At 53.1% G+C, this 60,948-nt stretch overlaps 2 protein-coding genes across 2 annotated transcripts; both read left to right on the plus strand.

Annotated features, from left to right (window-relative positions):
- The first annotated feature begins 8,824 nt into the window (after window positions 1-8,824).
- CCDC81 (coiled-coil domain containing 81) lies at window positions 8,825-46,258 on the plus strand. Its single transcript, XM_078880501.1, has 16 exons — window positions 8,825-8,885; window positions 10,536-10,658; window positions 14,406-14,467; window positions 19,608-19,764; window positions 27,595-27,878; window positions 30,225-30,304; window positions 30,979-31,151; window positions 32,422-32,767; window positions 34,669-34,813; window positions 38,350-38,496; window positions 41,100-41,207; window positions 42,208-42,377; window positions 43,849-43,927; window positions 44,247-44,479; window positions 44,739-44,864; window positions 45,539-46,258. Exons 1-16 carry the CDS (start codon window positions 8,825-8,827, stop codon window positions 45,675-45,677), a joined length of 2,433 nt encoding a protein of 810 aa, XP_078736627.1. The 3' UTR covers window positions 45,678-46,258.
- On the plus strand, window positions 19,960-26,520 carry LOC144950340 (uncharacterized). The gene is made up of 2 exons (XM_078880458.1): window positions 19,960-21,442; window positions 26,202-26,520. Exons 1-2 carry the CDS (start codon window positions 20,171-20,173, stop codon window positions 26,211-26,213), a joined length of 1,284 nt encoding a protein of 427 aa, XP_078736584.1. The 5' UTR covers window positions 19,960-20,170; the 3' UTR covers window positions 26,214-26,520.
- Window positions 46,259-60,948: the final 14,690 nt, after the last annotated feature.

The following is a 60,948-nucleotide window of genomic DNA, read 5'->3' on the forward strand; positions in this document are numbered from 1 at the left end:
GAGCTCCTTCGGCAGGCAAGGCTGCGTTGGCTGGGCCATGTAGCCCGCATGCCCAATCACCGCATGCCCAAACAGTTCTTGTTCGGCCGGATCGAGGGGGCAAAACGGGGGCAGCACGGGCTAGAGAAGAGATGGAGTGATGTGGTACAGGAGGATGTGGAGCTGAGTGGACTTGCCAATGACTGGTATCAGCGGTGTCAGGATCGGCCTCTGTGGAGGAGGCTCGTGAAGGACGCTACTGGACAGTTGGAGGCAGTCGCCCTCCAACAACAACAGAGGGCTGAGGAGCAACGCTCACAACAACGAGCGGAGGCCGAATGGCTAAAGCACAGCAAGTTGGCACAGTAGGGGGCACAGGTGGTGTATCAGCCAGTCATCTCGGTCATCTCAGTCAGTCGACCCGTGGCACCTGGGTCTGCCCCGTGACCTCCTGCCAGCGGGCGTTCGACACTTCACGTGGCCTCAAGGTGCACCTAGCCTGGCACAGGCGTCGTGGTGACGTCACCACCACTTCGTGGCGAATGTCGGTTGTTGTTGTTGTGTGTGTGTGTGCGAGTGTGTGTGTGTACGAGTGTCTGTGTGTGTGTACGAGTGTGTGTGTGTGTACGCGTGTCTGTGTGTGTAAGCGAGTGTGTGTACGAGTGTCTGTGTGTGTGTACGCGTATGAGCGGTGGTGTAGCGGTTAGCGCGCTGCGCTACGAACCTGGCGACCCGAGTTCGATTCACGCTCACGGTAAACACCAGTGACGATTATCTGATCCGGTCCTGGGCTTCCCCTAGGTCGACTCAGCCTCAAATAAGTACCTGGTGCCGTGTGTAAAAAACATCGCCACTGGGGAGACAAATACGGCCCGGGCGTGGTCCTTGCCACTCACCCCTTCATAGGTGGTGCTACTCGCTAACAGCACTTTCCACAACAGTTTGTGAAGGCTATGCAGGGGATCTTTGTCTTGTTGTGTGTGTGTGTACATGTGTACGTGTGTACATGTGTACATGTGTACGTGTGTACATGTGTGCGTGTGTACATGTGTGCGTGTCCACATGCAGACCCACCTGAGTGCCGTGAAGCGACCTCCGCGGCGCGACCGTCAACCCCGCACCCGCCGGGGCGCATTCCAGCGAGTTGCAAACAAATAAATAAATAAACGCGACCTCAACTTCGGCGAGGCGAAGTTGACTTCCACCCTCTTTCCCGCCCGTGGCACCAAAACCCAAATCCGTTAGGGCGGCACGGCGCGTCTCGGTTCGCGGTGCGGAGGCGCGGTCGGGATGGACTTTCCCGGGTGGGCGGGCGGGAGGGCTCAAGTTGGGATTGAAGACGAACACGGCGAAATGTCGAGACACAGCCGGCAAGTGCTCCACTCATAACGAATTGGCACGTTCTGTTTACGCGGATGAAAAAAACCTCACTCATTAGCTGTGTCGGGTGGCGGCGGGTTTAATGACACATTTATACAGGGTGCTTAAAAAAATGTTTTAACACTTATATGGGACTATCGTTTTTAATGGAAAAAATCACGGATAAAACACGATACCGAATTTATTATGGATATTGGTTGCGAAAGCTTACCATGTGTTAAACTAACGTAGAAACTATAAACTATATTTTTACGTTACCAGGTAAAAGGTGTGTAGCTATTTTTTCATAAGCGGCCTGGCGATCACAAACGGATAGCTCAACGAAGTGTGCTTATCGAGTGGACATTTATGGCAGGGATCGAACCCAAGTGCTCCTACATACCGGGCGAGGTAGTTAACATCTCGCCACCGTGACGCCCTAGATTTAGATTAACACTGGGACCAGAGACTCACATTGGCCCATAGATTAACACTGGGGTCAGACACTCACATTGGCCCATAGATTACCACTGGGGTCAGACACTCACATTAGCTCATAGATTAACACTGGGGTCAGAGACTTACATTAGCCCATAGATTAACACTGGGGTCAGAGACTCACATTAGCCCATAGATTAACACTGGGGTCAGAGACTTACATTAGCTCATAGATTAACACTGGGACCAGAGACTCACATTAGCCCATAGATTAACACTGGGACCAGAGACTCACATTGGCCCATAGATTAACACTGGGGTCAGACACTCACATTAGCTCATAGATTAACACTGGGGTCAGATACTTACATTAGCTCATAGATTAACACTGGGGTCAGATACTTACATTAGCCCATAGATTAACACTGGGGTCAGATACTTACATTAGCCCATAGATTAACACTGGGGTCAGAGACTTACATTAGCCCATAGATTAACACTGGGGTCAGATACTTACATTAGCTCATAGATTAACACTGGGGTCAGACTTACATTAGCCCATAGATTAACACTGGAGTCAGAGACTCATTAGCCCATAGATTAACACTGGGGTCAGATACTTACATTAGCCCATAGATTAACACTGGGGTCAGATACTTACATTAGCCCATAGATTAACACTGGGGTCAGAGACTTACATTAGCCCATAGATTAACACTGGGGTCAGAGACTCACATTAGCTCATAGATTAACACTGGGGTCAGACTTACATTAGCCCATAGATTAACACTGGGGTCAGAGACTCATTAGCCCATAGATTAACACTGGGGTCAGACACTCATTAGCCCATAGATTAACACTGGGGTCAGAGACTCACATTAGCCCATAGATTAACACTGGGGTCAGAGACTCACATTAGCTCATAGATTAACACTGGGGTCAGACTTACATTAGCCCATAGATTAACACTGGGGTCAGAGACTCATTAGCCCATAGATTAACACTGGGGTCAGACACTCATTAGCCCATAGATTAACACTGGGGTCAGAGACTTACATTAGCTCATAGATTAACACTGGAGTCAGAGACTCACATTAGCCCATAGATTAACACTGGGGTCAGACACTCACATTAGCTCATAGATTAACACTGGGGTCAGAGACTTACATTAGCTCATAGATTAACACTGGGGTCAGACTTACATTAGCCCATAGATTAACACTGGGGTCAGAGACTCACATTAGCCCATAGATTAACACTGGGGTCAGAGACTCACATTAGCCCATAGATTAACACTGGGGTCAGAGACTCACATTAGCCCATAGATTAACACTGGGGTCAGAGACTCACATTAGCCCATAGATTAACACTGGGGTCAGACTTACATTAGCTCATAGATTAACACTGGGGTCAGACTTACAATAGCCCATAGATTAACACTGGGGTCAGAGACTCACATTAGCCCATAGATTAACACTGGGGTCAGAGACTCACATTAGCCCATAGATTAACACTGGGGTCAGAGACTCACATTAGCCCATAGATTAACACTGGGGTCAGAGACTCACATTAGCCCATAGATTAACACTGGGGTCAGAGACTTACATTAGCTCATAGATTAACACTGGGGTCAGAGACTTACATTAGCCCATATATTAACACTGGGGTCAGACTTACATTAGCCCATAGATTAACACTGGGGTCAGAGACTTACATTAGCCCATATATTAACACTGGGGTCAGACTTACATTAGCCCATAGATTAACACTGGGGTCAGAGACTCACATCAGCCCATAGATTAACACTGGGGTCAGAGACTCACATTGGTCCATAGATTAACACTGGGACCAGAGACTCGCATTGGCCCATAGATTAACACTGGGGTCAGACTCACATTGGCCCATATAATATCACTGGGTTCAGAGACTCCCTAGTGGCGATGTGTACACACCGCACCAGGCACTCACTTGACGCTGAGTCGATCTAGGGGAGGTCCAGGACCCGTTCAGAGAATCGTCACCGGGACGCCGGGTTCGTAGCGCAGCTATGGACACACCCATAGCCTCGAACTTAATCGAGAAGACCCACGGACAAACACTGAACCGCGTGGCCACTCAATGTTTCACAAGTGTCCCCTGCGTATTTGTAGCATTGTAACTGCCAACTAACTGACCATTCGTAGCAGGAGTGGCCACACCTTTCGTAGATCATCGTGTTTGACTTAACACGCGCAGGATGACTCAGCTTGCTCGGCAACCTTCGCGGATTGTGGTGGAGTGGGCGAGACTCTTCGGCAATCTGTAATTCCCATCGGGCAATAACACCGCGTCCACGGTGCGTAAAAAACAAGTGCAGTCTCTTGACTATTATCACCCACGCGCGCTCTCCCTCTCTACTTGCCTCTGATGTGCCGTGCAGCCAGGGCCATTGTCCCCGAAACGTCATCGCGCGCTCTCCACAACAATGAACAGCAAAGCGTCGCTGCTTGTTTCGTCGAGGAGCTGTACAGCATCCAGTGCCGGGCTATCCTCACACACGAGTAGCTGCCGATGATGCTACGGGCCCCGCACTTTTAAGGGCTCCGCGCCAAATGCTTTCAAGCTATAAATTCCGGTTCAGTGATTATGCACTTGCTCTATTACTATTGTACTATACTGCCTTTAACGTTTTATGAACGGTTTGAGCTGCCTCTGCGTTGTAAGCCCCCGGCCTTGCGTTAAACCACGACGAGGGTGAATTTCACCAGTGCAAAAAAAAAACGGTTTCAACCGGTTAAAACAGACTTCATCCGGTTAATACCGGTTTTAACCGCTTTCTCCCATGGCAATGCTCACCGCCAAGGGCTTGTCTTTTCGGCTGAGTGTAATAATGTGGTTAAACAACTTGCGATCAGGTTCAATATTTGTGTGGTTACGGAAAGCGCGCAAAAGATAACAACGACAAGGAATCATATTCTTAGGTTTTTTCGGTAAAGTCACGTAGGTAAAACATCAAAATTAATAAAAAAAAATCACGACGTTTCGGAGGCAACACAAGTCTCCGTCATGAGGTGGGACCATCACAGCCGGATTAGCTGCATCAAGTGAGGCAATGATTCAAGATGTAATCCCTTAAAAGCAAGTTGAGGGGGGGAGGAGAGGTGGGGGAGCTCATCAGAATGTGGTAGCCAATGAATGGAACGTATCGGGAGGGAGGGGGGCGGGGCTCAAAGACGCACGGAGTGCCACGTACAACGCATCGGGAGGGGGAGGGGGGCGGGGCCAAAAGGATGGACGACGGCTTGGACGCGGTTTCTGCTGCACACGCCAACGCATTGGACAGAGAGGGGGAGGGGAGGCCTGATACACATGATAGAAAAAGAACGAAAATGCCCATGTTTATACCAATGAAGAGAGTACTGTTAAACACTGGGGATGTTAACACTCGGTAAAGTAAAGTAAAATAGTGCCTGTCAGATAAGATGGTCCAAAAAAGTGTAATTAAGTCTTTTTTGCGTGGTTGATAACATCTTTCCAATGATTACTAAGTTTGTACCCATCATCACGGTTGAAATTATGTCTGTGTTTGTATATTTGTATGGCTTCGTGTACAAACCTTTGATGGTAGCCGGGAGGTTTGCAGAGAACCTTGGTCTCGGAAAAGACAATTTCATGAGAGCCCACCGAGTTGTAGCAATGATCGGCAACGGCCGAAGAATCAGTTCTGCCGTGTTTCAGATCTGACTTGTGCTCGCGGACACGATCAGAAACATGACGTTTCGTTTCTCCAATGTAGCAATCACCACAAATGCAACTCAATTTGTAGACTCCAGGATACTGTAAGTCAGGAACGACATCCTTCACAGATGGAATCAGGTTCTCTGCAAACCTCCCGGCTACCATCAAAGGTTTGTACACGAAGCCATACAAATATACAAACACAGACATAATTTCAACCGTGATGATGGGTACAAACTTAGTAATCATTGGAAAGATGTTATCAACCACGCAAAAAAGACTTAATTACACTTTTTTGGACCATCTTATCTGACAGGCACTATTTTACTTTACTTTACCGAGTGTTAACATCCCCAGTGTTTAACAGTACTCTCTTCATTGGTATAAACATGGGCATTTTCGTTCTTTTTCTATCATGTGTATCAGGCCTCCCCTCCCCCTCTCTGTCCAATGCGTTGGCGTGTGCAGCAGAAACCGCGTCCAAGCCGTCGTCCATCCTTTTGGCCCCGCCCCCCTCCCCCTCCCGATGCGTTGTACGTGGCACTCCGTGCCGTCTTTGAGCCCCGCCCCCCTCCCTCCCGATACGTTCCATTCATTGGCTACCACATTCTGATGAGCTCCCCCCCCCTCTCCTCCCCCCCTCAACTTGCTTTTAAGGGATTACATCTTGAATCATTGCCTCACTTGATGCAGCTAATCCGGCTGTGACGGTCCCACCTGATGACGGAGACTTGTGTTGCCTCCGAAACGTCGTGATTTTTTATTTTATTTTGTATTAATTTTGATGTTTTACCTACGTGACTTTACCGAAAAAACCTAAGAATATAACAACGACAGTGGCAACGATGACAATGGGAATTGCAATCGTGGGGAACACTGCATCGCGATAATCGCGGGCTGCGATAATCGCGGAGTTTCTGTAATCGCGGAGTTTCGATAATCGCGGAGCTGCGATCATCGCGGCACAAATCGAAAAATCATCTGACGGAGAATTGTGTTTGAAGAGACCTCCAATCGAACATCACGATTATTGATGTTGTTACGGTCATCATTTAAACTAGTTCATTTAAAGTAGCTTAGTTATGTTTGTATATATTTTAAAGTGATGTGTTTACCTTTCCTGTGCTTTGCACTACTGTCGTGCTTTTGTATTGTTTTTGTAACGTTCTTATCCCGTACCATAAATGAACATCCGTGAGAAAAAGAGCTTCATAGCCCATCGGATTCCTCCAGTGTCAACACCGATTCTGACACAGCATGCGATTACATTGTTTACGATTGCGCGCCGCGATTCCGAATCGATTCAGTCTTCCACCTGCCGCTCCGCGTGCTATGGTGTCATTGTTCCCATGAGCGCGAAGCTCAGCATTGCACAACGACACGAACCGATTTCGATCTTCAACATTGCCAAAGGAATCGACGAGGCCCCCGGCGGTTAGCGCCGTGGGCTAATGGGGCTGTACCATTTGCTGGCGGGGGGGTTGGGTCAAACCATCGCACTCGGGGAGGGTTGTGAACCCCCCCCACCAACGACCCAACGAATTCTTTATGCCTCAACGAGTTACAAGCATACGTCACTTTAATTGCTTGTGATGTTAATAACCATCGAAGAGGAGATTTTAAGTTATTTAAATGGGGGGGGGGGGGTCTGTGCTGTTGCTCTCCGTCCGCCCAAGGCGTCCCGTTGCCAGGCAGCAGCAGCAGGGGACTCAGAGGCCAGCTGCTCCGTGACACACGCGGGGTCTCTCCCCTGTCTCTCTCTCTCCCCTGTCTCTCTCTCCCCTGTCTATCTCGTGTCTCTCTCCCCTGTGTCTCTCTCTCCCCTGTCTCTCCCCTGTGTCTCTTTCTCCCCTGTCTCTCTCTCCCCTGTCTCTCTCGTGTCTCTCTCTCGTGTCTCTCTCCACTGTGTCTCTCTCTCCCCTGTCTCTCTCTCTCCCCTGTCTCTCTCTCCCCTGTCTCTCTCTCCCCTGTCTATCTCGTGTCTCTCTCCCCTGTGTCTCTCTCTCCCCTGTCTCTCTCTCCCCTGTCTCTCCCCTGTGTCTCTCTCTCCCCTGTCTCTCTCTCCCCTGTCTCTCTCGTGTCTCTCTCTCGTGTCTCTCTCCACTGTCTCTCTCTCCCCTGTCTCTCTCTCCCCTGTCTCTCTCTCTCCTGTCTCTCCCCTGTCTCTCTCTCTCCCCTGTCTCTCTCGTGTCTCTCTCTCGTGTCTCTCTCCACTGTGTCTCTCTCTCGTGTCTCTCTCCCCTGTGTCTCTCTCTCCCCTGTCTCTCTCGTGTCTCTCTCCACTGTGTCTCTCTCTCCCCTGTCTCTCTCTCCCCTGTCTCTCTCTCCCCTGTCTCTCTCTCTCGTGTCTCTCTCTCTCTCTCCTGCGACATTCTCTCACAAACTATCTCGTTGTGAACATCCGCTTCGTTGAATGTGTTGTAAATATACCGACTTTGAGTGTTGTATCGAGTCGACCGATTCCCGACTTCAGCAGTGAGTGCGGTTTTATTGTCGTGATGATGGGTTGGAGGTGTGGGGGAGGGGAGCTGCGCTCGAACCTGTCCGTGGATATGTTACATTACAATTATTTTTTTGTTTTAAACTAAAGTCATGTATTTGTAACTGCCGCTGAGTTGACTTGCAAACTCCAAATATACAGCAGCAGCAGGCGTCAGGGTCGGGATCGAACCCACGACCTCCTGCACACCAGGCGAGGTAGTTAACATCTCCTAGCCACCGTGGCGCCCGAGGGAGCGCGGGACCCCCTCCTGCCAGCGTGTCTTGAGACTCGTCAGCGAAGTGAGGCTCTCCTGGGTGTAAAGCCGTGCAGAGATGATCATGGATTCTGAAATTGGATGGTGACGCCTTGACGAGTCGTGGTGCGATATTCGGGAGTGTGCGAATGGTTCGGTACATCGTCGGACTCTAAGAAGACGCTCTAAACGAAAATGTGTTCCTATTTTATCTCCATATTCACTAATTCCTGCAATCGATTATCACAATTCAATCTTAGAAATCAATTCAGTTTAGTTTGAGGGTTGTTATTACAGCAGTAGCATCATCATAATGATAGCAGTTGAAATGGAGTGAATACGCCAAAGAGAGAGTACACGGAGCGATGACATCGGCTCGTGTGGCACGAGCTGCTGCATCGTGGCAGGGCGGCGTGCGATGGTGATGGCCTTGGGGAGGGTTTCATCCAGCAGTGGATAGAGCATGTCTGACGAAGAGCAATGCTGTTATTAAAATCGTTTTATTCAACTTGAATCACAACAGAGGTGTGTGCTTTCATAGCCACGCGTTTTGTTGCCTTTGCTCATTCCCTGCCGCTTTGTCAATCCGCTGCTGGATGAAGGCATCAGCATCCTCACCCCGAAAACTGCGTGGGTCTTCATTCAACGATTTGCACGGTTGGTTACGTACGGTGCGAAAGAAGTTCAACATACACACATAGACTCACATAGTCACTCACCCACTCACACAGTCACTCACCCACTCACATAGTCACTCACCCACTCACACAGTCACTCACCCACTCACACAGTCACCCACTCACACAGTCACTCACCCACTCACACAGTCACCCACTCACACAGTCACTCACCCACTCACATAGTCACTCACCCACTCACACAGTCACTCACCCACTCACAGTCACTCACCCACTCACACAGTCACTCACCCACTCACACAGTCACTCACCCACTCACACAGTCACTCACCCACTAACATAGTCACTCACCCACTCACACAGTCACTCACCCACTCACACAGTCACTCACCCACTCACACAGTCACTCACACAGTCACCCACTCACACAGTCACTCACCCACTCACATAGTCACTCACCCACTCACACAGTCACTCACCCACTCACACAGTCACTCACCACTCACATAGCCACTCACCCACTCACACAGTCACTCACCCACTCACACAGTCACTCACCCACTCACACAGTCACTCACCCACTCACATAGTCACTCACCCACTCACACAGTCACTCACCCACGAACACAGTCACTCACCCACGCACACAGTCACTCACACAGTCACTCACCCACGCACACAGTCACTCACCCACTCACATAGTCACTCACCCACTCACACAGTCACTCACCCACTCACATAGTCACTCACCCACTCACACAGTCACTCACCCACTCACAGTCACTCACCCACTCACACAGTCACTCACCCACTCACCCACTCACACAGTCACTCACCCATTCACACAGTCACTCACACAGTCTCCCACTCACACAGTCACTCACCCACTCACACAGTCACCCACTCACACAGTCACTCACCCACTCACATAGTCACTTACCCACTCACACAGTCACTCACCCACTCACAGTCACTCACCCACTCACAAAGTCACTCACCCACTCACACAGTCACTCACCCACTCACACAGCCACTCACTCACCCACTCACACAGTCACTCACCCACTCACACAGTCACTCACCCACTCACACAGTCACTCACACAGTCACCCACTCACACAGTCACTCACCCACTCACATAGTCACTCACCCACTCACATAGTCACTCACCCACTCACACAGTCACTCACCCACTAACACAGTCACTCACCTACTCACACAGTCACTCACACAGTCACTCACCCACTCACACAGTCACTCACCCACTCACATAGTCACTCACCCATTCACACAGTCACTCACCCATTCACACAGTCACTCACCCACTCACATAGCCACTCACCTACTCACACAGTCACTCACCTACTCACACAGTCACTCACCACTCACATAGCCACTCACCCACTCACACAGTCACTCACCCACTCACACAGTCACTCGCCCACTCACATAGCCACTCACCCACTCACACAGTCACTCACCACTCACATAGCCACTCACCCACTCACATAGTCACTCACCCACTCACATAGCCACTCACCCACTCACATAGTCACTCACCCACACCCATTCTCCGATGAGCACGGTTGGCTACGTACGGTGCGAAAGAAGTTCAACGTGCACACATGCAATGTCTACACTTCCTCCCCTTCTCCTCTGCATCCTCCAGGTTCACCTTCCACACGTGCCGCCATCTCTGCTGGGAGGATGATGGCGATGGACACTGTGCACACGCTGGCCTCTGAGGGCGGCAGGAGCAAGTTGAACACCTTGGTGGGGCTGTCTGATGAAGGTAAAGTCCCTCTGCTCTCTCAAACAATTCTCACTTTATCGTCACGGACACTGGTGAGACAAGGCCATAAAGACGTGCAGAACAATCAGTTTAAAAGACAATGAACATATTATTATCTGAGCATGTTTTGCCACAAGACGTGATGCATTGCAAAAGGTATCTCTTTTGTGTTTGAACATCTTAACACAACTCCTGTTTTATTGCCAGAAAGAGCAAAACCTATTTTTAATTCCAACTTTGCCGTAATCCACAGTAGCTCTAGGAGCTTCATAGCAAAGTCTGGCTCCCTGAGTCACGTTCACATTTAGATTTCTACGTTAAGAAACTTCGAGGTGCCTTAGTCTGGCCTATTTCGCGTAATCGCGTCATCTGTTGCCAGGGTTGCCACCCGTCCTGATCTTCCCAGGATCCTCCTTTTGGTTGAGGAGCCAGCTGCTGTTTTGCTGGGGAATCTCTAAGGGAGCCACGGTGGCCAAGAGATGTTAACTACCTCGCCTGGTATACAGGGGGTTGTGGGTTCGATCCCGACCCTGACGCCTGCTGTATATTTTGGAGTTTGCGTGTTCTCCTTGTGGTCGTGTGGATTTTTCGCCGGGTCCTCCGGGTTTTCCCTCCGCATTTAGATTCAACATCACGCGTTTAGAATATTTGACTGCTAGAAATTTCCATGTTATGAGCCACTTCATTGAGCTATCATTTGTGGCTATCACAGATTGCTTCTGAAAAAGCACTACACAGCTCAGTGGGCCTTACCTGGTAAAATACAAATTGTTACATAGTCATAGTTAAGTGTAACCGGGACGTTGCGACCAAGTTCCGACGTAGTGATAATGTGAATCTCTACGATGTGCTCCGGCGTCGTTGTGCCCGTGGCAACCCAATTCGTTGCACGGAATTTTCGCCGCACCTCCGATTAGCCCGGTTGGCCACGTATTGCGCGAAAGAAGTTCAACATACGTACATGCAATTTACGTCGCGTGAGAGAATACTGTACTACACATCATTCCCTTACACAACAGCTATATATACATACTACATCGTAATCTCTTAGCACAACAGATCGTGTTGCCATGTGTGTATCCACTTACTTGTACATACTGATGTAAACGTGACTATGAGATAGGGGCGTGTACCTGTATATGTACGTTGACCTCTGAAGCGTCAATTCTTGCCTGGCTTAACAACGTATTCAAAAGTGACATTTTTGGCCCGGCAAAACAAGACGGCGTCAGCCAGCCATCACGCTTTGTGTGTTTGCGAGGGCCCTTTCTGCATCGTGGATCTCGTCTTTCTTCATTCACCCCGTGAGCTGTGAATGATGCAGGGCAAGCACGTGAATTGCCCCTCAAAGTAGTTGCTGCACCTGCGGTAACGACATTTTATACCGTCCGACGGATTCACTCCGCATGCCGGGATCTTCTTCTTCGGGAATTGGATGTTCAGCTTCACCAGGAACTGACTTCGGGAAGAAGAAGCTCCCCGTGCATGTGGGGCGAAACATCGGACGTCGTGCCGAATGACACGCCGATGCGTCCAGAAAACTTCTCACAGAGCTGTACAGCACGACCGCGGAACCCTCTTACGAACAGTAAGAAAATGATATACAGCGCCGTGGCAATACATTGCAGGCCGAGTACCTTCCATTCTCGTGTTGGTCACGGGGATCATTTGACCGTACGTCATTGCGATGGTCAGCGCGAGTTGACAAAGTGGGGGGGGGGGGGGGCGCACAGATGCGGAAGTGTAGAAGTTCTCTACAACGTTGAAATCTATGGCCCTGCCCTCTGCTGCCGGCCCCCCGTCGCCCTGCAGCCCATAACGTGCAGCCGCCGTGACAGGCTCGCTTCCTACTGAGCCTGCCAGAGTGTGTGGAGCCGTCGCGGTAACACGCGGCAACTCCCGCAGTCGGGAATCTGACTCAGATTTGCAGGTTTTTTAGTGGAGTGCCACCAACCACTGCGCCACTGCTCGCGAGATGCGACTCGCACTGCTTTGTGACCACTGCAAGTTCATTGCGCCACTTTATGTTGCCGCGAGATGTTTTTACTGCTGTGCACTGCAGTGCGTTGGAGTTTATGATGTGGCTGTTGAACGTTCATAAATGCAATATTGCCCCCCGTACGAGCTTCCCACGTGACTTGGAGGAGCTCTGAGTGCTGAGCCGGCACCGCTGAGACGCTGGGTTCGAATCCAGGTTTCAGCTGCCTGCCATTAAACAATTATCCACTTTTATGTAATGCCATACAGCTCTCTGTTTGCAATTGAACTGTATTCTCAAGTATATGTATGTATGTTGTGATCGAAACGTCGCAGTTTTTCATTTTATTTTTATTAATTTGAACCTGGCCGTGTCGGGTGGTGGAGGGTTACGACACATTTATAAATAACGCGATCTAAACCCAAAAATCGTTGATTATGAACTATCTCCGTGAATTTACCAAAAGGCCCAAAGAATATATATGTACGTGTGTGTGTGTACGTGTATGTGTTTGTGTATGTATACGTGTATGTGTACGTGTGTGTGGTTGTGCGTGTGTATGTGTGTGTATGGGTAATTGTTTGTACGTGTACGTGTGTGTGTGTGAGAATGTATATGTGTGTATGTATGTGCGTACGGATGTATATGTATGTAGAACGTTTTTCCCACCGTACATAGGCAACCGCGTTAGTCGGAGGTGTGGGTGATTGGGTTGTAGATGAGAGGAATTCTCCTGATGCCCTTTTGTGAAGGTCTCTGCAGCCAGCAGGGCAACAGTGATGTTTTCCGAGATGCGCCTAATAATACATTTATTTGAAAAAACCTGCGGGTTGAGTGGTTCCACGGAGCCAACGCTTGTGAGCTAGCAGAGCCAAGTTAGCCGAGTTCATACATAGAGACGCCTAGATATACACAACAATGCCAATACCCGCCATTCACCACAAAGTGACGGTGACGTCACTACGGCGCCTATGCCAGGCCAAGTGCACTTTGAGGGCACGTGAAGTGTTGAAGGCTCGTTGACAACAGGCGGCCAATTTTAACACCACTGGTACCAGTCTTCTCCGCTCAGCTCGACATCTTCCCAGACCATATTGGCTCCATTGCTTCACGCCTTCTACTGCATCATGGCGGACGAGACGCGCGATGCGAGCAAGAAGGAGCAACTGGCCGTCGTTAACCGCTTTGTTGAGATCAAGACTGGCGTGCTGCGCCAGTCACCGGCACGTGCGCCCCCACGCTCCGCGATTCCATTGTCGACATGCAGACCAATCGCGGTCGCCCGATCGCCAACTGCCGCGGGCAAGCCTACGATGGCACGTCCAATATGAGCGGTGAGATCAACGGCCTGCAAGCCCTGATCAAGCAGCTGAAGATTTGGCCTATTACGGGCACTGCTGGGCCCACGGCATCTCTGCCCAACACCACCTGGCCAGTGAATTGGAACATGTACATCGTGCCCTCAAGATGAACGGATACTCGGACCGTGCTATCCGCCAGCGCGGTGAAGTATGGTTAAGTAATTCCGACGATCCACAAAAGGCGTGGGGAGTCCCTCATCTAGCAGTGGATTGACAGGATGAGCCCGTGCATGCACACAACAAAAACCCAGCGGATGTCGCTCTGATCAACCTACTACCCAGGTCACTCACTCTGCCAAATGAGCCTCCTCCATCGTGATTTCTTAAATTCTCATGTGGTCACGCAAAAACAACTTGACGTGCATTGCTCAGTCACAGTTTCGTGTGTGTGTGTCTGTTCCTCCCCAGAGATTGTCAAAGTGTGGGACGGAGTGTCGACCTTTATTGAGAGACACATGGCTCAGCACAAGGTGAGTTTTCCCATCTTTATTCATCTTCTCTGCTTAGGATTTCTGCCCGAGGAGAGGTCCGTGGAACAAGCTCCTCACCATCCGATGGGATCCTCCTCACCCCTCCTCACCCCACTCCTCACCCCCCGCCTCACCCCCCTCCTCACCCAATTCCTCACCCCTCTCCTCACCCCTCCTCACCCCACTCCTCACCCCCCGCCTCACCCCCCTCCTTACCCAATTCCTCACCCCTCTCCTCACACCTCCTCACCCCACTCCTCACCCCCCGCCTCACCCCCCTCCTCACCCCCTTCTCACCCCTCTCCTCACCCCCTCCTCACCCCCCTCCTCACCCCCCGCCTCACCCCCCTCCTCACCCCCTCCTCACCCCCCTCCTCACCCCACTCCTCACCCCCCCACCCCCCCACCTCACCCCCTCCTTACCCCCCGCCTCACCCCCTCCTCACCTCCCTCCTCACCCCCCTCCTCACCCCACTCCTCACCCCACTTCTCACCCCCCACCCCCACCTCACCCCCACCTCACCCCCACCTCACCCCCTCCTCACCCCCCTCCTCACCCCTTCCTCACCCCCCTCCTCACCCCCCGCCTCACCCCCTCCTCACCCCCTCCTCACCCCCCTCCTCACCCCACTCCTCACCCCCACCTCACCCCCACCTCACCCCCTCCTCACCCCCCTCCTCACCCCCTCCTCATCCCCCGTCTCACCCCACTCCTCACCCCCTCCTCACCCCCCTCCTCACCCCACTCCTCACCCCCCCCCCACCCCCACCTCACCCCCTCCTTACCCCCCTCCTCACCCCCTCCTCACCTCCCTCCTCACCCCCCTCCTCACCCCACTCCTCACCCCCCCACCCCCACCTCACCCCACTCCTCACCCCCCCCACCCCCACCTCACCCCCTCCTTACCCCCCTCCTCACTTCCTCCTCACCTCCCTCCTCACCCCCCTCCTCACCCCACTCCTCACCCCACTCCTCACCCCCCCACCCCCCACCTCACCCCCACCTCACCCCCACCTCACCCCCTCCTCACCCCCCTCCTCACCCCTTCCTCACCCCCCTCCTCACCCCCCGCCTCACCCCCTCCTCACCCCCTCCTCACCCCCCTCCTCACCCCACTCCTCACCCCCACCTCACCCCCACCTCACCCCCTCCTCACCCCCCTCCTCACCCCCTCCTCACCCCACTCCTCACCCCACTCCTCACCCCCACCTCACCCCCACCTCACCCCCTCCTCACCCCCCTCCTCACCCCCTCCTCATCCCCCGTCTCACCCCACTCCTCACCCCCTCCTCACCCCCCTCCTCACCCCACTCCTCACACCCCCACCCCCACCTCACCCCCTCCTTACCCCCCTCCTCACCCCCTCCTCACCTACCTCCTCACCCACCTCCTCACCCCACTCCTCACCCCACTCCTCACCCCCCCACCCCCCCCTCACCCCCACCCTCACCCCCACCTCACCCCCTCCTTACCCCCCTCCTCACTTCCTCCTCACCTCCCTCCTCACCCCCCTCCTCACCCCACTCCTCACCCCACTCCTCACCCCCCCACCCCCACCTCACCCCCACCTCACCCCCACCTCACCCCCTCCTCACCCCCCTCCTCACCCCTTCCTCACCCCCCTCCTCACCCCCCGCCTCACCCCCTCCTCACCCCCTCCTCACCCCCCTCCTCACCCCACTCCTCACCCCCACCTCACCCCCACCTCACCCCCTCCTCACCCCCCTCCTCACCCCCTCCTCACCCCCCTCCTCACCCCACTCCTCACCCCCACCTCACCCCCACCTCACCCCCTCCTCACCTTCCTCCTCACCCCCTCCTCATCCCCCGTCTCACCCCACTCCTCACCCCCTCCTCACCCCCCTCCTCACCCCACTCCTCACACCCCCACCCCCACCTCACCCCCTCCTTACCCCCCTCCTCACCCCCTCCTCACCTCCCTCCTCACCCCCCTCCTCACCCCACTCCTCACCCCACTCCTCACCCCCCCACCCCCCCCTCACCCCCACCTCACCCCCACCTCACCCCCTTCTCACCCCCCTCCTCACCCCCCTCCTCACCCCCCGCCTCACCCCCCTCCTCACCCCCTCCTCACCCCCCTCCTCACCCCACTCCTCACCCCCCCCACCCCCACCTCACCCCCTCCTCACCCCCCTCCTCACCCCCTCCTCACCCCCCGCCTCACCCCCTCCTCACCCCCTCCTCACCCCACTCCTCACCCCCACCTCACCCCCACCTCACCCCCTCCTCACCCCCCTCCTCACCCCCTCCTCACCCCCCGCCTCACCCCCCTCCTCACCCCCTCCTCACCCCCCTCCTCACCCCACTCCTCACCTCCCTCCTCACCCCCCTCCTCACCCCACTCCTCACCCCCCTCCTCACCCCCACCTCACCCCCACCTCACCCCCACCTCACCCCCTCCTCACCCCCCTCCTCACCCCTTCCTCACCCCCTCCTCACCCCCCGCCTCACCCCCTCCTCACCCCCTCCTCACCCCCCTCCTCACCCCACTCCTCACCCCCACCTCACCCCCACCTCACCCCCTCCTCACCCCCCTCCTCACCCCCTCCTCACCCCCCTCCTCACCCCACTCCTCACCCCCACCTCACCCCCACCTCACCCCCTCCTCACCCCCCACCTCACCCCCTCCTCACCCCCCTCCTCACCCCCTCCTCATCCCCCGTCTCACCCCACTCCTCACCCCTTCCTCACCCCCCTCCTCACCCCACTCCTCACCCCCCCCACCCCACTCCTCACCCCCTCCTCACCCTCCTCCTCAACCCCCGCCTCACCCCCTCCTCACCCCCTCCTCACCCCACTCCTCACCCCCCCCCCACCTCACCCCCTCTTTACCCCCCTCCTCACCCCCTCCTCACCCCACTCCTCACCCCCACCTCACCCCCACCTCACCCCCTCCTCACCCCCCTCCTCACCCCCTCCTCACCCCCCTCCTCACCCCACTCCTCACCCCCACCTCACCCCCACCTCACCCCCTCCTCACCCCCCTCCTCACCCCCTCCTCATCCCCCGTCTCACCCCACTCCTCACCCCCTCCTCACCCCCCTCCTCACCCCACTCCTCACCCCCCCCACCCCACTCCTCACCCCCTCCTCACCCCCCTCCTCACCCCCCGCCTCACCCCCTCCTCACCCCCTCCTCACCCCACTCCTCACCCCCCCCCCCCCCCCACCTCACCCCCTCCTTACCCCCCTCCTCACCCCCTCCTCACCTCCCTCCTCACCCTCTCCTCGCCCCTCCTCACCCCCTTCCTTACTTCCTCCTCACCCCCCTTCCTCACCGCCCTTCCCACCGCCCCTCTTTAGCCCTGACTCTACACTCACCATGCCAGCCATTCATAGCACGGAGGTTTTTTTCGCATCCAATATTGCAATCCGTCGTCAATTCCACCGGGGTTGGGAGGGGTTCTTATTTTTACACAGATTTGGTTAGATGTTTGTGGCCTAATAAAAAAATCTATTCGGGTTAGGGTGGGGAGCACAGGGGTATGTGAGTGTGTGGGTGAGTGACTATGTGAGTCGATGTGTGTACGTTGAACTTCTTTCGCACCGTACGTAGCCAGCCGTGCTAATCGGAGGTGCGGGGGAAGGACAACAAACTAAAGGTGGCCAACCCATAGCGCCTAGATCTGTCCCGTCACCTCCTTACTGTGAGCCTTCCACATTTCATGTAACGGCCTCGGCGTGCACCCAGCCTGGCACAAGCCCTTGTGGTGCACGTGCCAGTCATCTCAGATGACCCACGGCACCCGTGTTTGCCCCTTGACCTCCTGCCAGCGAACCTTCGGAGCTACCACGTGATGGCCTCAAAAAGTGCACCTTGCCTGGCATAATTGTCGTGGTGACCACATCGCCGCCACTAGGTGGCGAATGCCGTCTGTTGCCATCGTTGTGTGTGTGTCGTGTGTGTGTGTCGTGTGTGTCGTGTGTGTTGTGTGTGTGTGTTGTGTGTGTGTCGTGTGTGTGTCGTGTGTGTCGTGTGTTTGCCGTGTGTGTGTGTGTTGTATGTGTGTTATGTGTTTATTGTGCTGCATTGGCTTCCGGTTACCTAAGAAATACATTATAAGGTCGCACTCATTACACACAAAGTACTTGCCACAAATGAACCACAATACCTTGCTGATCTCGTCAAGGAACATAGATCATCATCCCAGCTCCGGTCATCCTCGCAGCAACGGCGGCTTTTGGCTATTGAACAAAGATGGTCACCGCATCGCGCGGCGCTTTCAGATGCGCTTCTGCAGCCTTCTGGAACGCTCTTCCTTCCGATATTAGAAAGCCACTGGGAGCTATGGCACTTTTAAATCATCATCTCGGTTGAGTTTAGTTTGTTGTCCCCCCGCGCCTACGATTAGCACGGTTTACTATGTACTGTGCGAAAGAAGTTCCACATACATGCGTACATATGAGCATGGGTCTCTATGGGTTTATGTGGGTCTCTGTGGGTTTCTATGGTTCTATATGAGTCTCTGGATCTCCGTGGGTCTCTATGTTGTCGCGTGTGTGTTGTTACGTGTGTGTTGTTGCGTGTGTGTTGTCGCGTGTGTGTTGTTGCGTGTGTTGTTACGTGTGTGTTGTTACGTGTGTGTCACGTGTGTGTTGTTGCGTGTGTGTTGTTGCGTGTGTGTTGTCGCGTGTGTGTTGTTGCGTGTGTTGTTACGTGTGTGTTGTTACGTGTGTGTCACGTGTGTGTTGTTACGTGTGTGTTGTTGCGTGTGTGTTGTCGCGTGTGTGTTGTTGCGTGTGTTGTTACGTGTGTGTTGTTACGTGTGTGTCACGTGTGTTGTTACGTGTGTGTTGTTGCGTGTGTGTTGTTACGTGTGTGTTGTTACGTGTGTGTCACGTGTGTGTTGTTGCGTGTGTGTTGTTGCGTGTGTGTTGTCACGTGTGTGTTGTCGCGTGCGTGTCGCGTGCTCGTTGTGGCGTGTGTGTTGTCACGTGTGTGTTGTCGCGTGCGTGTTGTCGCGTGCGTGTCGCGTGCTCGTTGTGGCGTGTGTGTTGTCACGTGTGTGTTGTCGCGTGCGTGTTGTCGCGTGCGTGTCGCGTGCTCGTTGTGGCGTGTGTGTTGTCACGTGTGTGTTGTCGCGTGCGTGTTGTCGCGTGCTCGTTGTGGCGTGTGCAGGGCGTTCACGTCCCCGAGCTGGGCACGTTCACGTTCGCGCTGCACAGGCTGCCGATGAGCTGCGGGCGGAGCGTGGCGGTGCGCCGCCCGGTCCTGCGCGTCTCGGAGAAGCTCATTCAGACGCACGGCCTGACGCACTGCAAGCCGCACGTCAGCGGTGCGTTCTGATACCCCCAGCGGCTCCCGGTCGTCGGCGGTCATTCTGACAGCGGCACTGAGACTCTACTGCCGGGGCGAGGAATCCCCACAGCACATAGTGTCTGCTCAAAACTCACGTATTGTTCTCTAGCTCACCCCACGACCCCTTAATCTCCCCCTGATAACCACCACCACTGTTACTGTTGTAGGGGTGTCAGGGGAAGGATTCCCACCAATAGATGGGTTAGGGGGAGGGGTGATCGAGGTGATATAAGGGGAGAACGGGCGGGAAAGGGGGGCCTTTGGCGGGAACGGGATTGGGACGGCTGGCGACAGGTGTGAATGGAAGGAAAGGAATAAAGGACGAGACCCCTGCAATCTCGTGTCGGCTCCTCTCTACATTTGGTGGCAGCGGTGGGATCCTAATGGCTACAAAGAAGAATCCTCGCGGGAGGGAGCCGAGGGAGGAGGAAGCAGGGGCCGGGGATCCTTCACATCCTGGGCAACAAGGGGGCCTGCTGTCAGAAGCAGCAGAAGGGGGCCCGGATCGCCTGGAGGATCGCATGGAGGACCGCATGGCCCGCGTGGAGAGGGCGCTCCAGGAGCTCTTGCAGAGGCTCCCTATGGGGGGCCCGCCGGCACCGGGACCCCCACCCCCACGCGTACTACGGGAGGAGAGGCCACGGGAACCGGACGCCGACCAGCCGGCCGGGCAGGAGCCGCAACCAACCTCGTCACGCCAGCCGCCGCCGCTCCCGCCAAAACCCCCAGGGCTAAACACCCAACACGGAGAGCAGGTGGCCGGACGGCCGCGTCGGCTGGGGCCCGTCGACAAGTTTGTGGCTGAGGAAGAAGATTGGGAGGAGTTTGTCCGCCGATTCGAGGCTGCCTTCCACGCTCTCGAGTGGACAGACGAAGAGGCCCTACGAGCGCTGCCATCTGTTCTGGGCAAAGAAGCACTCTCCTCTTACACCTCCCTTCCCTCGCACAGCAAGTCCACGCTACAGGCGGCCTACGAGGCTTTGGGGGAGATCTATTGCCCGGCGGAAGGAGCCTTTAAACGGTTCCAGGATCGCCAGCGAGGGGCTAAAGAATCCCCTTTAGCCTACAGGGGGGCGCTGCTCGTGTTGGCGAGGAGAGCTTTCCCTCGCCTGGCTGAAGAAGCGCTCGAGGACCTCGTGGTCGAGCACCTCATCGCCTACGCTTGCCGCGCCGGCGTTGTAATGCCCGTAGTGACGCCGGAAGAACGCACCTCGCTGTGGGCTGCCCGGACCATCCAAGCCCACGAGCAGGTCATGGGCCGGGCGCCACCCGTGGGCCCGGTGGCTGGCGCGGCGGGGGGGAACAGCCCAGCCGTTGCCGCGGCGCTACTTGGTCCAGCGACACTAACCGCCGAACCTGCACCGTCACCACAGGCTGCCGGGGGGGCATCTGGGGACGGACCGCCGACGTCTGAGACGGAGCCATCGCTGCGGGAGGTGTACGCGGCGATCCGGGGACTGGCGGAGCAGAGGGACCAACCGCCGCGTCGCTGGCAGCCGCCTCTACAACATCGCGCCGAGCCCCCCCGACGCAACGCCCCGTGGGTCTGCCACCGTTGTGGTCGCGAGGGGCATGTGGCGAGGGGGTGCCGCACGGAGCCGGAGGCCGCCAACGTCACCTGGAACCTGCCGGGGCCGAACGCCGACAGGAGCCAGGCGAGTGACGCCGTCCCACCCGGCCTCTCGGGCGGGCCGGGTAATTACACTTCCGACGCCGCGAACTCACCGGGAGTCTCCTCGGGGTGGGCGCCGGTGGTGTCGTTTCCCGGTCCCCGCTGTTCTGGTCGGGGGAAGGGGATAGCGCCGGGGCCTGTGGTCGCATCGCGACCCGGAGTGGCGTCGCGAACGGACGTGACGTTGCGTCCGGAAGTGACGTCGCGGTCGGAAGTGGTGTCGCGGATCGCGCCGGGAATTGCGCCGGGGCCGTGGACCGCGCCTGGAATCGCGCCGGGGCCAGGGACCGCGTCGGGGATCGCGCCGAGGCCGGGGACCGCGCCGGGAGTCGCGCCGACGCCGGGAGGGACGTCGCGGGCGGAGGTGACGTCGCGGGCGGAAGTGACGTCGCGGCCGGCAGCGACGTCGATGCCGGGCGTGACGTCGCGCGCGGGCGGGGTTTCGCGGGCGGGCGTGGGTTCGCGGGCGGGCGTGACGTCGCGGGTGGGCGTGGTTTCGCGGGCGGGCGGGGTTTCGCGGGCGGGCGTGACGTCGCGGGTGGGCGTGGTTTCGCGGGCGGGCGTGGGTTCGCGGGCGGGCGTGACGTCACCGGCGGGCGTGACGTCACCAGTTACCTGCAACGCCGGCGAGTTGCCAGGGGCAACGGCCCGGGGGCGGAGGCAGCCCACACGATTGACATTGCGCCCTGGAGCAATTCCACGACCCGCCTCACCACCGCTTTGCGACAGAGCGAGACGGAACCAGGGGGACCACGCCCCCGTGACAAAGGAAAGGGAGGGGCTCACGGGAAGGCCCACCCCCCAGTCCCCACCGCCCCCTGCAATGGGGGGGCCCCCCCACACCACAAGGGGGGCCCATCCTACGTCACCTAGGGGGGGCAATTTGCACTACACAGAGAGCCCAGCCCGCAACCCAGGGGTAAGCCCACACTATGTAACAAGGGCGCGTCCACCCTGCTGGGACGCACTCCAAAGGGAGGAACCCCATCTTCAGTCCATCCACACCCATCCCCCATCATTTCACCATGCACCACAGGATAACGAGACGCCGCCTGGTCAGTGGCCGGACTCAGCCACACAATGGAGGAAGCTGGCAAGGCGGGTGGTAGCGGCCACGTCAGGAACCTCGGTCCTGGTCGGTGAAATCGCGGGAGTGTCGGCACGTATCTTGGTCGATACGGGGGCATCAGCCACGATCATCTCGAGCACCATGCATGAGATGCTGCCGGATAAAATCCGACCTTTAGTCCCCGTCAAGACAACGTTCATTGCAGCAAATGGAGGCAGCATGGGCTTCCTGGGCCAGGTTGAAGCCCCGATACAGATTGGACAGCTTTCGGTAGCAGGACCCATCCTTGTCTCCGCAACGTTGCCCGTACCCTGCCTGTTGGGGACGGACTTTCTGAGGCGGATGCCAATGAAAATCGATCTGGCCAATGGGCGGGTGGAAGTCCAGGGAACGCATCTCCATTTCCTAAAGGCGGAGGGGGCCAGCCGGGGTGTACCCTACGTGCAGGCTCTGGTCAGTAAGTCTGTCTCCATTCCCCCGGCAGCCCAGATGCTGGTTCCGCTGCAATATCGGTCCCCCCTCGTGACAGCCCGACCAGACTCACCCATCCTGGTGTCTCCGGCGTCAGCGGCCATGGATCGTCATGCGCTGGTGGGGGCCGAAACTATTGTACAGAGGAACCAGCATCTGTTCATTCAGGTGCTGAACACCTCCGATAGAACAGCGACGGTGCAGGAGGGAACAGTTCTGGCCCACGTTAGTCCCTTGTCACTAGGAGCCCCAGGGACAGAGCCCGAGCTTGTAGGCAGCATCGGCCAGTCCGAGGACAGAGGGGCCAAATCGTGGATGGACCAGCTGGCGGGGCCTGAGCCGGGATTGCCGCCCGACCAGAAACAGCAGCTGCACTCGTTATTGCAGGAGTTCTCGGACGTGTTCAGCCGGGGACCGTTCGACCTAGGGCGCACAAATCTGTCACAGCACCACATCAACACGGGAGATGCCGCACCCCTGCGCCAAAACACATATAGAATGAGCCCAATGGAAAAAGGGCACATTCAACAAGCGGTGCAGGAGATGCTGCGGGCCGACATAATTTCTCCATCCTCGAGTCCCTGGGGGGCACCGGTGGTCCTAGTCAAGAAGTCAGATGGGTCACTGAGATTCTGTGTGGACTTCCGACGCCTCAATGCCGTCACGCTGGCCGACGCATATCCCCTACCACGTATCGACGACTCATTGGATGCACTGGCGGGAGCAAAATTTTTCAGTACGCTGGATTTGTTGTCCGGGTTCTGGCAGGTCCCACTAGACGCGGACTCCCGGCCTAAAACAGCATTCCGGACACCACAGGGCCTGTTCGAGTTCAACTGCCTGCCTATGGGCCTCCAGACGGCGCCGGCAACGTTCCAACGCATAATGGAGTTGGCCTTGGCAGGCCTCCAATGGGAAACGTGCCTCATCTACCTGGACGACGTCATTGTTTTCAGCCGATCATTCGAGGAACACATTGACCGATTGCGTCAGGTGTTCCTGCGGTTCCGGAACGCGAACTTGAAGCTCAAGCCGTCGAAGTGCCACCTTATGCAGTCGTCGGTACGCTACTTGGGCCACGTCGTCAGTGAGTCGGGAGTGGCTACAGACCCGGAAAAGACGGCCTGCGTGAGGGCCTGGGCTGTTCCCACAACGGTTCCGGAGGTACGCCGGTTTGTGGGTTTCGTTTCTTACTACCGCCGGTTTGTGCCCAACTTCGCAACCATTGCCAAGCCCTTGCACGTGTTGACGGCGAAGAACCAGAGGTTTTATTGGGGCCCTCTGGAGGAAGAGGCATTCCAGCAGCTGCGCTCACGTCTGACAGATGCACCACCATTGGCCTTTCCGGATTTTGGCCTCCCCTTTATCCTGGACACGGACGCCAGCGATGTGGGCATCGGCAGTGTTTTGTCGCAAGTCCAGCAGGGTCGGGAGGTGGTTATCGCCTATGGTAGTCGCGTGCTTTCATCAGCGGAGCAGCGCTACTGCGTCACACGTAGGGAACTCCTGGCAGTCGTTCACTTTGTGCAGCAATTCCGACCCTACCTGTATGGTCGCAAATTTACGGTCCGCACTGACCACGCGGCCTTGCAGTATTCGCTCCGCATCGACCAGCCTTCGGGCCAGCTGGCCAGATGGATAGAACGCCTGCAGGAGTACAGGTACCAAGTAGTGCATCGCAAAGGGACCAGACATGCCAACGCAGACGCATTGTCCCGACTGGTGCCCCAGGGCCCTTGTGCATGCACCACAGGCGGGGCACGCTGCAAGGAGGCGAGGCCGGAGGGGACGGTCATCGCTCCTGTACGCACGGCGGAGGGCGCACAGGGTGAGGTCCAGCTGACCGACCACGACCTGGGGCTGACCTTGGACGATTGGAGACGGCTACAGCTGGAGGAAGCCCCACTGCGAACACTACGCGCCTCAGCAGAGGCAGGGGGGGAGGAGTACATCGTATGGGAGGATCTCCTCATGCGATGGGACCCGACAGGGCGCCGGCGATGCCTGGTAGTTCCGGAGTCGCTGCGTCAACAATTGGTTATGGACGTACACGGCCGCCAGCTGCTGCACCTGGCAGGGCGGAAGACACTGCACACATTACAGGGTCGGTACTTTTGGCCAGGTATGACCGCTGACGTGCATCGATGGGTCGCTACCTGCGTCGAATGTGCGCGGCGAAAGCCGCCACCCCGGGTAAGCCGGGCGCCCCTACAGCCCATCACGGTGACCAGGGTCAACGAATTGGTTGCGTTGGACATCTTGGGACCGCTGCCGGTCACGCCACGGGGAAATAAATACCTGTTGGTCGGAGTCGAGTACTGCACGAGGTGGCCGATGGCGTGGGCCCTCCCGGACCAAACGGCACAGACCATCGCCGATGCCTTCGTGGGAGGCTATGTCCTTGATAAGGGGGCACCGGAGCGGTTGCTCACGGATCAGGGCAGGAATTTCTCCTCACAGCTATTGAAGGACGTCTGCTCTATCCTGGGCACTAAAAAGGTCCGAACATCTCCATATCATCCCCAGACCGATGGGATGGTAGAGCGGCTTAACCGCACCATAGCGGCCATGCTGTCCCAAGTGGTGGACGAAAACCATTCCGACTGGGACCTCCACATTCCATCGGTCTTAGCGGCGTACAGGGTGGCCCCACACGCGGCGACGGGGTTCTCGCCGTTTTTCCTGATGTACGGACGGGATCCCGTTCCGCCTATTGAGGTGCAGCTGACGGACATTCCGGCAAGAGCCGACGCATGGCCGAAGGCACTAAAGACCTCCCTCATTTATTTGAGAGAGGCCCGCCAAGCAGCCGAGGCCGCATCGGCCGCGAGCCAAGAGAGTAATGTACGGATACGGGAGAGGACAGTGACAGCCAAGCCCTTTAAAGTTGGGGACCAGGCATGGCTACACTGTCCTCAGGTGCCGGTTGGCCTCTCACCAAAGCTGCACCGACCCTGGAAAGGGCCGGTCGAGGTCATCAAAGCACTCCGACCGCAGTGCGTCCAGGTCCAACTGGGTAAGCGACGATGGTTTGTACACCCCACCCGCCTTAAGCCATACATCTCTCCACCGTCATCTTCACCAACATCACCACCAACATCACTGCCAACATCATCATCATCCCTACCCAGGCCAAGGTCGCCGACCACCACGCGCCGACCGGCAGGGGGTTCGGTGCCCTGTGTTCCCTTGTCACCTACAGCACCCCATGTGAGGCCTGACGGAGCGGCGGCACGAGCGGGGGCCGGAGAGACAGCGGCGCCAGGCAAGGCGACACCGGCACCACCGAACCAGGGACCGCGACGAGAGGGCCTTCGAAGGAGGGGGCCGCCACGGTCATCTGCTGCCTGTGGATGTCCGGGCTGTTACGGGATGCTGGCTGGAGACCTGGGCAGGCCGCGCAATTGATTTGTTGTGTTATATTGCATTGTAGGGTTGTGGGGGGGGGTAAGGGCTGTCGTCACTGTCAGTGGTGGGAGGCATGGGGAGACTTAAATGGTCCATGGGGGAGGCAGAACCGAGGACGGTTATTTTTTCTCCGGGGGGGGGGGGGTGATGTAGGGGTGTCAGGGGAAGGATTCCCACCAATAGATGGGTTAGGGGGAGGGGTGATCGAGGTGATATAAGGGGAGAACGGGCGGGAAAGGGGGGCCTTTGGCGGGAACGGGATTGGGACGGCTGGCGACAGGTGTGAATGGAAGGAAAGGAATAAAGGACGAGACCCCTGCAATCTCGTGTCGGCTCCTCTCTACACTGTTATCTCTTCATACGCACATTACATGGCCATCACTCATTCACCCCCATTCATTCCATCCATTGATCATAATTTACTATCAGAATAATAATTATCATTGCATGGCTCTCACTCATACACCCCTATTCATTCAATCCATTCATCATCATTTACAATGATTACATGTCTATCACTCATTTGCCCCCATCATCATTTACTGTCATCAATTTCACTTTCACCAATGTCACGCATAATCACAGATTTGCCCCAAATTGCTTCCTCTCATCCATTTCATTCACCTCATCTCCATCGTCTCATTCGTATGTAGTGCCGTTCTTCATTCTTTGTAAAGTGCCTTGGTTAAGGTGCTGTATAATTTCCGTTAAGATAAGATGAGACAGACACACGGGACTCCGTCGTAAACGTCACAAGACTGTTTCACACTTCACGCGACTCTCATTCTCACATCACGCGATTCCGTTTCACACGTGACGTTAAGATGAGCCAGACACACGTCACGCGACTCCGTTTGACACGTCACGTGACTCCGTTTGACACGTCACGTGACTCCGTTTGACACGTCACGTGACTCCGTTTGACACGTCACGTGACTCCGTTTGACACGTGCCTCGACTTCACTTCATGCAGCTTATTTTCACGCGGGGCCTGCCACTCCTAAGCTGCCCCGCAAATTACATTTGTATCCCCGTCACTGCGAGCAACTTAGCCGCACTAATCGGGTACCAGTGGGCAATATTCTCGTCGGCGAGCCTGACGGCCACCTGTCGTCGTTGACCGGCCGGACCCCTCACGCCGGCGCGTCTCGACCCCGCCGCCGCCCCTGCGCCGCGTCCCCCTCCAGGGGAGGTCCCCGTGGTGCAGCTGAACTGGACGGCGCTGGCGCTGGAGTGTGGCGTGTCGCGCGCCCAGGCCGAGGGCGCCGTCCACTGCCTGCTGCGGACGCTGGAGCGGGCGCTGGCGGGCGGGCGCAGCGTGGAGCTGGGCCTGGGCGCCGTGGGGCTCCTCTCCGTCAGGGACTCGCATGTCAAGATGCGCTTCCACCGACGCTTCGTGCTGCTCGCCACGGCGGCAGCGCCGGGTGGTGGCGGCGGCGCGGGCGAGGACGCGCTGCGCGCGATGATCGACGTGAGTGCACGCGGCACGCGATGATCGACGTTGAGGACATGGGGGGGGGTCCTCGGGATATCGGAAAGGCTGCGATGCCTGTCTCTTCATCGCCACCTGGTGTTCAATACTCCAGCAAGGATTTTTTTGACTCGACGGTACGAACGTAGAAGGGTGGCTGAGCCCCCCCTTACAGCAAGGCGGCCGAGCCTCCCCACACAGCTCCTCGGCACGACGGCGCTGGAGCAATGACCAAACACATTGACCCCTACACAATGGGGCCTTATGAATTTGTGTACGTATGTTCAACTTCTTTCGCACCGTACGTAGCCAACCATGCTAATCGGAGGTGCGAGGGACAAGGACAAACTAAACACAAAAACCAAGTTTAAAGAAGTGAGTTTTCAATTGAGATGATTTTAAAGTGCAAAGCCTCCAGTGGATTCCTAATATCGTAAAGAACAGCGTTCTAGACGGCTGCAGAAGCGCATCTGAAAGCGCCCCACGATACGGCGGCCGTCTTTGTTCGATGGCTAGCCAAAGCCGCTGCGAGTATGACCAGAGTTCACATGATGGATCACACGATGAAGAGTTGGGTGGGTGGACAGATGAGGACTTTATATATATTGTTTTATTTACGTTTGTTTACTGAGGAGGTTCCTGCCAAGTTTTTGAAGTCAGGGGATGATGTCGCTGCTGCTTCTGTGTGATCCCAACTGAGCAATCTTGCAGGAAATGTTTCAGCATTGGGATGTCTGGGCCTTTACCGGTCACACAGTTGTGTGTCTTTAGCTGGGAGGAAACCGGAGAACCCTCGGGAGATCCATGCAGACCACGGGAGGGAGAACGCACCAAACAGGTGCTCGAGACGGGCATCGAGCCCAGTCGCTTCTCTCCGTGAGGCCACGAGGGAGCGAGTACAAGGGAGGAGGGGGGGCAGCGCACGGTGCATGGCAGGGTCGGCACGGCAACAATTGGCCGGGGGGGGGGGGTGAATAGCGGATGGTAACTCGAGCGGGGGGGGGGCGACGGACGGACGGTGACATGAGGCTTCGGAGAAGGGCTGAACGTACACGGGACAAAGCGAGTCGAGAGAGCAACGATGAGAGAGAGAGGGACAAGATAAGTGGATAGGGCTGTGGATCATCAACAGGGTGAAGAGATTTTGATTGGATTCTATCAAAGCGTTATTTGTATGTATGTACGTTGAACTTCTTTTCCACCGTACGTAGCCAACCGTGCTAATTGGAGGATGGGTGAGTGTGGGGGTAAGTGATTTTGTGATTGGGTGAGTGGCTATGTGAGTCTATGTGTGTATGATGTTGAACTTCTTTTGCCACCGTACATAACCAACCGTGATAATCGGAGGTGTGGGGGAAGGACAGCAAACTAAACACAAAAAGCAGTTCTAAAGAAATGAACCTCCTTATAGAGAGACACTCAGACCTATGGCTCAAAACTACTCTCCCTGACAAAACCATTGAGATGTACAGACACCCAGACCTAGGGCTTGAACCTATGCGCACACAACAAGCCAGGATGCTGCGGGATGCTTCTAGATGCTACTCATGCACCTGAGTCGTTGTTCAGCCTGCGTACGCATCTCACGTGTTATCGCGGACTGTGCTTTACCCCCTTATATTATATATTATAACGCGATTTTTCCATAACACGGTGTTCTTCAGGAACGCAACTACCGCCGCGTTTTCGGAGACTGTTCTTAGAAGAAGTCGATCCGAAGATCTCAGGGACCTATTTTTAGCAAACTCTTAATGATGTTTATTTTACCAGGTAAGACCCACTGAGCTATCGAGCTCTTTTTCAGAAGCTTGTCGTGTGGCAATTTACAGCAGCCAAATAATCTAAACACGTGATGTTGATTCTAAATGCGGAGAGAAAAACCGGAGGACCTGGAGAAAAATCCACGTGACCACGGGGAGGGAGACACAGCAAACTCCAATATACTGCAGGTGTCAGGGTCGGGACTGAACCCACGACCTCCTGTATACCAGGCGAGGTAGTTAACATCTCCTAGCCACTGTGGTAATGACGGGAGACTTAGAGACGGGCAAACTCCAAATATACAGCAGGCGTCAGGGTCGGGATCTAACCCGCGACCTCCTATGTACCAGGTGAGGGAGTTAACATCTCACCACCGTGATGATGAGCAGAGAGAGACAGGCAAACTCCGAATATACTGCAGGTGTCAGGGTCGGGACTGAACCCACGACCTCCTGCATACTGGGTGAGGTAGTCAACATCTCCCTGCCACTGCGGCACCCCTCGTTGGTGTACAAAGGCGGATCGTGTTCCTGTAAACATTTGCGGGGCTTCACCCATTTGAGTGTTTTGTCCCTTGGCCCACAGCGACCGGGCACCGCCGACTCGGTGCTGCCGGAGGGCCCCTTACACCGGCCGGGCACGAGCAACACCCTGTGTCTGCCACGGTGAGCACTCTCTCATCCTCGTTTTGTTTATTCACAAACCGCAGCCTTTGAGTGAATCGAGCGACATCAAAGTCATACCCGAAATTGGAGACTTTTTTTCGGGAGGGTCTTGACAAGTTTTTATTTCCGCGGCAGGGGGCGATGTTGTTGCTGCCGCGTGTCTTTTTGACGGCAATTGAGTCATTTGCAGGTGATGTTTTGAGCATTGGGATGTTTTGGGCCAATACCGGTTACATTTATACTCGTTGGTTCTTTCGGAAAAGTCACGTAGGTAGAAAAATTTAATAAAATAAAAAATAATATATCGCGACGTTTCGATCGCAACACAAGCAGTCGTCCTCAGGTGGACGACCGCTTGTGTTGCGATCGTGATATATTATTTTCTATTACATTTTTCTACCTACGTGACTTTACCGAAAGAACCAAAGAGTATGGATTTATGCAGTCACGAAAGTTTAAAATCAAGACCGGTTACATTTGTGTGGGTTTATTATAACTATGGGAGGAAACCAGAGAACCTGGAAGAAACCCACACAGAACAGAGGGAGAGCCTGTACACTCTGCACTAAGGTGCCCGAGTCAGGAATCGAACCCCCTGGGCGCTTCCTGCTGCGAGGCACGAGCATCGTCGCCGCTCACCACCATGACGCCCATCACCGTGTACGGCGTGGCAGCATGGCCGCCCCGGTTTTCGAGGCCAGGTCGGAGCTCCCCCCAATTGCGGAGGCGGGGGTCATGGGAGACGGAGACGGAGGAGACGGTCGCGGGGACAACGTGGAGCCGGGAGACGACGGACACGGAGCCTGGAGCGAGGGACACGGAGCTCAGAGCGAAGGGGCAGACGCCGGTAACGTGGCGGCTTCTGGCCCAGCGGCTCGCTCGGGCACACACGCAACACAAACAGAATTATAATCGGAATCTTTACTTATCCTGGAGGAATCCGATGAGCTATGAAGCTCTTTTTCACATATGTGATTGTCTCGTGACGAGAGTAAAATAAAAAATAGTTTTAGTTTTGGTCTCCTCCAACCTCACTGTGTGGGTATTGTCGGCAGACCCAGCTCTTATCATTCATGCGCTTCTGACACCCCAAACGTCTCTGACCCTGGCAGTCATTCTGTCAACTATAAACTATATTTTATTTTACCAGGTAAGGTGCCCACTAAGCTGTGTAGCTCTTGTTTTCAGAAGTGACCCTGATCCATCATAAATGATAGCTCAACCGAGTGGCTGATATCACCGCAGCAGCGGCGGCCAAATAACTTAGTGACGACAAACATGCGCCAGGAGGCGGGGGGAGGGGGCGGGGTGTCCTTCTGTTGGAGCCGCTGTGCGGTTGTGCCCCAGTGTCCCGACGTTTCGCTTCGTGTGCTGGGAGCTTCCCCAGGAGCACACACACGGGCGGGGAGTGGACTGGTGGCACAGGGCAGGTGTGGCAGAACATCAAAGTTGGTGCTCGTAGCGGTTGCCCCTTGGTGTTTTCTGCCCGGTGGTAGTGGCCTTTTTTTGGCTAAGCCGTTGAACAAAGACATTGGTCACCGCATCGTCACGCGGCGCTTTCAGATGCGCTTCTGCGGCCGTCTGGAACGCTCTTTCCTTCCGATATTAGGAAGCCCACTGCAGCAATGGATTTTTAAATAATGTAGATTGAAACTCATTGAGAACACCGTTTTGTGTTTAGTTTGCTGTCCTTCCCCCGCACCTCCGATTTGCACAGTTGGCTACATACAGTGTGAAAGAAGTTCAATATACATGCATAGACTCAGATAATCACTCACCAACTCACATAGTCACTCACCCATACACTCACCCATCCTCTGATTTGCACAGTCGGCTACCGACATATGCACGTGGCCTGTAATCATCAGGCAGTTGTCAGAATGATTATGGGAGTTAATAACACACCGGTGTGCTGCCGAAGCGGTAATAAATTGGCACGTTTGTTCATCACATTATGACTTTAATAACTGGCTGCGTTGGGTGGAGTAGAGTTTAGGACGCAGCATTTCACTCACACCGGTGGTGGCCGGGTTCGTAGCGCAGCACGCTTACGAAACTTAACATTGGTCGCGAAAGGCCCGCTTATTAGCAAATCATCGTCCTTGCGTTTCCCATAGAAGAGGATGCCAACAAGAGGATCGTATTAAGGCAGCCCGTGCCGTTGGCCAGAGCGGGCAACTTCAGCTGGACACCGGAGGCCTGCGGCAGGCCTGCGCTGGCGCCGACGGCCGCTCTGGCCTCACCGCCCCGGACCCCGCAGAGGCCGCTCGGTGGCGCGGCATCGCCGGGTCCGAGAGCCGCGGCGACGCCACCCGGGACGCCACCGGTGGCCCCGGCAGGTCCTCGCCGAGACGCCCGGCCGCTGGCGGCAGAGATGCCGAGCGAGGTGGCGATGTCGCCGAGATCGCCGCACCCGCCCTCGCCGCACCGCGTACGCTTGCCGCTACAGGTGCCCGCCGGCAGGTACCGTGGCACCTGCTGGGCCCTGGGCCGCTGCGACGGTTCTGGCGATCCCGGCGATCCCGGCGATCCCGGCGATCCCGGGGCTAACAGCTGTACTACTGCTGCCCATGGCACGTGGTGGCTAACAAAGACAAATATCTCCCGTGTAGCCTTAACAGATTGTTGGGGCAAGTGCTGTTAGCGAGCAGCACCTATGAAGGCTGGAACGGCGCACGAGGGGGTAGGTGGCCAACACCATGCCCGGCCGCCTTTGTCTCCCCAGTGGTGATATTTACACACCACACCAGGTACTAATTTGAGGCTGAGTCGACCTAGGGGAGGCCCATGACCAGGTTAGATGATCATCGCCGTTGGTGGCCGTGAGGGAATCGAACTCGGATCGCCGGATTCGTAGCGCAGCGCGCTAACCACTGCACCACCGCTCCCCATGACGCTAACACGCACGCGCACGCTGAGTGACACCAGTGCACCTGGTCACTGTTGAGTGTCGAGCGAGGCTTTGTGTGGGATCGTGTAAAGGGCACTGACATCACTTAGCCCTGACGGGGAACACAGCTGACATCTGAGATTGTTGTTCTCCTCCTCCACGTGGCTCCTCCGCAACGCACGCATCCTGCCACCGTGGCCGCCACAATTCTGGTTGTAGCAAATTGCCCAGTCGGTGCCACTTCGGTGACCCTAGAATAGCAGGGAGGGCGCGTGTCTCAGGACCGGTTCCAGATCACGTCGCTCGCCAACGACGTTAGCCTTCGCCCGGAATGCGACTCGGGTCACCGGGTTCACGGTGCAGTGGCGCCAAACTTCTGTACCACGATTCCCACTGTTTCCTGCGCTAAATGTCACTTTCAAATTGGGGTCGGTTCACCTGCACCCGTTCAGATGACGGCACTGATATTGACCGTGGCCGTGGGTCGGACATGCAGGCCCCCCCCCCCTACCCCTCCATTTAACGCCGGGTGGTTGCGTTCCTGAAAATTGCTGCAATAAAAGGACTTTGCTGGAAGGTTGGGGGGGGAGGGTGCAGTTCCAGCTTCGTCATTTTAATATTGTTGTTATAATATTGTTGGTATAATATTGTCGTTATAATATTGTCGTTATAATATTGTTATAATATTGTCGTTATAATTTTGTCGTTATAATATTGTCGGTATAATATTGTCATTATAATATTGTCGTAATAATAGTCGTTATAATATTGTTGGTATAATATTGTCGTTATAATATTGTCGTTATAATATCGTTATTGTAAGTAGTCCGCCACGTGCTAGACTCACGTTATAGTGAGCAAACCCTTTCATCCGTTGGCAATTGTGAAAGGTGCCTTGCAACCACGAGCAACACTCGCCAAAGAGTAGCAAAGCATCGGTACTCCGTAGACGCAATCGCTATCATGCACAGCGATCATCGCCCCCCGTGCTGGCAGAATATTGCCCCAGGTAACCCTTGCAAGCGAGACCGTGTTCCCGAGATAAACAAAGTGAGCTTGAAACTTGACGTAAGTGGCTCCTTTAACCCTCGCTCGCATTACGCAGCGCTTGCTTCGTCATCATCAGCTCCTGTTTTGCTTGACAAAAGGGGCTGTTGTTTGGCGCTGTAATAATTCATCGGGCCCCGTCTGCGTGTGTCTAGAGTGTCCCATGAACTATTGATGGCACAAGGGCCACGACGGTCTGCGTCGGTTCAGGGCAGCGGTGTTGCCCATCACGGACAAAAAGGTTGCGAAAACAAAGGCTGCTGATGATGATACTGAGGACGATGATGATGACGACGATGGAGATCACCGTCATCATCATTGTCGTCATAAAGAACATCATAATCATCATCATCAAGGGCCAGTGCGTCGAGCCAATGGTAGTGTCACGATGCATCGAGTCGTTGGAACGCGGCATTTGTTGTCGCAGGCCCGGCTGGCTCGGCCCGCGGACGCGCTCGCTGCGGCCCAGCTCAGCGGCGGCAGAGACGGGCGCCCACGGGAGATGTTCCTGGTGCCCCGCGCCCGCGCCGGCCACACCGCCGGGCTGCACGGCCCACGGGCATGCCGGGCAGGTGAGGCACCAAAGCTCACGCTCACACTCGCAGTGTGGTGGTGGCGGCAATGTTAACTACCTCGCCTGCTATGTAGGGGGTCGTGGGTTCGATCCCGACCCTGACGCCTCCTGTATATTTCTCTCTCTTTCTCTCCCCGTGAATGCGTGGAGTTTTCTCCGGGTCCTCCGGTTTTTTCCTCCACATTTAGAATCAACGTGTGTTTAGAAGTATTTGGCTGGTATAAATGTACACATGATGTATGTTGAAATTCTTTCGCACCGTGCATAGCCAACTGTGATAATCAGCGGTACGGTGATAAGCAGTGATAAGCCACAAAGAGCTAAAAAAAAGTTTTTAGTTTAGCTGAACGTGGCGGCGGCACGTTCGCCGCTTGTCTCAGAGGTTTCTCACCTCATTTCACTGCTCCTTCTCGAACTCCTTCTCTCACTGAGCCATCACCCCAGTGGTTCGGGCTCCACTCCTCTCCTCCTCAACCCTCCTCCAGACCTCCGTGTTTCTCCCTCTTCCCATCCAGGTGCTTTTATTCCGGTACAGCACCTCACCCGCACCTCGACACCTCGCAAGTCTATAGGACATTCGGTGTTGACTTCCCCCACAAAGTGGTACTCATTTTACGGACCCCAGGAGGGAGGGAGTGATGATGGGCTGAGTCTAGAGTAAAACTATAAACTATTTTTTATATTCTACGAGGTTAGGCCCACTGAGCTACGTAGCTCTTTTTCAGAAGTGACCTGGCCACAGATGATAAACCCAACGAAGTGGCATATTGGGTGGAAATTTACAGCAGCCAAATACTCTAAACTCATGATGTCGATTGTAAATGTGGAGGGGAAAAACGGAGGACCCACAGAAAAATCCACACAACAACAGGGAAAGAGACACGCAAACTCCAAATATACAACAGCAGGCGTCAGGGTTGGGATCGAACCCACGACCTCCTGTATATCAGGCGAGGGAGTCAACATCTCCTCGCCGCAGTGGCACCCCCCTGCCCCCCCAACCAGGATTTGAACTCGCAACCTTCCAATCACAAACTGGCCCGCTCTGCTGCCCAGACACTTCCCACCGTTGGTGTTCTTGTGAAACCAAGTTAACGCGATGATGCAATGTTTTTGTTTTCTCCATTTCAGCACGATCTTCCGACTGCTGCACGGACTCCCGTGGAGAGGGTATCTCTCTCTCTCGAAACCAGCGCCCCCCCCCCCCACCACTTGCTCTTCTGTGGCTCCTAGAGCAGCTGTCGTCACGTCCAATCCGCAGCGTGTCTCACTTTGACTCTCGTTTCTCAAGTCAATTTACGATATTCATACGTTCGCACTTACACGACTGCTAACAATGTAATGTAATGGCTATTTGATTATTTTAGTATGTATAAAATCATAATTAAGGTTTATTTTTTGGGTTAGACCGGCATAAATATAAATGTGGTCGTTAAACCCGACAAAGCCAATTTCGTAAAGGTTTTTCACGTAAACAGAACGTGCCCAATTAGTATACTAGTTCAGCGCTATCCGCTTGTGTGTTGGAGAGTAAACCCACGACAACATTTACAATTATAGTGGAGTGTATAGTGAAGTGCATAGTAGTGTAGTGTATAGTAGTGTAGTGTATAGTGTATTGTATAGTGTAGTATACTAGTATACTAGTTCAGCACACCAGTTTGAACCCACGACAACATTTCCAACTGGAGGACCGTGACGTTTCACTGGGGATTACAACCGGCCTCATCAGGCGATCAGCCAGAGTTGTGGGGAATTCCCCCTCCTTTTTCAGTCTTAAATAGAAGGGGTAAAGGTGATGGCACGTTTTGTTTACGTGACAAACCTTACAGATTGGCTGTGTCGGGTGGTGGTGGTTGGTTTACCGACACATTTATATTTACGTGATCTCACCTAAAAAAAACCTTTATTATGGATTATATTGGTGGTGAAAGCTTACGTGTCAAATTCTACATATGCATAATTGCAATGTATTTACTAATATAATTCTTAGCGCTTCATGTTAAGGCCCAAGGCTTAATGAGCCAGACTGGCAGCTTGAGGACTCTTAGAATTCAGTGTTAATACCCAAGGCTCGGAGGCCCCAGCCTAGGACTCCTTTATGATTCTTTAGGTTCGGGATTTATTACTGGGCCTGGTGGGGCCAGACCAATGCACCTTTAGGATTCTTCGGGTTCACTGCTCTTGAAGGCTCACGGGGTTTGTGAGGTTAAATGTCAGCGCCCGAGGCTCACGGAGAACACGTCACGAGTAGGCAGAGCGCAGCAAGGAATCGGCTCATGCAGTCACGCCGCGAACGTATATGGATACCGTGAATTGAATATTCTACGTTGTATTTGTTGGTTGTGCCTGTGGCTGTCTTCGCTGTTGCACGTGCGTCGCGTTCCCGTTGTTGGTGTCCTTGTGTGTATGTGTACGCATGTTGAACCTCTTTCGCACCGTACATGGCCGAACGTGCTAATTGGAGGTGCGGGGGGAAGGACAACAACAGGCAGAGCCATTTTTGTTTTCAAATTCGAGAGATGGTGGTCGCCCACAACAAATAACGTCACGAAGCAGCAGGCCCTTAAAGAGCAGCACGCGGAATCTGGAGCCGGAGGTTGTCGACCCTGCCCACCCTGGAGGGAGCATGAGGTTCCTTGCATGCGGGCGTTGCTGATAGCGACGGTGTTCTCTTGCGTGTCCCCGGGTCAGAGATGTCCTTTAAGTAAAGGGAGTGACTTCACGTCGAGGCAAGAGGTGCAAGGGGCGTAAGTCGTACGCAAGGAACATGGAGGAACAGGTTCAACTTTGCGCACTTCCATGGCTTGGAGCGAAAGTCTCTGCAGGTTATTTATTCAGATGATTAATATTCCTCACGTGTTATAAGGACACGTTTGGTATCCTTACTAAACATAATTTTAAACCGTTTAGTAAATTTTGACGTCCGCTCTTAACCAATGAATACGAGCCGCCTGGAAGAGGAATCTGGTGAACATTTGAGTTTCGGAAACTTGAGTTTACCACAAAATATTACAATTGTGCGATGCCATCATCACGTGGGGGTCAGCACCGTTTCCACTGTCGACCAAACCTGGACATATTTCCAAGTCAGCCTTGGGCTATTATCAACACGGCGCAGTTCATTGCAGTAAAGTGCAGTAAAACACAATATCGGTACGAGATCTCGGCACAAATCAATTCCCCGACGCCCAAACACAGACACCAAATTTCCCAGACTGTCGGGGGAATTTGCAGACCCTGCCTTCGCATGTCGCAAGATGAAGAATCCACGTGGAAATCTCTCTGCTATTTGGCACAACGTTCATTTCAGGGGGCGAGTGCCGGAATAGTGGAATGTGCACGACAAGAGCCGACCGCGGCGTTACTCCGTCTGTTTGGCATTTGACGTCCATTTAACGTTGACTGCATCGTGCCGAACTTTGTACGCCCACCCAACCCCCCCCCCCCCCACCTTTACACACGGTCACACTACGGAGGCTGCCTTCTGACCGGCTGTGTGCTGCTGCTGTGCTGCTGTTCCCGTGCACGCAGGAGCTGTGCTACCTGTGCATGCAGCGCTCGCTGCGGAACGTGCCCGTGTATGTGGCGGAGGAGCGGCGGCTGCAGGAGGAGGCCGAGGAGAGGGCGCTGCTGGAGTACCGGCACGGCCAGGATCTGCAGGCCTTCACCAAGGAGCAGGTACCAGAGCGGCGGGCCTCCCAAGCTCGGGGGGGGGGGGGGGGGCGGGGGGGGGGGCACGCTGCCAACCGCCGAGCGGGCGTTGTGCGGGCGTCGTGCGGGCGCGGCTCCAGTGGCCAGACGCTCGCGCACCGCAGTGATGGTGAGATGTTTACTCCCTCGCCTAGTATACAGGAGGTCGTGGGTTCAATCCCAACCCTGATGCCTGCTGCTGTATATTTGGAGTTTGCGCGTCTTTCTCCCCATGCTCGCCTGGAATTTTCTCCAGGTCCTCCGGTTTTTCCCTCCACATTTAGAATCCACATCACGGATTTAGAGTATTTGGTTGCTATACATTTCCACGTGATAAGCCACTTCGTGAGCTATCATTTGTGGTCGGGTTGCTTCTGAAAAAGAGCTATATATCTCAGTGGGCCTTACCTGGTAAAATCAAAAAATAGCTGAGAGTTTTTATAGTTTTTATCGCCAGGGATTAATGTATCTATACAATTTTAACTTATATACTTAGTCACTTGTTTACCTTTCCTATACTTTGAACTCCTATCATGTTTTTGTATTGTTTGTGACCCGCCCCTTACTGGGCATCTTTGAAAAAGGGCTTCATAGCTCGTCGGATTCCCCCTCCAGTCTAAATGAAGATTCTGATTCTTTATTCTGACTCGAGTGCCATCCAGCGTGGAGTTTGTACGTTCTCCATAATGAAAGCCTAAGTGCCAAACTGGGTGCGTTCTCTCTCTCTCCTCTCTCCATCACCTGTTCTGCATGGGTTTCCTCCGGGTTCTCCAGATGTCCTCTCATCGCTAAAACAAACGATTTAACTGGTATTGGCCAAGCATCTCAATAAAAAAAAAATCTCCTGCAAACTACTCATTTTGGATCACACAGCAGCAGCAACATCGCCCTCCTCCCCCCAACTAGTGCGAAAACTTGGCAGGACCCTCCTGAAAAGAGTCTTGAGACTCAGTTAGGCTTTGCTGGGTAAACAATCATAATAATAATGAGTTGTCACAAAAGGTAATCAGACACCCCGATGGCTAAGAAATAGCCACTACATTTTTGACAAAAATCACGGTATTTTTTTTGTTTGTGTTTTTCTCCCAAGTTTATGGGGAGAGGTGGCACAGTGGTTAGCACACTGCGCTACGAGTCAAGCGGACTCAATTAAATTCCCAGCCCCTTCGTCAATATCGGTGGCAAGCTATACTTTAACTGGTCTCGGGCCTCCCGTAGAGGTTGACTCAATCTCAAATAAGTAGCTGGTGCGGTAAATATCTATGCTGGGGAGAAAAAGGTGGCCGATTGTGATTCTGCTGTCCTCCCCCTGCACCTCCAATTAGCACTGTTGGCTACTTACGGTGCGACAAAAGTTCAACATACACACTTAAATAGACTCACATAGGGGCCGTCCATAAATGACGTCACGCACCTGAGAGGGGTGGTCAGACATGTGTGACGATGTGTGACGGGGGGGGGGGGTTTGAGAAATGTGACGTCACATCAAAATGCGCAACTTTAAATAAATATAGAATTTTGTTTAATTTTCATTATTAACTATTTGATTTCGATTTAAAGCTTTCGTGACTGCAGGGATTCATCTTCTTGGTTCTTTCGGTAAAGTCACGTAGAAGGGAAGTAATAAAATAATAAAAACAAGACATAATAAAATAATTCTCACGACGTTTCGGCCACAACGCAAGCAGCCGTCCTCACCTGAGGACGGCTGCTTGCGTTATTTTATTATGTTTTGTTTTTATTAACTATTTGATTATTTAAATTTACTAAGGTCACCTTTTATTTATTCCATAAAGGAGCATTTTGCTTCTCCATGGGAAAATGGAGAAGCATACATTTTGTAAATGTTTTTAATGATTGTTATTAAACATTTTGATTTTAATGATTCTACCAGGGCGTTTCATTCTGTGGAATGAATATGTGATTGTTATAATTGTACTCTCTATTTTGCTTCGTTCTACTACAAAGTTTCAAGTATTTTTTATAGTTATAATTACTTTTAATATTTTAGAATTATAAGATAATTTCAATATAATATTCTGAACATCTGCAGTTTTAGTTATACGTTGAATATTTTCAATTGAATTTTATGCTAAATTTAAGCTTTCCAACGCCTCCTTTTTAATACGTGTTTCTCCTACAACATCAGAGTGCAGCGCCACATTAAATACGCACTACAATGACAATAGTTTAAAGCGATTTGAAGCATGTTTTATTTTCAAAATGGAAATATGGTTTTGGGGGGGGGGGGGCAGAGCTATTTGACGTCATATTTGAAGGGGGTCTGAATTTTGTGACGCTGTGTGACGAGGGGGGGGGGGGTCAAAAATCTTCCAAAATCGCGTGACGTCATTTATGGACGGCTCCATAGTCACTCACCCACTCACCTAGTCACTCACCCACACACTCTCCCATCCTCCGATTAGCATGGTTGGCCACGTACGTTGTGAAAGAGGTTCAATCTACGTACATATGTACACCCTTAGTTCGCATGTTGTAAATGTATATGAATGTGTACGATTGACAGCACTTTCCTCAGCACAGCAACCTGTGTGGGCTACATTTGGGGGTGGGGATTTTGGCATTTGCAGGAATTGATGGAGCTGGCCCGGGATAACAGCAGGAAGGTGGCAGCCTTCAACCTTGGCGTGTCTGAGGCCGTCAAGGCCTCCAAGCATGGACAGAGCAATGGCTTTCAGGTACCGCGCACGGCTTGGTAGATTCTTCTCAAAGAGCAGTCACTCGCAACGTCTCACTGACGAGATCGGCAACCTCCGATGGAGCACGGTTGGCTACGTACGGTGCAAAAGTTCAACATACATAGGTACACAGGCTCAGCCACTCACATATTCACTCGCCCACTCACATAGTCGTCACCCACATGCATACGTCAGTACCAAACTAAATAAGTATGCAACGCCTCCTTAATTGATCTGTGCCTCCAGATTTACAAAAATAAATACATTTGACACTTCCCATCAATGGCACGGCCGTCTGGGAGTGCACAATTTTAGTAGCAGTGGTTCAGCACAAGCGAACGATGGGACCGGTTTTGACGCAGTGTCTCATCGGCAGTGAGGCTCGCTTCAAGCAATGCCGGTGAACTGCCAGATGTTAAAGGCGACAACATATCTTTGAAATACGTTTCCTAGTTCGACGTAAAATTGTATAACGCACGCGTCGTTGATTGAAGGGGATCACGTTGGCTGCTGATGTTGACACCAAGCAGAGGGGGGGGGGGGGAATCACACACGTGCATGGATTCTGTGAGGCTATCCAACATGCTTGCGCTGGCGTGTGCGTGTTTGCGTGTCTGTGCACGTGTGAGTGTAGTGCTTTGTCTTTATTTGGCGACAGCGCCTGCATGTGTCTGCGTGTCTGCATCTTGCGCCGAGCGGTGGCGTGGTGATTTAAGCGCCTCAACACTACGAACTCCGGCGACGAGAGTTTAATTCCCGCTCACGGCCAATAACAGTGACAATTATCATTTAAACCGACCCCCCGTCCTTCCCTAGGTAGATTCAGCCTGTAAATGAGTAACCAGGTGTGGCTTGCAAGCACCGGCACTGGGGGCCAGGCGCGGTGCTAGCCAGCCACGCTCACGTGTGCTGCGTTGGCCTGAACAGTCGCTACGCTTCCGGCGCTCGTCCCCAGGGTTTGCGAAAGGCTACACTGGGGGACCTTTGTCTGCGTGCGCAGTGTTCCTTCATCCTGGGCGACCGGGCCGCCACGCCGCCGTCAGCCGCTCGCTCGCGGGAGTACGCGCACAACCTGGAGCGGCAGCGGAGCGAGCGCGTGGAGCGCGAGGGCCGGCACAGGGAGCAGCAGCGCATCCTCGAGCAGCTGCAGAGAGTCCAGCTGGCTCGGGAGTCCGTACCTGGCAGCCTCTCGCACGCACACGCGCGCACGCACGCATACGGGCACACGTGCACGCTACGCATGCTCACACGCGCGCACAAAGAAAAATATCCCCCATATAGCCTTAACAGACTCTTGGGGCAAGTACTTTTAGCGAGCACCTATGAAGGCCGACACCACACCTGACCGCCTTTGTCTCCCTAGTGGCGATGTTTACACACACTCATTTGAGGCTGAGTCGACCTCGGGAAGGCCCAGGACTAGTTCAGAGCAGTGGGGCAGCGGTTAGCGTGCTGCGCTACGATCCTGGCGACCCAAATTCGATTCCCACTCGTGGCCAACACCAACACCGGTGACGATTATTTGAACCGGTGGAGCGTGCGGTGCTGTGTGGTGGTGGTTTGTGTGGTCTTCTTCATTCCTCAAAATGCAGAAAGCAGTGCAGCAAAAATCCATGGCTGTTGATGCACTCTCCTCCAACCTTTGCCAGCTCGCACTCACCCAGGTGGTGAAGTACGCTCAAGTATCGTAAAAAATAACCCCCGCGACCAGCCTAAACCTCCCCACGCCAAACATCCAAAATGTAAATAAATAACATAATTTAATATTTTAATAAGCACGCATCGTTGGTAAACACACCCTGCTGTCACTCGTTCATCATCTAGAATTAATAGCTCCAACAAATAGGCGTCATTATCTGCCTTGTTCCCCGGCAAGAGGGCATGTTGACCCCACTTCAAACAAGTTGTGTTAGGTCCCACCACGTAGCGATGACTAGGCCCTGGGATCTTTGAGATGTTAACTACCTCGCCTGGTATACAGGAGGTAGTAGGTTCGATCCCAACCCTGACACCTGTGTATTTGGAGTTTGTATGCTTTCCCAATTGTCACGTGGATCTTTTTCTGGGTCCTTCAGTTTTCCCTCCACATTTAGAATCAACATGCATTTAGAGTATTTTACTGCTGTTGTAGATTTCCACACGATGATAAGCCACTTCATTGGGCTATCATTTGTGATCGCCAGGTCGCTTCTGAAAAAGAGCTACATAGCTCAGTGGGCCTTAGCTGGTAAAATAATTTATTTTACATTTTTAGCGTTACAATAAATCTCGCTACCGACTCAGGTCCCGATCCCCCTTTTGGAATGAGGATGTCCAGAATAATAAACACCTCCTCATTCGAGACCCAAACATTGCACACCTCCTCCTCCTGGCTTAGACATTCCTCCTCCTTGAAGACACCGGTGGTGGAACCATCAACCGCATCACAACACAACCCAACGATTGTTTCTCATGCACGTCAAAATATTTTATGCTTGTTCATATTTTTTTTTCCCAGCAGCCCCGAATCAACTCGGAGGGGAAACACAATCTAACGGCAGGAGATGTCTGACGAACGCATTCTGGTTAAGAATGCAAACGGGACGAGCAGCCGGGTCTCTTGTAGTGCTCTCTGCGTTGGCTGCCTTGTCCCCTGCTGCAGACTGGCTCTGGAGAGGGAGCAGATGCTGCAGAGCAAGGCGGAGGAGGCGCAGGCCTACCAGCAGGCCCTGGCGACTCAGGTGACCAGCGGCGGGCGGATCGACATTCGATCGATGCCGATACCGATCGATGGTGACGCTGCGGGTTGACAGTGCTGGTGATGACGAGCGATTGATGATGATCGATGGCGATGCTTGATAATTGACGACGCTAGTGATGACGAGTGATTGATGCTGATCGATGATGATTCCGATAATTGATGCTATTGATGATGAATGATGATCTATGATGCTGATAATTGATGATGCTCGTGATGAGTGATTGACGCTGATGATGAAGAGTGAGTGACGATAACGGACAGATGCTAACCCCCCCTCCCTTTTAACACGGTGCCCGCAGGTGCAGTCCAAGGCACTGGCGGCGGCGTCGCAGGAGAGGGGCGCGGCGGAGTCGGCGCCGGTGTTTGGCGGTGACGACTGGACGGCGCGGGCGCTGGAGGAGCGGCGTGAGCGAGCGCAGGAGCTGCGCTGCGAGCTCGCTGGGGAGGCGGCGCGCAAGAAGCGCTCCGCCGTCGTCTCGCAGCTCGCCGAGCAGCGCCGACAGATGGAGCTCCTGGAGCGCAACCAGCAGGAGTGAGTGCTGCCCCCCTGCGAGTGAAGCACCAAACCGTTTGTTCGTTGATTCGCACAAGCGCCGTGGTGACGTCGCATTTAAAAGCGACGCGCGACGGGTGACCGCCTTTGTTCAATGATTAGCCAAAATGCCGCCAGACAATGCGAGCCGCTGGCTCGCGAGTAGTCGTAACTCACCCCGCCCGCCCGTCACCTCCTACGTGAGCTCGGCAGGCCCCACGCGACTCAGTCGCCCGTCCACCGACTCGTTTTTTGGCAGGCTGGCGCGAGAGCACGTGACGCGGCACGCGCAGACGGTGGGCCGGAGGGTGGCCCTGCAGGAGGCGTGGGCCCTCAGCGCAGAGCTCAAGCGCGGCCGCAACCTCCAGCTGGAGACGCACCTCAAGTGAGTGGCGTGAACGCCGTGCCCGGGATGCCCTGTGGTGATTGTCTCCTGACGATGGTGAAGTGAAACGTTTTATGATTTTAGCCTTTGGTCTTCTTCTTCTCACTTGCGTGGGTTTTCTCGGCAGACCCAGCTGTCATCGTTGATGTGCTTCTCACAATCCTATATATATAAAACATTTCCAGTTAAAGCTCACTGAGCTCTAAAGCTCTTTTTGAGAAGCCACCTGGCCACAAATGATATCCTAATGAAGTGGCTTATCGCGTGGAAATTTAGAGCAGCCAAATACTCTAAACGCACGTTGATTCTAAATTAAGAGGAAAAAAACTGGAGTACCCGGAGAAACATCCACGCGACCATGGAGAGAACATACAAACGACAAATATACAACAGGGGCCAGGGTCAGGGTTGAACCCACAACCTCATGTATACCTGGCGAGGTAGTTAACATCTCACCACTGTGGCACCCGTAATCATGTGCTCCTGTAATTATCGGAACACTAAAAGTAATCTGCTTTTTTATGTAAAAATGTAATTCCAAGGGTAAATGTATTGTTAGGTGTATTTTGTATTACTTATGTTTTAAAAACCATTCTGGCGAAACAATTACATTAATTGGAGCACTTTATGAGATCTGCGTGCGTGCGTGCCGCGTGTACCGCGTGCGTCACCAGGGCTGGCGCGGGCCTCGTGCAGGAGCAGTGTGACAAGTACAAGCGCTGCCAGCAGTGCACCCGGCGGCTCTCCAACCGTGGGGAGAGTCACGTGTGGAAGGACTCGCGGTACTTGCCGGGAACTCGCATGATCCTCTAGTCCATGGTCACTCGTCACCTTCTCCTCCTCCTTCCCCTTTCTTCTTCGTCCTTTGTTTTCTTCCTTCTTCCACTTCTTCCTTCTTTCTCTTCTTCCTTCTTTCTTTTCTTTTCCTTTTCTTCTTCTTAGTCTTCCTCCTCCTTCCTATTGTTCCCTCCTCCTCCTTCGAAGCCGAGTGTCCCATTGTCACGTGGGGTCGGCTGCTCCACGAGCTTTATACTCTGGGCCTCTTTGCCAGTCGCATCCACCGTCCTCCTCTATGTAGAGACAGGAAACAACCTCGCTCGAGATCCAAACACAGTCGCATCTCCTTCTGGATTTGACATTCCTCCTCCTCGAAGACATCGGTGGTGGAGCCATCAACCACATCAGAACATCATCACCAGGCAGATGCACGCACATCTCCACAAATGGGAAACTTAAAGACAAAACCCACAGTATTTTTTGGTTGTTTCGGTAAAGTCACGTAGTTAGAAAAATAATAATAAAAAATGAAGTGCATACAAATAAAAAGAATAAAATTAAAATAATAAAAACAAAAAAAACACTAATGTAGACTGTAGCCTGGTTCTTAACCTCGGTGAGCGTACCGACAGTCTATAATGTCGACTGTAGCCTGGTTATTAATCGGAGTGAGTGTACTGGCAATATATAATGTAGACTGTAGCCTGGTGAGTAAGTTTGGTGAGTGTACTGGTAGTCTATAATATAGACTGATGACGACCGCTTGTGTTGCGATAGAAACGTCGTGGTTTTTTTTAATTTATAAAAAAAAATATTACTGAAAGAACCAATAATAAGTCTACATTATAGACTGCAGTTCGCTCACTCAGGTTAAGAACCAGGCTACAATCTACATTATAGACTGCCAGTACGCTCACTCAGGTTAATGACCATTATTCGCTTTATTTTTTATGATTATTTTTCCATCTACGTGACTTTACCGAAAGAACCAAGGAATATGAATTCCTGCAGTCACGAACGTTTTAAGTCAAAATACAACCCACAGTAGTTACATAGTGGCCATGCAACTCAAACTACGAAGCATATGGTAATCCGCTGTAGGCTTGTGACCCTTTAACGGAAGAGTAGCACAACTACACCAACTCTCTCCTGAAGTCATCTTTCGTCGTGGCCAGCAGACCTCGACATTGGCATCTCGCTCATGAAAATAATGTAATATGACATTTAGACCTATAGACTCGCATCCAATTACATGAATCGTAAATCTCATAGGGGGTCCATAGAATTAGAAAACTAACAACCTACAGACTCGCATGATCCACAGACTCACGTAGAGATAACAGGAGATCATATTCTATGGTTCTTTCGGGAAAGTAACGTAGATAGGTTCAAAGAAAATAACAAAATAACAAAAAACGACGTTTCGATCGCAACACAAGCGGTCGTCATCTTGTGTTGCAATCGAAACGTAGTTTTTTGTAATTTTTCTTTGAACCTATCTACGTGACTTTACCGAAAGACCCAAAGGATATGAATTCCTGCAGTCACAAAAGCTTTAAGTCAAGAGATAACAGGAGACTCGCATAGACTGCACGATTCACAGACTGAAGTAGAAATGCAAAGACTGACTCAGACTGACATGATTCGTAGACTTACGCACATACTCGCAGATACACAAACCTACATGATTCATAGGACTCACTAAATCCCCGTTGTCTACATCGCTTCTGCGATAGCATTGTATCTATACTCGTTGGCCTGTCGCCTGCAGCGTGTTTCATTCTGTGCTTCTATTGCATTCAACCACCAGGGAAGTTCAAAATCTGCAGGCCCTGCCCCTTCCACGCTAGGCCCCGTCCTTTCCTTGTTAGGCCCCATCCTTTCCTCTTTAGGCCCCGTCTCTTCCTCTTTAGGCCCCACCCTGTTTGTGTTTAGGCCCCCGCCCCTTCCCCCTGGGTTGGTTTGGGTCGTATTGGGGTGAGTGTGAGCAGCAGTCAGGATAGTTGGTGGGCAGGGGTCAGGATGGGTAGGGGTGGGTGGGGTCAGAAGGGGCGGGGCCAGTAGGGGTGGGTGAGGTCAAGAGGGGTGGGTGAGGTCAGTAGGTGCAGGGATGGATGAAGTCATTAGGGCTAGGAGTGGGTTTAGGTCAGGAGGGATAGGTGTGGGTGATGTCAGGAGGGGTGAGGTCAGGAGGGGTGGATTCAGTAGGGGTAGTGGTGGTTTGGGTCCCAAGAATTGGGGCCACTTCACCACCACGATGACCATAACCCCTCTGTGTGCAGCAATATGATAATAGATGTCTACAAACTTTGTGTCATCTTTTTGGGAGTTTATAGATTAAAAGATACCCCCCCCCATTATAATATCTGCTTTGGGCTGCCCCAATGGGCCAGCACTGCGCGATTCATGGACCCAGCAACCTGTGTTAAATTGCTGACCGAGGCTAAAATCGGTGGCGATCGAAATCTGAACCGGTCCTGTTTGGGCGCCATCTCCTTCACCACCCTGCACTGCCCAACGTGGTGAAGTATGGTCAAACAACTCCCACGACCGACGTGGCATGGAAAGGCCTCATGCCAGCAGTGCAATTGGCAAGTTGTTTATGGATTGAAAAGGCGGCCTGTCGTTGCGAAGCATCGTTCGTCACAAACGTAACCGATTTGGGGGCGGCTGCTACTTGGCAGCCGAGAGATGCCGGTGCAGCGGGCGGGTTTGTGAAACCCGCGAGCGTGTGAAAATGTTTGCCGTTGTCCTCTACGAGTACGCTCGCGGAATTGTTTACGGCGGCCTACTCAGGCTTCCCTCGTTGCATGCACAAGGCTCCATTGGCCAAAGATCCACAACCGCAGGCCCAACCAGGAAGAGAGTCGTGTAATTTTGCGGGTTTGGTATTCGTGCCATTCTCATGGGCGCAAGGGCCGTCGTGAAGGTGCAAAGGTTTCACAGATGGGTATAGTCTGCAGGCAGCGGATGTGTTTCCTTAGATGAATGCGCCTCTCGATCCGTACCTGGCCAGGTGTCTCAGCCGGCAGAGAGGGTGGCTCGCGACCGGGAGGTTGTGAGTTCACATTGTGGTTGGGGGTTGACTTGGCCCATCATTCCCTCCTTCCAGGGGTCAATAAAATGTTTATCTTTCGATTTAAAGCTTTCGTGACTGCAGGGATTCATCTTCTTGGTTCTTTCGGTAAAGTCACGTAGAAGGGAAGTAATAAAATAATAAAAAATAATAAAAATAAAACATAATAAAACAATTCTCACTAGAGAATTGTTTTATTATGTTTTATTTTTATTATTTTATTACTTCCCTTCTACGTGACTTTACCGAAAGAACCAAGAAGAAAAATGTTTATCACTTTGTGGGGAAGTCAACAGTGGTTGTTCTGGTGAGATACACTCTCCACCCCCGCAATAGGACCATGGAATTTACACCACTGGCTCAGGGGCTATAAACAGATGAGGACCGCACGATGCCCAGTTGCGCAGGAAATCCTTTTGACTTGACTTTTTTAATCAGGCGAGTCAGTTTGCTGGCTAACTTTTCTAATTTTTTGCAAAAAAAATTTGGACAGGGTGACGCCAACGCACACAATGGCCTCCTCCTCTCTTCCCAGTAACCTCACGGGATCTTAGGCGTGGGAACAGGGAGATATAGTGGTCGTTTTTTTTGGGTTCATGCTCTTACAGTATTAACCGGGACGGCCGCCGGGGTGCCTAGAACCGGGACCCTCTGCAATAAAGCGTAACAACGCACCCCCAAGGGCCTGGTCAGTCTTGAGACTCGGCCAGGGTGGTAGCCCGTATAACGATGATTCGATTGCGTTGGCTCTCGGCCTGATGGCAGAAGTTGCGGATATAACCTTCGAGAGCATGAACATATTAGTGTGTTAAAACAAATTACATTTCTCCTGTGACCTTAAAGATGGGTAAGATTATATATTTTTTTGTGGTTTATGTAATATTTCAATCAAATGCATATTGCACTGCTTATTCGATTAAAATAAAGTTGTCTGATCCTTAATACAATGTGATCCATTTACAGACACCCCACTGATTTCTGATGACCCTCTTGTCAACACCCGATTGGATGTTGTGACTGTAATGGCTCCGCATCTCACGGAGGAGAGCATCGAGGTTGGTTGGGACGTGCAGGGGGTTTGAATGGGGAGTGTTATTTTTCTTCTTGGTTCTTTCGGTAAAGTCACGTAGAATGGAAATAATAAAATAAAACATAATAAAATACTTCTCACGACGTTTCGGCCACAACGCAAGTATCCGTCCTCAGGTGAAGACCAGGTCTGTCAGGGAGACAGCGTCTGAATGAAACAGCGCCATGCTTGGAGCGTATATTTAAGCTGGGTTGGAAGGGGGGGAAAAGGGCGCCTTGACAAAAGAATTTGCATATCAAGAGGAATTTAGCATATTTATGGAAAATGCAGGTATGTGATTAGTACTACTTATGCCCGTGCATTATGCAGGATTAGCAGCATCAAAGGGAGGGGATATGGGAAATGCAGGTATGTGATTAGTACTACTTATGCCCGTGCATTATGCAGGATTAGCAGCATCAAAGGGAGGGGATAGGGGTAGCATTAATAAAGGGAAGGAGTGTTAATAGTATGTAGTTACTGCAGCTGAGGACGGATACTTGCGTTGTGGCCGAAACGTCGTGAGAATTATTTTATAATGTTTTATTTTATTATTTTATTATTTCCATTCTACGTGACTTTACCGAAAGAACCAAGAAGATGAATCCCTGCAGTCACGAAAGCTTTAAATCGAGTGTTAATTTATTTATGAAATCTAACTATAGATAGTCCCCGAGTTACGATGGTCCGACTTATGATATTTCGATCTTATGATGGCGATAGCAATACGCCAAAATAGTAAAATATTTAAAATTTCGCGCGGCAGGCAAACGCAGCAGCGTATGAAGTACGATACTGTACGTTAGGACGCTGCCGGGATGTACTGCATGCATCTCCCGCCTTGTGTGATGCCTCACTCTCACCAGCGGTCGACGGATTTAAGTTGTCTCGGTGTTAGCGCGTGTACTGTACCTTGTTTTTTTACTTTACATTTTACTGTGCAATACAGTATTGTAATTAATAAATACATACAGTATATAGTTTATACAGTATGGTACTGTAAATTGCTCTGTTTTGCTAAATTATCACCATTCTTTAAGACTCCTGGGTAGGCGAGGCCATCTTCGACTTACGATATTTTTGACTTCCGATGGGGTCGTCGTAACGCATCTCCATCGTAAGTAGAGGACTACCTGTACCTGTATATTCAACCATCTGCTGAGCAGAAAGAGGGTAATTAGTTATCAGTGGGGTGGAGATGGTTGGGTGACTTAGAGGTCACGAGGTCAGAGCACTGAGCCGGCATAACTGAGTTTCTGGGTTCGAATCCACGCGGCCTCCTCAGATTAAATCGGCTCTTCAAGTGTAGAGTGGAGGTCTCAGCCCAACGACTGGCACAAAAACACCCGTCGCATTAAGTTTGAATCTGGTACTAAATTCGCTCTCCGAAAATGAAGAACATAGTTTTTTTTACTCTTCACGTGACAGACCTCACCCTCGTATACGCAGAGCGCATTGGGAAAGCGATGCTCTCCATTGTATGTGGATCAGAGATCGCTTGAGGCGGGCTCTGTGATGTCCGCTTCTGTGGACCTTTCCCCAACTTTAAAGCGTCGCACCGCTCGGAGAGAGATCCGAACCGATTCAGCGTCCGGTGAAGCGCCTTCTGTGGAGCGGCCGGGATCCAAAATGTTACAATAACCAAAACAAATCAAGCGACTCAATGAGGTGTCGAATACATGTGTAATAACAGCTATCGTGGGTTCACGTGGGGGATTGGCTTGCCGGTCCTGCTTGTAGCCAATAAGGGTTGAGATAGGGAGTGTGGGGCCGGCGTGATCACGGCATGTCAGCAGGAGTGATTGGCCCAGCCAATTGGGACCCCAGCCAATGGGGATCCGGGTAAGAGGCGTGGTCCCGGGATTGACAGGGAACCATCGAGAACGGTCGAGATTGTCCATGGAGGATTGGCTGGGAGGACCACGTGACGAAGGGATTAAGAGGGAGAGAGAGGAAGGATCGAGGAGGAGTCTGGGAACTGAACGGGGGCGAGAGCCACGCGCGTACGGGGCTCCGGGTTCCACGTGCGCGGTGGGAGCTGGTGGGAGTCCGCTGACGCTACGTTGTCTGCCAGCAACGGAGCGTGTGGGAGCAAGTGTACCGTCAAGTGAAAATAAAGAGGACTGATTCCGAATCCGTCTCCGGAGAATTATTACATTGGTGTCAGAAGTACTTCTGCGACTGTTTGGACGATCGTCAAGATGTCCAAGCACCCCAGAAAAAAGAACCTGCCTGTGCCTCTATCGGAGGAGGAAGTCGAGACGGATGAAGATGAGCTGTTGGGAGCTACAGCCCCTATGCCGCCTGTTGAAGATGTATCTCTCGACGTCTCTCAGCGTCGACCGACGGCAGATGCAACCGCTGCAGGAACAAAAGACGAGTGGTGGCTGATGGCGGAGCAGATCGAATCATTACGCGCCATTTTGCTTAGTCTGGTGACCGCCGTGGCATCCTCACCAGCCGCGGGCCGCCAGATTGCCGATCAACTGGACGCCGTGGGAAGGAGTCCGGTGAAGGAACCTGCGTCCGCCATTCCTTCTGCTACGCGGGAGGACGCCGTCATTCTGGGTGGAGCAGCTGCGCCGGAGCCGTCGGCCGCCATTTTGGGCGCGCCTACCGCCACGCGGCCGCCGGCCGCCATTTTGTCTGATACGGGTGGAGAGCGGGAACGCCAGTCGGAGACGCCCGCGGCGCGCGCTTGCCACCGCGGACATCGCCTTCCACAAATCAAAGAATTCATCGCCGGAGGTGATTGGAGTGCTTTCACATGGCGCTTTGAATCAGCTTTTAGATCCGTCAATTGGACGGAGGAGGAAGCACTGGGAGCGCTACCTACACTGCTCGACGATGTTTCTCTGGGGGTCTTCCGTTCCATTCCGGCGGCCAAGAAGAAGACACTGCGGGACGCGTTCGTGGAGATGGCGGAATTCTATGACCCACCGACGTCAGCCACCAGAAAATTTATGTTACGTCGCCGAGCATCGGAGGAATCGCCGTTGGCCTATCGGGGGGCATTGATGGCGCTGGCCATGGCTGCCTACCCCGACGCGACGGCCGACCATTTGGATCCTCTCATCCTCTCCCGTATGCTGGAGTTGGCTCAGGAACTCAAGATTTCGCTGCCAGTGTGCGGCCACGAACCACTTACATCGCGATGGGTGGCGCGCTGCCTGGACGCAAAATTTAATATCAGGCGTTGGGACCAGATGGCGGCATGGACGGGGAAACCGGAGATCGATGGGCCACCTTTGGGGTGGTCTCCACGACTAGTGGTCCACTGCTCCGACGACTCGGGCGACGACGACATGCTGGCTGCTGCTGTTTCGCACGAGAGTCCGGGACGGCGGCTGCGCGACCAGCGTGGCAACTACATGGGCCGTCCGCGTGCAAGGGCCGGGTCGTCCGACCGCCGGCCGACGTCGGCGGCTTGCTTCAAGTGCGGCAGACGGGGCCATTTCGCCCGTGACTGCCGCTGTCGGCCTCTGCTGTCGCCTCCTCCGACGAGGGGACCTCCATCTCCTCCACCTGCCGCGGAGCCGCAACAACCTCGGGCAAGTCGGCACACATCGGACACCCGGCAGGTCCTGTCACATCACCCATCCATTCGCACTCATTCTCACACTCCTCGGGAAAAATTTACTTCCCCCGCTACAGTTACGCGCTCTGCTACGCAGTGGAAAAAATTGGCTCGCAGGGTGGTAGCTGCGGCTTCGGGCTCGTCGACGGTACGAGGTACCATCGACGGCGTTGATGTGCGCATCTTGGTGGACACGGGCGCGTCGGCCACCATCATTTCTGATGTTATTTTCCATCTGTTGTCCATCCCTGCGTCGCAGATACGTAGGGTTAATGATGCGTGTGTCGCCGCGAATGGGGGAAGCATGGGTGTCTGTGGCCAAGTGGATGTGAGCATCGCTATCGGTAATATTACCGCCGCAGGACCTGTGTTAATCTCTCGCTCGCTAGCTGTTCCATGCTTACTCGGTACTGATTTCCTGCGTCGGATGCCGCTGAAAATACGAGTCGACCAGGACTGTTTAGAAATGCCGGGGGGTCGTCGTATGGCGTTCCTGCCTTCCTTGTTGGACAGCGCGCCTACAGGTAACGCAGTCACTGCCGTTGTTGCTGCTACGGTAGAAGTACTGCCGGGAGCACAGATGTTGATACCGTTGCGTTACCGTAAACCCCTTCGAATGGGGAAGGGTGCAGAAGGCGTGCTGCTATCCCCATCTAATTCGGCATCTAAATCATTTTCTTTAGCGGCGGCGCAAACGATCGTACGACCGGGTCAAGCACCTTTTATACAGGTGTTAAATGGGGGACCTGACCGCGTTATTGTTCCAGAGGGGTCGGTGTTGGCTCACGCCACTACCGACTTCGCCTCTTGCGACGCAGCGCCGCGCGCACGAATGCCCGCTGGTAGGCCCCCACACGATCGCTCTCAAGAACGTTGGATCGCAGATTTGTGCGGAGAAAATTCTTCCTTGTCGAACGAACAAAGGAACGCCCTGCGTTCATTATTGATACAGTACACTGATGTTTTCAGTAAAAATGATTTGGACCTCGGCCGCACGTCGCTTTTGTCGCACCATATTGACACCGGTGCGACGCCTCCCATCTCTATGCACCCTCATCGCATGAGCCCGGCGGAAAGGGATCACGTGCGCGGAGCGGTAAATGAATTGTTGGCGGCGGACATCATTTCGCCGTCCAACAGCCCCTGGGCCGCGCCCGTCGTTCTGGTAAAGAAGAAAGATGGCGGTACAAGATTTTGTGTTGATTTCCGCCGGTTAAACAAAATTTCGGTGGCGGATGCATACCCCTTACCGAGGATGGATGATTCGTTGGACGCTTTATCGGGTGCTAAGTTTTTTTCTACCCTTGACTTGTCCTCGGGGTTCTGGCAGCTTCCCCTCGACGATGAGTCGAAGGCAAAAACGGCATTCCGCACGCCGCAAGGTCTCTTTGAATTTAATCGGTTGCCTATGGGCTTGAATGCGGCACCGGCGACGTTTCAGCGGCTCATGGAATTGGTGCTGACTGGACTGCAGTGGGAAACGTGCCTCATATATCTTGACAATATAATTGTTTTCAGCCGCACGTTCGAAGAACACCTCCAACGTCTAGAGGCGGTTTTTCTACGAATGCGTACGGCTAACCTTAAATTTAAACCTAAAAAATGCCACCTTCTGCAACACTCTGTCCGCTACTTGGGTCATATCGTCAGTTCGGACGGCGTATCCACTGACCCGCTGAAAACGAAATGCGTACGAGAGTGGCCCACACCCACTTCGGTGGGAGATGTTCGGCGGTTTATTGGCTTCGCTTCCTATTATCGCCGCTTCGTTAAAAATTTTACGACGTTGGCAAAGCCATTACATGTTCTGACTGGCAAAAATCAAAGGTTTCAATGGGGAGCGGAAGAGGAAAACTCTTTTATGGCACTTCGGGACCACCTCGCCACGGCGCCAACGCTGGATTACCCAGATTTCTCACAGCCGTTCATCCTCGATACGGACGCTAGTGATATCGGCATTGGGGCCGTTTTGTCGCAACGTAAGGACGGGGTAGAGCGAGTAGTGGCGTACGGCAGCCGGGTTTTGTCCCCTGCGGAAACACGCTATTGTGTGACAAGACGGGAACTTTTGGCAATTGTTCACTTTGTCCGTTTGTACCGGCCGTACCTGTATGGACGGAAATTCCTAGTTCGCTCAGATCATGCGGCTTTACAATACTCCTTGAAATTAGATCAACCGTCAGGCCAATTGGCCAGGTGGCTGGAATCGTTACAAGAATTTTCCTTTGATATTACATACAGAAAGGGGGCCCGTCATGCGAACGCTGACGCGCTCTCAAGGCTGCCGCTCCTTCCTCCGTGCGCTTGCCTGACGGGCACGCACCGCTGTGCGGCACCGGCCGCTTCGCCTTGTCCGGTTATGGGGGCGATAGCGGATGACGATGCAGGGGCGGAAGCGAAGGAGGACAACCAGCAAGGGTCGGTGGACACGGATGATATCTTGCGGTTACCGCACGCGGTTTGGCTACGTGAGCAGGAGGCTGATGCCTCGCTGTCTCCACTACGGAAATTGATAGGGAAACAAAAATCTCGATTGGCGGGTTGGAAATGGCAGATGATCCGAGGCAAGTCGGGATTGTTAATGTGTACTGACGGGTTGTCTGATCGGCCACGCTTGGTCGTGCCTACTTCACTTCGCTACGACCTGCTTCGTGCTTTGCACGCTGATAAATTGATGCACCTCGGCGTCCAAAAGACTTTGGCCGCACTGCAGAAGGATTTCTTTTGGGCCGGTATGACAACAGACGTCAATGACTTTATTCGCTCATGCCAGGACTGTGCAAAGAGGAAGCCGCCTCGTAACCCCTATGTACCACCGTTACGTTCCATTGAGGTGTCCCGCATTAACGAATTGGTCGCGCTCGATATTCTGGGCCCGTTTCCCCCGTCGGCGAGGGGCAATAAATACCTTCTCGTCGGGGTGGAATATTTTTCTCGATGGCCGATGGCCTGGCCCCTACCCGACCAGACGGCAGCATCCATTACCGACGCTTTCTTGAACGGGTATGTCATGGACAAGGGGGCACCTGAAAGGTTGCTCACAGATCAGGGGCGGAATTTCTCTTCCAAATTGCTTAAGGAAGTTTGTGACGCGTTGGGTACGAAGAAAATTCGCACTTCTCCTTACCACCCACAAACAGATGGTATGGTGGAACGATTTAACCGCACCCTCTCGGCTATGCTTTGTCACACGGTCAGTGAAAAGCAAACCGATTGGGACCTGCACATACCAGGCGTCTTAGCGGCTTACCGCATGGTTCCGCACACATCCACGGGATACTCACCATTCTTTTTGATGTATGGCCGTGAAAATGTTCCACCCATCGACGTGCAATTGGGTGAGCCAAGCAAACGGCCGTCCCGTTCCTTGCCTGACCACGTGCGTGACTCGCTTGAACGGGTGACGGAGGCGCGAGAGGCTGCCCGGTGTGCGACAGCCCGTGCTCAGGCGAGGAACGAACGTTATGCGCGTCGATCGCATACGCACATGTCTTGGTCAGTGGGGGACCGAGCGTGGCTCCACTGCCCCCAAGTACCGGCGGGCACATCCCCCAAACTGCACAGGCCGTGGCGGGGGCCTGTAACACTAATAGATGTTCGGAACTTGCAGAGTATCCGTGTTCAGTATGAAAATCGGCGGTGGTATGTCCACTCCTCACGGCTCAAACCCTATGTTGATGCGCGTGTCGGCCCTTCATCCCCATTAGTTGACTTGCCGGGTTCCGTCGAGCCGACCACGCCGCTTGTCACACCTATTGATCCCAAGGGGGACTGTGTTGTGCCTCCTACAGATGAACAGGTTCTGAGGGCTGAGGTGGCCCCAGCCGCCCCCCCTCCAAGGAGACCTGATCTGGACGTGACCAAGCATCCACAACCTACTTCTTCTTCAAGCCTACCACCTCCTGTCCATCCGGAAGCAAAGGGATCAGGCGCTGGGAGCGGAGGGGGTCCCGCGTCGCGTACGCGGTCGAAATCTCTCCCGTTTCGTTAACGTTTTATCGTTTGTTTTATTCCCTGTTGTTACTGCGCTGCAGGGGCGCCCTAATGTATGTCGTTGTTTTGTTGTATGGGTGACTTTTTATATGTTGTAGGCGCAGGGACGCCGGTTCACCCTTATATCGTTAAACGCACCTTGGTGCCCTAATAATATGTTTCGGAATTGGTTTATCACCCTTTCCCAGCCGAGACGGCTATTTTTTTCACCGGGGGGGGGGGGGGGGGTGATGTAATAACAGCTATCGTGGGTTCACGTGGGGGATTGGCTTGCCGGTCCTGCTTGTAGCCAATAAGGGTTGAGATAGGGAGTGTGGGGCCGGCGTGATCACGGCATGTCAGCAGGAGTGATTGGCCCAGCCAATTGGGACCCCAGCCAATGGGGATCCGGGTAAGAGGCGTGGTCCCGGGATTGACAGGGAACCATCGAGAACGGTCGAGATTGTCCATGGAGGATTGGCTGGGAGGACCACGTGACGAAGGGATTAAGAGGGAGAGAGAGGAAGGATCGAGGAGGAGTCTGGGAACTGAACGGGGGCGAGAGCCACGCGCGTACGGGGCTCCGGGTTCCACGTGCGCGGTGGGAGCTGGTGGGAGTCCGCTGACGCTACGTTGTCTGCCAGCAACGGAGCGTGTGGGAGCAAGTGTACCGTCAAGTGAAAATAAAGAGGACTGATTCCGAATCCGTCTCCGGAGAATTATTACACATGGATATGGCCCTGTATAGTTATGTCACGTGCTTGCTGCAGGATGAATGGGAATTTTGGACAGGTCGCTATTGAAAAAAAGCTTCTGAACCCAATTGAGCCTTAACCCAAAATAAACTGAACTGACGCGATTAGGTTATTGACAAAGAGCACTTAAGTTCTATTTAGGGACTTTATACAAGACGGACGGGGGGTGCGGCGGTAAGGACGAAGTTCAGTGCAATGTTTATGCTTGGATTCACTCTTGGGTGTGCAGTGGAGCGCGGTGCGAGATGAGCACGATGTCTGCATGCCATCGCGATGCGCGCATGCATTTGGCACGGCAGATAATAAATTGGATTTACGCGTTAATTCTCTGTGTGTGTGCGTGTGCTTCAACAACAGAAACCTGGCTCGTGATCTGAAATTGTAAAAAATGTCTTGCGGTCCCACACGCCCTTGCGGTTGGCGCACGGACAATCCCCCAGTTTAACACGTAGGTTTTCGCTACCAATATCATCCATAATAGAGTTATTTCGGGTTAAAACCCGCCACCACCCGACACAGCCAACTAGTGAGGGTTGTCACGTAATGTTCTGTTTACGTGTTCTGTTTACGTGACAACCCTTACTAGTTGGCTGTGTCGGGTGGTGGTGGGTTTTAACGACAAATTTATATTTACACGATCAAACCCAAAAATACCTATTATGAATCAATCCTCCGTTTGTTGCCTCTTGTTGTTTTAGCCTTCCGAGTGATTCTGACATTGTGGTAAATGCAAGGCCTTGAAGTTTTCGTGACTGCAAGGATCCATACTCTTTGCTTCTTTCGGTAAAGTCACGTAGGTATAAAATGTACAATAAATTAAATCACGACGTTTCGGGCACAACACAATTGCCCGTCATCAGGTGGAACAACCACAGCAATAGACAATTGCTGAAGCTGGCAAGAGGAGGCTGCTGGTAACAAGAGGCTATATATAAGTAAGAGAGGGGGGGAGCCAGGGAGGAGAGATAGAGAGAGTGGGGGTGTGGGGTAGGGGGAATGGGGGAGGAGTGCCTACTCAACACAGAGTAAAGCACAATGCTGGGGCTGGGAAGTGCAAGATCCAACAAGTAAGTGAGCCATTCGGCTCACAGGGCTATACCAAAAAATAAAAACCATGAACAAGAAAACATCTTAAAGTGACTATGCGCAAACAGAAAAATCCAGGAAAAAACTGCAAATTCTTCCAGAAAAAGCACCGTACACCAACGCTGTGTGCAACAATCCCAGTGGGATGCAAGTCAAACAACAACAACCACAAGACAACTTAGATTAAAGCCATCAGTCTATCTCCGTACTACAACAAACAAAACATGGCCAAATCACCAAAATAAAGCCATACGCAATGTAACAGTGATCATAGGAACTGTGACCGAATTTTCACAATAAACGACATAAACAACACGTACCACCAAACCCTGTAGCCATAGCTGGCTGAATGAGTCACTCCACAACAGCAGGAGCATCAGTAGGAGTATAAACATTTTTCAATGCACCTTTAAGATCAGCACACTAAATCAAAACACAAGAGCATACTTTGCAGCAGTCATCCGGAGCGAGAACATTTGATTTTAGGCCACTTAATAGCAGTGGCAGCTAGAGGTGTAAACTCATCTATAGCAGTTTTGAGTGAAGATCTCATAGGTAGTGATTCAAGTTTCAGTTTATCCAACACGAGTACGACAAAATTCCGGGACTGGGAAGTGAGCGAGGCTGGGGGGTAGAAAGCTGAAGAAACTGGAGATGAGGATATGAAGGCAAACTATAAAGCAGTTAAGGTTTCACCAGGTTAATAACATCCTTCCAACGATTGCTCAATTTGTATCCATCTTCTCGGTTGAAGTTATGTCTATGTTTATATATCTGGATGGCTTCATGAACAAACCTTTGATGGTAGCCCGAAGGTTTGCAGAGCACCTTGGTATCGGAAAAAAACAATATCATCAGAGACCACAGCATTATAGCAATGGTCGGCCACAGCGGAGGTATTAGTCCTGCCTTGTTTCAGATCTGCCTTATGCTCGCGAACACGGTCTGACACATGCCGTTTCGTTTCCCCAATGTAACAATCACCACAGGAGCAACTTTGTTTGTAGACTCCCGGATATTGCGTGTCAGGAATGACATCCTTCACAGATGGGATTAGATCACGGGTTTTGTGTACTGTACTCAATCGGACCTGGATTTTGTGTTTGTTTAAGATTTTGGCAATCTTTTGGAAATGCCCGCTATATATGGTAACATGATGGTTTTGATCGGCATCTCAGGGGGTTGTTTCTCCATGGTTGGAGAAACCGCTTTGCGGATAATGTGGTCCGAATATCCATTCATCTTAAGGGCCTGGTGTACGTGTTCCAGTTCACTGGCTAGGTGGTGTTGGTCTTGTTACCAGCAGCCTCCTCTTGCCCGCTTCAGCAATTGTTTATTGCTGTGGTTGTTTTACTTGATGGCGGGCACTTGCGTTGCGCCCGAAACGTCGTGATTTAATTTATTTTATATTTTATACCTACGTGACTTTACCGAAAGAACCAAAGAGTATGCAAGGCCTGCCTGTAATACTTGGGTTCCTACGTAATGCTAATCACGGCGAAAGTAGCTTGTGTTGTGGGTAGCAGCAACAGAAGTGTCAGCTGTGGCGGTGAATATGATGGGAAAGCATGAGTGAGTGTTCACGTTGAAGAAGCGACTGGCATATCTATTATTGAAAATAAAAGTAAACAATTTATTTTTTTATTTTAACCAGATAAGGCCCACTGAGCTATATACTATAGTTATTTTTCAGAAGCGACCTGGCTATCACAAATGATAGCCCAAGGAAGGGGTTTTGTGAAAATGTATCGCAGCCAAATACTCTAAACGCG

Source organism: Lampetra fluviatilis, chromosome 57 (assembly GCF_964198595.1).
Source record: "Lampetra fluviatilis chromosome 57, kcLamFluv1.1, whole genome shotgun sequence".
Lineage (NCBI taxonomy): Eukaryota > Metazoa > Chordata > Hyperoartia > Petromyzontiformes > Petromyzontidae > Lampetra > Lampetra fluviatilis.

What these genes read in the sequence shown, in the direction of transcription:
- CCDC81 (XM_078880501.1), top strand. Translation starts at nt 8,825, where the DNA reads ATGAAGGCATCAGCATCCTCACCCCGAAAACTGCGTGGGTCTTCATTC. An exon ending in AACACCCTGTGTCTGCCACG is followed by an intron (nt 30,305 to 30,978) that starts GTGAGCACTCTC and finishes ACGGCGTGGCAG; the next exon opens with CATGGCCGCCCCGGTTTTCG. An exon ending in AGGCCTTCACCAAGGAGCAG is followed by an intron (nt 38,497 to 41,099) that starts GTACCAGAGCGG and finishes TGGCATTTGCAG; the next exon opens with GAATTGATGGAGCTGGCCCG.
- LOC144950340 (XM_078880458.1), top strand. Translation starts at nt 20,171, where the DNA reads ATGGCTACAAAGAAGAATCCTCGCGGGAGGGAGCCGAGGGAGGAGGAA.